We start from the raw sequence: 72,089 nt of genomic DNA on the forward strand, positions 1-72,089 counted from the left end.
CTCAGCGTTGTGCACAGAGCTCCCCAGGAGACTTTTCCTTACATCTCGTTGGTCCAGATGTCTTTCTTATCGTGGACCATCCCTTGCAGTAGAGAAATTCCTTTTGGTAGTTGGTTTATCCACTACCAGGTAAACCGCTGAACTCATCTTTGGCAGAAAGCACAACTCACCCTGGGGAGAAGGCATTGTTTGGTTGGAAGCAAAACACTGGCGTGCAGGAATGAGTGGGTATCTGGGGGTTGGTGAAATGATCACAGCAGAGTTCAGGCATGATAAATATTTCAAGTTGCATGGGATGTTCGTGCAGAAGGAAGAACTGAGCAGCTTCAAATGTCAGTTGAACCCGTTGCTAAGAAACACCCTGTAGGCAAGAGACCCAATCTAGAAGGTAGCCCACTGGCTGCCTGGAAGAGTCTAAACCAATGTCTAGAGAGAAGAACAGAAGCATGCAGGGAAGGCAGTCAGCAGCAGCCACCACAGAGATTACAGATTTTGGAAGAGAGCATCCTGAAGTTTTAGTCTTGGCTCTGCCTTTTTGAGCTATGTGATCTTGGGGAAGTTGATACACCTTGAAGCCCTTGCTTTCTGGAGTAATAAACATGCATACTATACCTACTCATGAGATTACCAAGAGGATCAATGGATAAGAGACGGTAGAAGACCTGCGTCTGTAGAAGAGGCTGAGGGCATGTTGCTTTGTTTCTTCCCGCTCTTACAGAGATTCCTTTATGTTGAGTTGCTTTATACAATGCAGTGCAATCAATATCTTGCCATTTGCAACAAATGTTTTTTGAGGCACTAAAATCTTCTAATGAGGGCATGAGCCATCCCTCAAACCATTAGATTAGGAACATTGCAGATGGGTCTGAGCACAACAAGTTCATGGCACAGATGGCTCAGAACAGCAAGTCTATATTAGCAAGCAAAACCAGAAATAACAGTTTTAGCTCTGGGCCTTCATCCTGCTATTACTATACAAAATAAACGTGTACGTACATGTGCTTACATGTTTGCCTTTCTATGTGTTTTATATAAGCTACATGACTTTTCTTTAAAGTATGGTCTTTCCTTCTGACACAGACATTTGCTCTCCTGGCCTGAACTGAGCTCATATTCCGTCAGATTCCACGCAAAGTCTTGATTCCCTGTAGGAAGGCTTTTTACGCCTCCAGAGAAGCAGCTTCTCTCAGGCTCCTTAGGTTTCTGTTCTCATGGTCTTGCCTTTGTGTGGTTCATTGTTGTATCATACTAATAGGTTTTCTGTAGCAGGATGATAGGTTTCTCCGCCGAGGCAGAAACACAGATCAAGCCAAACTGAAAAAGTAAAAGTGTAACATGAGGGCTGGCTTGTTGGGGTATCTGTCCCACCCAGTACCCCGCAGCCGGCAAGTCTCAAAGAAAATCACACACAAGACTCCATAAGGTTATAAACTGACTGGCCCATTAGGTCAGCTACTTATTAGCTCTTATAACTTATGTTACCCCATTATCCTTATCTACATTAGCCACATGGCTCCATACCTTTCTCAGCTGGGCAAGTTACATGCTGCCTCTTTGGTGGTCTGTGCAGGAGTGGCAGAGGAACCTCCCCGCTTCCCAGAATTCTCCTGTTCTCATTGTATCACCTCTACTTCCTGTCTGGTTTTCCGCCTATACTGCCTGCCTGGCCAATCAGCGTCTTATTAAAATATGATTGACAGAATACAGATAATTCTCCTGCACCATAAAAGAACGGGTTTATTTGAGCAAAGCAACTCCTGGCTGAGTCCTCCAGTCTCAGAAATTGGGGTTGAAGAAGTCATGCACCCAAACTAAAGCAGGGAGGTTATATAGCCTGTAGGTAAGGAGTGATGGTGATATGTGGCCACCACAAGCTGGATTTGTGTCAAAGTATGGTCAAAAACTGATAGCTTTAGGCAGGGTCTTAGGCTGCTGGCAACTTCAAGGAAAGAGCTGCCACAGCCACCAAGAATATGGAACTAGGACCAGGCATATACCTTTAACCCAACACTTGGGAGGCAGCGGCAAGTGGATCTCTGTGAGTTCAAGGCCAGCCTGTTCTACAGAATGAGTTCCAGGACAGCCAGGATTTCAAAATCCTGTCCCTCTCCCCTCCCCCCAAAAAATCAAAGAGAGAGAGAGAGAGAGAGAGAGAGAGAGAGAGAGAGAGGAGAGAGAGAGGAATGAAGCTTTCCGAACCAAGCAGGAGTGAACTAGAGGCTCTAGCTGAAGATATACCACTCCAATTATCATTCCCACTCCATTATCTCCCTTGTTGGTCACGGGGTTCTTGTCTTTTGGTATTGGCTGGTGTGCTGAAATAGTTAGGTTATAAGACTGGTAGATGGTGCTGAGTGCCTGTTAGGAGCTCTCTGGGATTGCTGGCCCTTGCTCTTGGGTGGTTTTTCACAGGGACTTACATGTGGTTGTTGGGCTTCCAAGAAAAAGCTAAGATTACTGAATATGGAGTAAGTCAGACATAGGGAAATCTTCCAAAATCAAATTCTTGGAGAAGGAGATTATACTACTATAGAAAGGCAAGCTGTATATAATGGCCACACCCTGGATTTATGCCACACAACAATTTTGAGTACTTGGGACAGAATTCGAGAAATAGGAAAGAAAATTGAATTACTTACTAAATTTACACATGGCCCAAAGGAAGCTTTTATGGATTTCTTAGAATGACTGACATCAGCAGTAAACAGAATGATACCAAATTCAGAAGCCAGACAAATAGTAATTGAATCTCTTGCTTTTGAAAATGCTAATTTTCTATGCAAGAGCATAAGTAGGCTGTTAAAGGTGAGGTCAGCCTCTTAGGAGGAATGGATTCGAGATACAATTAATATTGAATCTCATGACCATGATGATGCAAGGATAGGAGAGGTGATTTCAATAGGTTTGAGGAAAAATCGAAATGTCAAATGTTATAATTGTAGCAAACAAGGTCACCTTAAAAGGGATTGTAGACTTGGCATTCCTAGAAACAATGTTTTTCTAAGAATAATTCATTCAGAATGCCCCTCCCTTCTGGATTATGCAGAAGGTGTGGCAAATGGAGACATTGAACTAATGAATATAACTCAATGAGGAATATTCAAGGTAATCCTTTGCAGTCAGGAAACTTTGTGAGGGGCATCTTTCAGGCCCCTATGCCAAATCCAGTTCAGTCATTTCCTGTCATTATCCTGGAATATTCTTTCCAAAGCAATTAAAAGACCTAATGCCTATTGTAAGAAACCATACTGCTCTGGGTAATAGAATAGCTATAGAAGAGAGAACAAAAAGTTCAGGAGAAACCATAAAGCAAATATTTTGACAAACTTCAATAAATGAACAAAGACCAAAATTAAAAATGTGTATAAATGGCATTGACATTGAGGATCTGGTGGGCACAGGTGTGGGATGCAATAACAATTTAATTAGGATCTTGGCACCCAAATTGGGCTCTTCAGGATGTAAATGTTCAATTTCTAGGGATCAGAACTTTATCTCAGGTAAAGCAGATCATGAGCTGGGTTGAATGTATAGGGTCAGACGGGCAGAGAGGAATATTAAAACCATATGTGCTTAATGTAGCAGTGAATTTGTGGGGACATGATTTGTTACATCAATGGAATACTCAGATTAACATTCCCCCAATCTTAGAAACGAACCATAAACTGACATATGTTTCTCGGAAAAATATTACAAAATATTATAAAGAACAGTCACCGACCATTCAGGTTATATAAGAACAGGGCACAACAGGTATTTCAAAGGCACAAACAACCCTACCTTTAAAATGGTTGGCAGATGATAGAGAAATTGCAGTCTTTAGAACAGCTGGTATAGGAGCAATTAGATGCACAACACATTGAAGAATCAACCAACCCTCCGAATTCTCCTGTATTTGTTGTTAAAAAGAAATCGGGAGATGGAGAATGGTGATAGATCTAAGAGTTGTTAATAAGGTGATTCAGTCAATGGGTCCTCTACAATCTGGATTTCCTCTGCCTTCTCTATTACCAAAAGGATGGCCTCTTATAGTTAATGATTTAAAGGATTGTTTCTTCACTATACATTTACAAGAAGAGGAAAGGGAAAATTTGCCTTCACAGCACCTACTTAGAATAATTCTCAGTCTGCTAAGAGATATCAATAGAAGACACTCTCGCAGGGACTGTTAAATAGCCTCACACGTGCCTATATTTTTTAAGTCAGTCATTGGCAATGATACATAGGCAATTTCCTGAAACTATAGTTTATCATTACATGGATGACATTTTGCTGCTATCCAATTCAAATGGAGATACTTTAAAAAGACTGAAGAAGAAAATTTTACCTTGGTGGGGATTACAAATTGCTCCTGAAAAAAATGCAAAGAAGAGATTCTATTAATTATTTAAGTTATAAACTAGGTTTACAAAAAATTAGACCCCGAAATGTGCAAATTAAGAGAAATTGATTGCAGACTCTTAATGACTTCCAAAGATTGCTAGGAGACATTTCCCATCTATGGTGCACTATTGGAGTAGATCCTGATGACCTGAATAATTTAAACAAAACCTTAAATGGTGACAAGGACTTAAATAGTCCCAGGGAATTATCAGCTGAAACTGAGGGAAAATTTACTTTGATTGAAGAGAAATTACAGAAGGTACAAATGGATTATGTGGATCCGGATCTTAACTGCATTCTGGTCATATTACCTTACAAACATTCCCTTACAGGAATTTTAATTCAGAGGGAAGATATTATCTTAGAATGGATCTTTTTAATACTAAACTGACTAAAAAATTAAAACCTTTGTGGAAAAGTTGTCTCAGTTAATTCTAAAAGGAAAATTGAGACTTCATCAATTAGCATGAAGAGACCTAGCAGAAATTATAGTGCCTTTAATAATAATGAAATTGACAAATTATGGGAAGAGTGTGAACCTTGGCAATGAGCTCGTAGTAATGTTTTTGGAGAGAATAACAACAACTATCCCCAAAACAAGGAATTCAACTTATAAAGACAACTAAATGGATCCTGTCTCACATTGTACTGGACACACCAATAACTAGAGACCCTACATTCTATCTGGATGCAAATAAATCAGGAAAGGCAGATTACAAATCAGAAAATTTAAGTAAAGTGGATCAAAGCCCTTATGATTCTGTGCAGAAGTCAAAATTATATGCTATTCTCATGTCACTAAAGGATTTTAAAGAAACTCTCAATGTAGTTACTCATTTGTAGTATGCAGAAAGAGTTGTTTTGCATATTGAAACTGCTGAACTTATACTAGATGATACAGAATTGACTTACTTTTTATTCAGTTAAAATAGAAAACATCCCATATACATAATACACATCAGAAATGCAGAAATCAATCAATTATTGACTGGAAATGTTCTGAAGGTCTCAGAATTTAAAAAAAAATCATGTCAATAGCAAAGGTTTAAAAGAGGACTTTTTTAAAAATCACATAGCAACAAGCCAAGGAGATGATAAGGATATGTCCTACTTGTTCTTTGTACACCAAACACCACTACCTGCAGAAAGTAACCCAAAGGGTAGTCAAAGGAATTGAATCTGGCAGATAGATGTGTTTCATTTTATAGAATTTGGAAAACTAAAATATGTACACAACACCATTGATATGTATTCAGATTTTCAACGGGCAACTGCTTTGTGTTTGGAAAAGGCAATCACACATCTCATGTAGCTATGTGCATCCTGTTCTTTAAAATATAATATTACTGCAAATAACTTGCTGTAGTAAAGGATAAGATCTGAGGATATGGTGGACCTTTTGGATTTTCACAGTCCTTAAGAAGTGAGGTTATCCTGGGGACCTGACTGTTGGATGTGAGGGCTGTCTTATAGAGGACTTTGTCTTTAACCTGTAGAGTCTCTGCCAAGTTTGCGCTGTCAATGTCAGAAATGAATTATACACCCAACTAACATTCTCCAGTTGGAGTTAAAATTAAATGTGGTATAATTAGTTATCCAAATACTAGTTGTTTAAATTGCTTGAAAATAAATTTCTCAGATGACTGTGGTGGTTGGAGCTGCCTAACTGGAGATGCTTAGGTTCCCAAAACTATGACCTCATGTGTGAATTAAAGAAGAGCTCGTCTGTTAAGGAGCTTGTAGGGTGGGTTCATTGTCTTTCGTTCAGGGAGAAGAGCTTGCCCTTTGCTGCCTCTTCACCTTCTGCCCTATGAGGACACAGCAGTAAGACACCGGGCATAATCATTTTGATCTCGGACTGTTGAGAAATGCATTTCTGATTTTTGTCGTTTACTCGTTTTGTGATATGCAGCTATAGTTATACAAAATGGGGCGAGACAGACAGGCTCTTCTTTTCCTTCTTCTTACACACCTCATGCATTGCCTGTCATTACTCATCTGCAATGAAGATCATCTCCACTCTCATGACTTCAGCCGCCACCTTGAAGCTGGAGATCCTCTGACTCACATAGCCGTGGACCTGTTACAACACGTCTGGGAGGTGACCAGACAGGCTCTGTGCTTCCTTCAGGCTCCCACTCCCCCATACCCAGAGCTGTACATTTTGTAGTAAAGTTGATTGGTTCTTCTTTGTGTTGTTGTCCTGGGAGTCTCCTGTTTCCACCATAAATAGATTTTTCTTTGGGCCACCAGTTCACAAAAAATGACACGGAGACTTATATTAATTTTTAAAGCTTGGTCTTAGTTTAGGATTGTTCCTAACTAGCTCTTATAGTTTCAAACAACCCATTTCTATTAATTTGCATTCTGTCTTTGGTTTTATTACCTCATCTCCGTACTTCCCATCCTACTTGCTCTGCCTCTCCTGGTGTCTCCACCTTCTTCTGCTCACCATCCTCTCTGCCCAGAAATCCTACCCAGCTATGTCATTCAGCTTTCTATTAAACAAACCAGTGACATATTTCTACAGTGTACAGAAAGATTATTCTACAACATTCCACCCAACTTGTATCAACATCATGGTATGAAAAAGGATCCAAAAATTATGGGAAAGCAGCTTGGCTATATGAGCAAGGTACACAAAGACAATTAACCATTTACAACATTGGCAGTTAATAGTTTCTAGATCATTCAGCTATATGAAACACAGTTCTTTACCATAATTTCATTTTTATAACTAAAAATGAACATCTTTGGTCTGATCAGACCATCTCTTACAGTGTATACTGACATGACATTAAAAATTAAAACACATTAATAACTGTCTTTGTAGACTGAAAAACAAACATAGATCAGAAAGACTGTTGGCATAAAGTAGAAAAAAGAAATATAGTATGGACACCATTGAAATGAATTTTACCTGTATTATATTTACACTTGAGTTAGCTGTGGTTAGGAAGACTTACATTTTAGGAAAGATTGTGGTTTCTTTTCTGTAATTAGTTTGTATCTGGGGCTAATCTAGTAATCAGCCCATTGTTTAGTGTCTAAGTTCATGGGTGTATCTTGATTTGGTTCTCACAGTCTGATGCTGAGGGCAGTGAGGTTCTACACTCAGTGACTGGGGATGTGGGGAACCCTAAGGAATTAAGTTAGCCCCAGGGAGAGTTGGAGCAGCACACTGGGTATGTCAAAGGGATCCAGGCAGGGTGGTAGAATACTGGAAGGAAAGGGAGGGGTGGGAGAATATTCCGGAGGGCCAGGAAGAAGCAGAGGCTGGGAGCAGGGGTGTCCAGGAAGTGTTGCAATGAATAAGCCCTGAACTAAGACATGGGCCTGTGCCAAGGAAAAACTGAGCAAAAGAGTGGGTGGGATTATCAGACTTTCAGAGCATCTGCTTGGTTAAAAGGGGGCTCTGCGTGTGCAGCCCAGTCCTGCTCCCTGTTGTTCCCAAAGAGTGCTGTGTCAGCCCCTGCCTCTTCCTAGAGGAAGAGGTTCCCAAACCACTGCCTTGTTCTTGATGCATCCTCTTCCTCAGCTTTTAAAGAAGCTGAGCCCCGCAGAATACGATAGAAGCTGTCTTTATCTGTTTTTCCATTTTCTCTACCTCCTACCTCTCCCTCTTTCCACCCACCCTATTCTACCCCATTCCCCACCTAACTCTCCAAATGTCATTTTTATTTCAAATGATCAGTATTCCTTATAGACTAAGAGCACATAATATCTCATTTCATTGTCACCCAATTCAGTGATGTCAATGGCCTCATAGCAGGCAATATTCTTTTGGAATAAAAAATATGACCTTGCTTTATTTAGAAGACCATTTTTGTTTCTTTGTTTGTTAGACTTGTCTATTTACTTTGTGTTTTGTCTGCATGGATGTCTGTGCACCACAGGCATGCAGGCTACCCACTGAGGTCAGAAGAAGGCATCAGATCCCATAGAACTGGAGTTACTGATGGCTGTGAACCAGTATATGGGTGCTGGAAACTGAACCTGGTCCTCTGTTAGAGCAGCAAGTTCTTTAAATGAAGAGCCATGTCTACAGCTCCTTCTCAGAAGATTCTTAATTAAGTCTAAATATCTAATTTCTTTGTGCCAGTAGGCTCACTCTAGAGTGCTAACTTGTCATGTTGGAGGCGGTGGAAATATACAACATATGACAATGAATAATCCAGATGTCAGCCCACCAGAAGAGTGACTCTGATGGAGGTCAATCCTGTCCAGGCAAGGCCTGCAGGACCATCAGCTCTGGAATCTGGTGTTCACTTTTGCTAAAGCAGCTTGGTAGCTCCCCAATACCTGCGTTGTAATGTGTAATCTCACATGATGTGCATATGCAGTCTCAAAATTACAGCTCAGTCTTATAGGCACATATATCTGTGAGTGGTCAAGAAGATGACTTTTCATTTACCTATATAATTTATATATATATATATATGTATATATATATATAATCATAATTATATTCTAGGTCATGCTTCATGAGGACTGTAGACACTTAAAAGCTTGATTTTGCTCAAGTTAATCACACATAATTAGCTCACTTTTACCTCAGAGGAAGTTCAAACTAGACTAAAGCCTTCTTGAAAATAGATCATAAATTTAAAACTTTACAGCTATGCACAAGGTTGGTACACAAAACACCCTAAGAAAAACATGCCAATTCTTTACTTGCCAGGTCTGCTAATAGTAGACCTATGTATGTCTCAAAGTTTGTCACTGGGCACTGTGCCCCACCCAATCTAGTCATGGTCCTACTCCTGAAACCTTGAAACCCTTGTGTTGCCATGGTAAATGGCTTGACTCCTATATTTGCTTACCTTAGGAATGTGCTTTTGACCAATGAGAGGTAAATCTTGAATTTTTTTAAATTATCAATTCAAGCCTTCTGTGGGAGAGAAAGTTTGGAGGCTAGAGCGGAGAGGAAGCTAGGAAAAGAAGCTAGGAGGAATTAGAAGTAAGACAGGAGAATTAGAATAGAGGCAGAAGAATAGAGACATGTTTGAAACAACACGTGTGTGAGGGAGTTCATTTGCCCTCAGATACCCAAAGGAAATGTTTATTTTGCTTGTTGTAGTGTCCAATCTGAACCCTGAAGAGGATCTTGGGGCCGGACCCCAAAGGCCCTCATTATTCCAGAGCCTTACTTCCTCATATTTTACATAGTCAAACCTTGACTGTTATCTATTAATTCTTAGTTCTTTGCTAAATATTATTATTGAAGATAGTAAATCATTGTCGCTGTCAGTTTTCCTTTTTTGAGACAGGGTCTCATGAAACCCAGGCTGACTTCAAACTTACTGTGCCATAGATGATGACCTTGGACTTTTGACCTTCACTCCTTTACCACCTGAGTGCCTGAGTGTGGACCATATATCTGGTTTGTATAGTGCTGGGGACTGAACACAGAGCTTGGTGCATAGTAGACAGGCACTTCTATCCTTCGGGCTCTAGCCTTAGCCCTAAAACTTTTATTAGTGTATATTAATTTAATAAAGCAGTAGATTTCATTGACATGTTTTCACACATGCATATAATAAGCACATGATGTATTTTGATCATTTTCAATTCCCTGTGTCCTTTTGTTGGTGGAGGCTGCTCACTTGTTCCTGGTCACCCAGACCCGAAATAACCACACAGAAACTGTATTAATTAAAATACTGCTTGGTCAAGCACTTAAGCATATTGCTATCTAGCTCTTATATCTTAAATTAACACCTTTCTTTCTTTCTTTCTTTCTTTCTTTCTTCTTTTTTTTTTTTTTGAGACAGGGTTTCTCTGTAGCTTTTGGAGCCTGTCCTGAAACTAGCTCTTGTAGACCAGACTGGCCTCAAACTCACAGAGATCCACCTGCCTCTGCCTCTCAAGTGCTGGGATTAAAGGCGCGCACCACCACGCCCAGCTACATTTCTATTATTTTATATTTTACCAGGAGGCTCAGTTTTCAGGCATCTATCTCCTTTGACAGCTACAAGGCATCTCACTGACACCGCCTACCTTCTCTTCCTCTATCTGCTTGGAATTCCCACCTTGCCCTATTCTGTGCTGCAATAGACCCAAAGCAGCTTCTTTATTAACCAATGGTATTCGCAGTATACAGAGGGGAATCCCACATCACCCTCTCATACTTCTTTCTCTCCTCTAATCCTGTACCTCTTCCCTAATTGACACCCTCAGTACCTATTTTCCGTATTAATTAGTTTCCTCATTTCTACAATCAAAACAAAAGGAGGAAGACGGGATTTTCTGGCTCACAGGTTGGAGGTGTAGTCCATCATGGCAGGGAGGGCATGATAGTAGGATCTCCAGACAGCTGGTCACATTGTATCTCTAGTCAGGAAGCGAGATGGAGAGGAGCATTGGTGCTTAGTTTGTTTTTGCTTTTTCAGCATTCCAGGACTGACTACATAGTGGATGCTCCCCATAGTCAGAGTGGGGTCTTCCTACCTCTGTTAACCTGATCTCAAAACTCCTTCACAGACAGTCTGGGGCAACTTTAGACTAAAATCCTCCTGCCTCATTCTCCTGAGTGCTGGGATTCTAGGTGTGGGACCCTGGGCCCAACTCCATCACTGTTTAATCCATGTCTGCCACGATGGCTAAATCTGGTTGTCAGTTTGGCTGAACCGAGATATGCCTCTAAAAGCAGTAAAGTGCGCTTCTGCATGTGTGCGGGGTTGTCTAGGCTGCTGACACACGAGAGACAGCATCTAGAGATGAAGGACCTGCCCTGTGGAGCAGTACCATCCAATAGGCTGAGAGCTCAGGTGAAACAAAAGCATCATCATCATCATCGTCATTGTCATCATCGTCATCGTCATCATCATTGTCATCATCGTCATCGTCATCATCATCATCATCGTCATCGTCATCATCATCATCGTTGTCATCATCATCATCATCGTCATTGTTATCATCATCATCATCGTCATTGTCATCATCATCATCATTGTCGTCGTCATCATCGTCATCATCATCGTCATCGTCGTCATCGTCATCATCGTCGTCGTCATCATCATCATCATTATTATCATCATCATCATCAGCAGCAGCAGCAACAAACCAGTCAGGTGTGCCAGCGTCAGCCTTCCTGATGAATACTTGTGTAGCTGTTATTGTCTGTGGGTGCAGATGCTTCTTTGGCCTGTCAACACATCACATGCCACCGACTCACCTGGAAGCTTCCAGGCTTTCCTCCTTGATTACAACTTAATCATCGGTCCACTCGCTCTGAGGCTTTCTGCTCTTTGGACTGAAGAGCTACCAGGCTTTCTGGCTCTCTAAGTTGAGATCAAACATCAGTCATGCGAATCAGTGTGATAAATACTTATTTATGTGTGGGTGTGATAAATATTCGTGTATGTGCACACACACACATACACACACCCACACACATACATACTCATTTCTGTACTTTCTATTGGTTTTGTTCCTCTAGAGAAACCTGGATGATATAACCACTGTTTCATGCCATTAACTATTTCCTGCAGCTTCTATTCTGTTTTTGAGACAAAAGCTTATACTATAGTCAAGCTAGCTCAGAGCTATTGAGGTCAGGCTAGCCTCAAAGCCTCGAAGCTCTCCTATGTCAGCCTCCTGTCATATGTAGGGAATATGTCCAGTCACCAGTGTTCTTGAGTGCACTGGTATCTCATTTTTACTTATCACAGTGTAGTATTCCTTTTTGTGGACAGGCCATACATCATTTATTCATTCATCAGGCTGGAGACAGTTGAGTTGTTTACAGTTTGGGGAGATAATAAATAAAGTGGTTATAAATATTTATGCACAGGCTTTTGTACTAACCTACTTTTTCATAAGAAGTTGATTAGCTTTTTTTCTCAAAGCATGCCAATATTTTGCACTCCCTCCAGTAATGTAGAATAGCTTAATTTGCCCCACATTTCCATCAGTTTTTTTTAAAAACAAAGATATTAACTGCTGTTTTCACTTTGACACAGTGACTGTGTCTTAATCTACTACTGTTTCAGCCAGGAATTCAGCCTCCACAGTCACAGGCCTGCTTCTCTAACCTGGCCCGGCCTGAACTCTGTTCCCACAGATACCGCACTGTCCCTGCTGCTAAAGAGAGATTTAACTAAATCTCTACTGTTCTATTTATAAAAAAGATTCAAAGGTTGGGGTGAAGACCTGCAAGCTTAGAGTGGCTGAGAAGCAACTTGCTAACCCTCTCTCCTTGCTGGCATCCCTGAAAACCTCTGAGAAGCCTGTACTTCTCCTCGGCCAAACCAGGAAGAGCTGCTCCACTCCAAACCCCACCCTACTGCTTCCTGTGGCCATCTCTCCCTCTATGACTCTTTTCTGTCAACTAATTATAGCATGACTAATAAAAACCCAGAGACAGGTATTGGGGTTCAGAAAAGCAAAACAGCCAAGTCACTAGAGAGCTCTTACCTCTAAGAAATTCTCAGACTGAAAGAAATCTAGCTCCTGTCTCATCCTGCCTTTTATTCCTCTCTAGTGCTGAGATTAAAGGTGTGAGCCACCGTCAGCTGGATCTGTTTCTCCATTGATCTTGTATAGCCCATGGTGGCCTTGAACTCACAGAGAACCATCTGTCTCTGTCTCCCAAATCCTGGGATTAAAGGTGTATGATGACATGGCCTGGCCTCTGGTGGCTTAGCTTTACCTTCTGGTCTTTAGGCAAGCTTCATTTATAAAACATAAATAAAATATCACTATACGTATTTGTTGACTCAGCCTCCTGACCCAAGTTTAGTTTTATTTAACCAACGCAAATACAAACTTGGGCTTCACAGTGTGATCTAATATCTCCAACATTTAACTAGCTAGGAGTACTTGCCTTTTACGCCGACACTCAGGAGAAGAGGCAGGCAGATCTCTATGAATTCAAGGCTAACCTGGTATATACAAGTTCCAGGACAAGTAGAGCTACATAAAAACCCCAACTATTCTATGGACAACCTAGCCAGGGAAGCCCTGAAGGTTCCCCAAACAGTGCCAGCCTTGGCTGTCGTCCACCAGAAGGAGATGCCGTGACCCATTGATGGAGATGCTGCATACTTTGGGGGTAGCGCACAGGGCTTTTACAGAGCTGGAAGGGGCGGTGCAGGCTGCTGGGGAGGATTCTCATCAGCAGTAGCACTCAGCTGCCGACTCTGCATAGCCACTGTTGTACCAGCTGGACCACAGCTTGTAAGGCATTCCTACAAATCCCATGTATATAGAACCCTGACTAACATCCCTTCCCTTCCCTCCCTTTCCCTCTTCCTTCCCTTCCTCCCCCGTTTCCCTCTCCTCCCTGTGAACCCAGCTGCTGGAAGTGTGGAGACAGGAAGACCCCTAGTGTTTCCTGGCTGTGCTGGCAAGCTCAGTGAGGGAGGTGGGGTGTGGCTGAGGAAGACCCTAACACTGGGCCTCTAGCCTTCACATGCACATGTGCATCCACATACTCACATACCAGCACACATATGTGTACACACACAAACACATGCTCTCACACACAGAGAAGCAAAGGACAATGGACGAGCTGGGAAGGAGTGTCCATTTGTAGTCAAAGCACACAACAAGGCTCAGGATTCGATCTCTGGCCTGCAGTCCGAACCCCAGCAGCAAGTCGTAAACAAAACCCACTTTGGGAAGTAAAATTTTTTCTGGACATCTGGGAAGCTGCAAGTTCACAGGTCTGTGACACCTGGTGAGCCCTTATCACCGCTGGTGTTCAGGAGATCGCCTGGCACGTTCCCACCCTCAGATTAGTAATGCATGGGCCCTAGGTCTTTGAGATTATCCACAACAGGCTTTCCGGGTTCATTACCGACCAAGCACTGCTTCAGATGGACTGCGTGTGGTGATGTCATTCACCCTCTACTCCGACATTTGTTCTCCTCACTTTTTGCTATTTTCTAATGCTCAACGATCTTCCCTTGCCAGCCCGTGTGAATCATGAGTCATGACCAGTCTGGAAGGTGAAAGCAAACATTCTTAGTTTTATCCTGGTGTGTCTGCTCCCATACTGAGTTAGGGAAATCACTGTCTGACCCGCTCCTCTGTTTTGCCAAGTGTCTGACTTCCCTATTGAAATCAGAAAGTGAGTTATGGGTACCAGACCAGCATGGAAAAGATTAAACTGCTTCTCTGCCTAAACATCCTATTAATCAGCAGAGACAGGCCACCAGTCTGACAAGACTCTACCCATAAGTCCTTAGGGTTTGCTGTTACTTCAGCCTCAGGAATCGTAAATACCTCCAGATTGCAGGCACTCTCAGCTTGTTTTTAGCTCCTTGAAATCTGCCCTGGTTCCTGACAGATGCCATCCATGACCGACTCAGAATTCCCACAGGAGACAGCTGCCGAGCTTGCCTTCAGGTAGAGAGCCCTAGCCAGCGGTTGCGGAGTTGGGGGAAAGAAATACAAAAAATGTCCTTAAGTCATCATTATAATCTGTCTGGGAGTTGGTGGCTCATGTCTGTCACTCCAGCAGTGGGGATGCTGAGGCAGGATGGTGAGTTCCAGGCCAGCCTGGGATATGGTGTGAGTTCTAGGCCAGATTGGGATACATAGAGAATTCAAAATCAGCCTGGGATACGGTGTGAGTTCCAGGCCAGCCTGGGATACATAGAGAATTCAAAATCAGCCAGGGATATAGTGTGAGGTGTCTCAAAACAAAATCATCCGTGCCTCCCCGAAATGCTCATAATTTCTTTTTTTCCCCTTTTTTGTTACTTAAAAAAATACCAATCCAAATTCCTACTCCTTCCCCTCTTCCCAGTCCCCTCCCTCTTCCTCCACAGACCCTCCCCCCCCCCCCCCCCCCCCGTCCTTCAACCCTAAGGGAATGTAATGCACCCCGCCTCGTGGAAAGTCCAAGGCCCTCCCTACTACATCTAGGTTGAAATGTTCGTAATTTCAATGAATCATTTTAACTCATGAGGACAATGTTACAAATTTATTGTTTAAAGGACGGTGCCCTCTACATTTGAGAAGCCTGGGAAAAGCCTTCTGTGTGCTCCAATGGTGGTCTCTGGTGTGTGGTTCAAGTTCTCTTCAGTAATGAAGGATTTATACTCCAACCCCACTGGGGATGCTTCAGTCTCTTTAGACTGGTCTCAGTGAAGGGCATCCATCTTTATTAAGATCCCACACCCATTTCAAAGCAGTTCTCCAGAGCTCCACAGCGACAGCAGTCGGTGTCAGCTCGGACACTGAGGACAGTACAGCACCCCGATGCTCTTGTCTCATCCTGACTTCTTGCTGTGATAAGCATCTTGATGACCTAGATCACATGAGCTTTCAGCACCAAGCTATGTCCTCCATACAGAAAGAAAGCACCACTGTGTAAATGGAGACTGTATGTTTGTTTGTTTCCCAGTCATTCAGACCTGAAAAATCACACAGAACTATATTAAATACAACACTGTTTGGCCAACGGTTCAGGCATATTCCTAGATAGCTCTGATATCTGAAATTAACCCATTTTTATTAATATATGCATGGCCATGAGGCTGTGGCTTACTGGTAAGCCTCTGGCATCTTTCTCCTTTGGCAGCTACATGGCATCTGTCTATCTGTCTGTCTCCGCCTTCCTTCTCCCTGCATTCAGTTTAGTTTTTTTTTTAAAGATTTATTTATTTATTAAGTATACAGTGGTCTGCCTGCATATGTCCCTGCAGGCCAGAAGAGGGCAGCATATTTCATTACAGATGGTTGTGAGCCACCATGTGGTTGCTGGGAATTGAACTCAGGACCTTTGGAAGTGTAGCCAGTGCTCTTAACCTCTGAGCCATCTCTCCAGCCCTCAGTTTAGTTTTTGCACTTACCTATATTCTGTCCTGCCATAGGCCAAAGGAGCTTCTTTATTAGCCAATGGTAATGAAACATATTCATTGCACATAGAGGGGGTCCCATATCACCACTGAGTGGAGCCAAGTGAAACTTGGCCTCATGATATTCCTCAGGAAAAACATATCCCGTGTATTAGTAAGCTTCCCACTGCCTTGACAGAATACTCGGGTGAAACAGCTAAAGAAGGAAAGTTTGATTTTGGATCAAGATGTCCATCCATAGTGCCTGGGCTCTGCTGTTTTGGGTCCTGACGCAGAGCACAATGGGGAAAAGACGAGGTGGACCCCGTAGCAGTCAGGACACAGAAATTTACCTGTGTGCTGAGCATTGTTCTTAGTTTAAATCACCACAAGTGTCTGTGTCTTTATTACCATATAAAAATGGTTAATATTCACCGGAAATCTTGTATGTAAGTAACTGTCTTGGTTAGGATTTCTATTGCTGTGAAGAGACACCATGACCATGGTTTCTCTTATACAAGAAAACGTTCAGTTGGGGCAGGCTTACAGTTTCAGAGGTTTAGTCCATTATCATCATGCTGGGAAACATGGTGGCATGCAGGCAGACATGCTGCTGGGGAAGTAGCTGGGAGTTCTATATCTGGATCTGCAGGCAGGGGAGAGAGAGAGAGAGAGAGAGAGAGAGAGAGAGAGAGAGAGAGAGAGAGAGAGAGAGAGAGACATACTGGGCCTGGCTTGAGCATCTGAAACCTCAAAGCCCTCCCATAGCAACACACTTCCTCCATAAAGGCCACACCTCCTAATAGTACCACTGTTTATGAGCCTTCCAAGCCACTACAGTAACAGAACTCCAATTTCAACTGAAAGTTGAGCACATGATGGGAAAAAGTGGGCTTAGCTGATGACATTAGCACTTAGTCTCTCCCTCCTTTTCATAGCACTGGACACTTTGGTAGCCTGTCTTCTGCATAGGTAGGATGCTAGCTGACAATTATATTACTCATATGTTATATTTTTCAGCAGTTCTAGAGGGAGAATGGGGGTGGGGTGAGGTGGAGGTGTTACTTTCTCAGGAATTTAATTGGAAGTCCCAAATCTAATTTTATGGCCTCAGTGATAGATACCCTCTGTGTTCTGGTTACCAATCCATTGACAACCTCAGGACCATGATGTTTTCTTTGATTGTGTGTTGTCTAGGCCAGGCTCTATCCAACGCTATGAGAATGGAGTCAGTACACCTGAGTTCCATGACCTACATTCAGATGCTGAAGCCCAGAAGAATGATTGGAAGTGCTGCCAACACGTATGAAGCTGGGTTCACTAGCCTGGTGAAAAACTGTGGGAAGGGTTCCAACAGTGTCTTTTAAAGAGAACAACATCTGGGATCCAGGAGATACCTCCAGAATGCACATCAGCAAAGCCAGAAGTGATGATGTGCACTTACAACCTCAGTACTGAGGAGGCAGAGTCAGGCAGAATCCTGTACCTAATGACAAGCCAGCCTTGCCTAGTTGGCAGGTTCCAGGCCAATGCTGGTACATGAGAAATGGCACTTTAGGTTGTTTTCTGGCTTCCACACATGCATACACATGTATACATACACGCACATGATGTGAACACAACATCCTAGCAATGTTCCTGACCAATGCACAGGGAACAGCTGCTTCTTTCTTTGTGTTTGGTTGCTTTTGATACAGGGTCTGTCTGTGTAGTTCAGACAAGCAATGGACCCCTACTTCAGCCTCCCAGTTGCTGGGATTGCAAACAGACTTCAGAGCTGCCACAAACTGCTTCTAAAAGGGCATCTCAGGCAAGTCATGGGTTGGACAAGGACATTGTAGCAAAAGCAATTCTATGAAGTGCCAAGATGGTAGACAAAGTATAATCCTAGTCTAACTCAGAGATGTAATTCAAAACACCCAAGAAGTGAATTGTGGCTTGTCCTTCAGACAAGTATTCTTCAACATCAAATATTACATCTAAAGTTTTAATAACAACTGAGCTGCTGTAGCTTGTTTAGAACTTTAGACACACTTATGACACAATGCAGACCAGTGTAAAGGTACAAACTTTGACGAGTCACAGGTATTTATGTATTAATCACTTCTTTCTTTTTTCCTTTTATTTATTTTTTTGAGACTGTGAATTGAAGGCTCTCCTCCCCCCAACCACCATACCTGTGTTAAATATTCTACAATGTTGATTTCCTGACAAGAGCTTTGTGATATACTGAGTTGGGACATCACAGATCCAAAACCAAATTATCTTGAGTTATCTTTATCTCTGTAATAGCCAGTCATTGCTGACATCTTTGTTTGACCTAATGTCCTTATGGCTATTGGGTAAATCCTTTTGGAATGTACTAGCTTAGCAGATGGCTAGCTTTACCCAACCTAAAAGCTAAGACAGTCATCAGATAGGGCAAGAAAGAATGATTAAAAGCATTGGCTGCTTTTACAGAAGACCCAGGTTCCATTTCCAGCACCAATATGGTGGCTAATGACTGCTTGTAACTCCAGTCCGAATGGATTTGATGCTCTTTTCTGGCTTCCACGGGCACTGCATGCGCATGGTGCATAGCCATCTATGAAGGCAAAACACCCACATGCATACAATAAATAGAACATCATTTTCCAGCCAGGGAAGCAGGTAGGCTAGCTGCAGGTCTTCATTACTTTCTCAGCTCCTCCAGATTCTCTCTCCCAGTCTCAGCCCCAGCTCTGCAAAGACCCCTGCTAAGCACCCACATCTCCTGTGGATCCCACAGACCTTCCACCCTTGCTTTTCATCAGCGTAGTGCCTGCACCTGAATCTACTGATATTTTAATGACTGTGACCCTGAGGCCCTGCAGTCAGCACACTGCCCACCAAGTGTAGTTTTTAACTACGTCTCTCTTGTTCTATTTACTAATAAAGTCCTGGGAGTCAGATGTTGGGATGAGAACCTGCTAGCTCAGAGAGGTTGAAAAGCAATCAGCTGACCTTCCTTTTGGGCCAGCCAGAGACCCAGCAAGAGAGCATCTCTCCAGCCATCTCAAACCAAAAAAACACTGCTAAAATTCCAAGTCCCTCCCTACTCCTTCCTGTGTGTCTCTATATCTATCTTTCTGGCTCCTCTGAATACTTTATGACTAATTCCTGTCAGCTAATTTCTGGCTCCACCCCCTGATCCAAGGTTGATTTTATTTACAGTCTAATTTCACAGTACAGTCAAATAGCCTGCAACAAGTCTTGACCTCCCCTCCCCCTCACTTACTGCCTTATCTCAGATCCCGACCCCAGCAGGACCCCCTAGGAACCCACAGGCCACCCTAACCAGAGAAGAAAGTAGACTCAATACAGATCTCTATCTCTCCTTTCTCAAAATCCAATCCGCACTTTCAACCCCAGCTTGATAGCAGGCCACCTGCTGCAGCTTCTCCTTCTCTGCCCACATTCACAGGGGACAAAGATGATCCTGCTTTCCTCCCTCCCTGGAACGGCTCTACCCTCTACTAGCCCATCCCCATCCCTAAGGGTCAGTTTGCAGTACCTGTAATGCAACATAATTAAAGCACAAGCAATAGACCTTAAATAGCCTTTATGAACGTCATAGATGTCCTCAAAGAGGAAATTAATGAATTCCTTAAAGAAATCTACGAAAACACAAACAGTGGAAGGAAGGAAATAAAACTGCTCAAAACACGAATGTCAAAATAGAATCAATAATGAAAACCCAAACTGAGGGAAATCTGGAAAAGAAAAATTTAGGAACTTTAACAGGAACCTCAGAGGAAAGCCTCCCTAACAGAATACAAGAGATAGAAGATAGAATCGCAGACATAGAAGAAATCAATACTTTTGTCAGGGCCCAGCCTTGACAAAATTACTTTTCTTTCCAGAGTGGAGGCGTGGGAATTTGTAAAGAATACAAAGACACAAACAAAAATAATAAAACGCAGAAACACATGCGATAGTATCAGGAGGGAATTTCAGAGAGTACTGAAAATTCACCGTGTTTAATTTCCCACAGTTTAATATACCCCTGATTTCAAAAGGACTGTATTAACATACAAATTGAAAGTCATGGGGTACCTTCATTACTCACAGCCTAGACTCACACCCTAAACCAACCGCTCTTCAGGCAAACCACTCCCTGGGTGGAATCCCAAGTTATTTTCATAAAGGGAACTGGAACTTAGTTGGATCCTTAGACTTTGTTTTAGGTGGGAACCAACTACTTCCCTATTTCAGGAGCCTGAGGTCTAGCAACTAGCCACACCTGCTGACAATAGCCTTGAGAAAGCAGGACTCTGATTTACAATTAAGACCTTTGTTTGAGTTAGAAGCTCAATAATCTTGAATGAACTAAAAACAAGTCCCAAATTCTCTGACCTTTGACCTCTTTGGGCCTCCACAACCTTTGTTAAAGAAAATGTTAAATATAAAAAAGAAAAACTACTGGCAAAAAAAAATACTCAGGAAATCTGGGACACCACGAAAAGTCCAAATCTAAGGATAATAGGTATAGAGGAAGGAGAAGAAGCCCAGGTCAAAGGCACAGAAAATATTTTCAACAAAATCATAGAAGAAAATTTCCCTAACCTAAAGAAGGGCATGCCTATCAAGGCACAAGAAACATATAGAACATCAAATAGACTAGACCAGAAAAGAAAGTTTCCTTAGCACATAGTAATAAAAACACTACACATACAGAAGAAAGAAAGGATACTAAATGTTGCAAGGAAAAAAGGCCAAGTAACATATAAAAGCAGACATATTAGGATAATACCTGACTCCTCAATGAAGATGTCAGAACAAAAAATAAAAGTCAGAACATAAGGTAAAAACAAACAAACCACAAACCCAAAAAACAAAAGCATGTCCTCTGACATCATCTGAAACCGGCAACAGAGATCTCTCTGCTCTGCTGAAACCTATCTACTCCATAGGTTCCCACTTTCCAAATTGCCCCAATTTAGGACTTTGTAACTATAAGAACTTGCCAAACTCATCATGTGCTAGAACATGTTGTCTGAGTTCCTAGCCTATACGGATTCACATTTATATGAAAAAAACTTTCTGGCCCCCTTTGAGGCAAGAGCTCTTTGACATCCGTAAGGTACAGTCCTGCTGGTATCCCTGGCTGGTGAAATACTCACTACATATATACAGAATATATGTATACCATACATTCTGGAATGTTTACATTCCAGAAACAGACGTAACTCGTGTCTTTCCTCCACATCCTGATCTACTGACTAACAACAGATCACAAGCTACATCGCCGTGGCTGGGGGTGACTTCCTGAGCAGTCATGATTTCCCTTCCTAGCAAGCCACTGACAACCACAGGTTCTTTACTTCAATCTTAGTTACTAACATGAACTCTCCAATCAAATTTACATACAAACAGGTAAATGTGTCTATGTTTCACAGAATGGTTGCAAAAGTGTTAAAAAGACCACAGAGTTCAAACAGGCCTCCCTGGCACCAGGGGCAGAGCTGATACAGATGCAGAAAGAGTCGTTACAGTGGTAAAGAAGATATTAAGGAAGGAATCTAGTTGGAGAGTTGCAAGAGGCCCCTGGAGTCAAGTGTCAAGCAGCGAGAAGCTGGACCATTTGAGAGAGGTGTAGATTCGTTTGTAAGGATGAACAGACAGAGACAGGCAGGCGGAAGTTTGGTAAGTCAAGCGTGCTGCACTGACCATTTGGACAATGATGAACTGGAGCCCATGGGACACATGAGACCTCACCTATTGGTCCCTTGATACGTGTCCTGGATAGTTAAGCACAGGTTGGTGGGGCTGTCACTATCATCACCGTCACGCTGTTAGGCATTCTTTGATGGAGTCCTTGTGAGGCTGTCAAGCCGCTTGTGTGAATAAGTTCTCATGGCCTGGCCTCTCTGGTCTGGTTTTAAGATGACCATGTGCCCGCATATTTCCAATCTACTGCATAGGTTCACAGGTTGTGCCTTTTTACTGGCACGAACACATTGTTTCCAGTGCACGTGTCATGGTTCATGCTGGACAGCAATCTATATGCCCAAAGATGTTAAGTCATTGCGCTTCTACATTTGATTTCAGAATGGAGCTTCCTGCTGCATGTAAAATGACCTTACTCAGGGCAAGGCACAGCCTGAAAGTTACTGTTTGTACAATCTGGAGAAACTTAGAGCAGGGAGGAGCTTAATCTCCACAATAGCCCAGACTGGCCTTGAACTTGCAGTGATCCTCCTGCAGTAGATTCCCAGTGCCAAGATGACAGGCATACAATGCTACACCCTTGAAGCAGAATAGAAAGGAAAAACTGAGGGGACATAGGAAGGGGAGAAAACCGCTCACCCTAGGAGCTATGCTGCATTTCCTGCTGGCCAAGAGTCACCTTGGTTTAAGTCTAACATGCTGCATGTGAAAGACCTGGATAAATCCAGACACCACCCCCCAGCAGAAAAAATAGAGCCAAAAATCTAAGCAGGGGGAGAAGAATCAGAAATCTAGATTAACCAGTTCAGTGACTCTGTCTCAGGAACTAGCTGAAGATAAAGTTAGAGTATAATCTTGAGAAACAGGGAGTTACCCCCTTGTGATTATCACTGGTATTTTCAGAATTTTCAATGATCACTGGTATTTTTGGAATTTTCCAATGATGCTCTCCCTACCCCCTTTGGATTATTGGGTTGTGGTTTCTTTCCTTAATACCCCCTTTCCCAGTTACTCAAGGTCGAACTCCTCCACTGAGTGGGATAGGAGTCTTGGCCCCAGCGCTGGTACCTGTCAATAAATCTCATGTGATTGCAACAAGGACAGTCTCTTGTGAGTTCCTGGGTGGGGGGGGGGCAGGGTTGTGTTATCCCGAGACTTGAGTGAGAGTCTCCTCACACTGGGGTTCTTTCAGATGCATTTAGGAAGCCATCCTTAAAAAAAATATTTTCTAATTTCATGGAATTTTGGTTTTTAAAGAGTGTTCTTATGAGATTCATTGGTTATTGTTGTAAGGTCTCCCCCTTTGTTTGTAATTTTATTATTTTGGGCCTTCTATCTCTTTTGGTTAACTGGGTTAAAGGTTTGTTTATCTTGTTTACCTTTTCAAAGAAATAGCCCTTGTCTTATCACTTATATCCATTACTATTCTGCTAAATGGACATAGTAATAAAATGATTTTAAAGGATATATTGCTCCACCCATAGATCTGTGTACCACTCAACACTCATCAGAGCAGCATCTTCTTATAGTAGATGGCCATGAACACAGAGAACTACTACTTGCCAACAATAAAAGATTTTGGAGTGCTCAGTCCCAAATGGGACATTTATATTGCACTTGTCTTTTCAAGGTTCAGGATCAATGCAGATGAGGGAGAAGAAAGATTGTAAAAGCCAGAGATGATGGACATCAGTAAAAAAGTATTTTTCCAGACTTAATAGGATGGGTGAATATATGAACTCACAGCATTAATACAGCATGTAAAGATCTGTATAACCTCTTCCCCAAAGCAACACATTGTTTGACTTACATTTTGAAAATTCTAACTGCAGACATAAAGAAATAAACCTAGAAAAACTACAAAACATGTGGTATACATTTTATCTGCTCAAATACAAAACAAAAAAATCTTCAGCTAACTTATGTATAACATACATTCTATACTTATATTAATATAGATATGTATATTATCTTTAAAAGTTTATGTATTTCAGAGCAAGGAGACTAGATACCAATGAAAATGGATGGCCCAGATGATCTAACATCTCATAGTACCTCTTTTATAGTTTCCTCAGATTTCTGCATCTAGAAAAGCTTCATGGGTGCTGGTTGAGATGGTCCAGCCTCATGGAATGCAAAGATTTAACCATTATACTAAATTTTCTCAATGTTCCCCCAAAGCTACCAGCACCTCTAGACAACAGAAAGCGGTTTGGAGAAAACAATGCCCACATTTCCCAAAAGATGGGTTATGAATGTCATTTAAGGGAGGTTGGTTACAAGATATTATTGGTCATAGTAAAAAAAAAATGCTAAACAAAAGAATTAAATTCAAAGATCTCTTTCTAAAGGAAGAAAGGAGGTTATGATATAGGAAAGATATGATAAAGGGGTAGATTATTGAATCTACTCTAATTCAAAACACAACTATCAATCTCAAAAATTTTACATTATTATGAATTTTTGTTTATGCAAATTTAAAGTTATTTTTCTATATTATATGTATGTTTCTATTCTTGTTTTGGGTATTATGCTTATACAACTCATTAAAAATATATTAAAGTACAGATTAGTAGTCATCTATAATCATCAAACTTATAGTTATACTAGATATGTTTTTAAGGTTAAACAGATGCATTTAGATAGATGGTATTCAAATACTTCAAAAGAGCTATAGAATATAGCACTTAAAATGTTTAATAACCTAAGGCTTTTTATGGTAGTGAGCATGTCTGTTCCTGATAGCTCTAATTTATTTCAAAAACTATGATGGGCATTGAAGAAACTCTGTAGTGATATTTCATTTGTATTTTAATAAATAAAGCTTGTCTAAAGTTTAGAGAGTAAAACAGCGATCAGCCTTACACACCAGGAAGTGATGACACACACCTTTAATCCCAGTCGTCACATTAGTTTAATTCCAGCTCTAGAGAGGATTATAAATGGGAAGAGACAGCTCTCACATACAGTCTCATTTTGAGATTCCTGCAGGTAGTGTTGCTATCTCAGACGTAGGCAGAAGTAAGAGCCAGTTGTTGATTGTTTTGATGTTCTGACCCTCAGGGTGAACCCTAATGTCTGTCTCTGGATTTTTATTAATCATGTTACAAACCTCCATATGGAGTTTGCTTTTTTTAGGGCAAAAACTAGCCATTTGGGCAAAGAAACTGCCCTTGCCTCAATTGCGGACAGTATACTGCCCAAAATGGACAAATAGGATACAAAAGAAAGCAACTGCTAAACTTTACCAAGACGAAGTAGGATAGTCCTTCAAAATTCCCTGTTTCTTAAAAATTTCTGTCAGATATACTAGACCTATAGGCCAAAGTTGGACACCCAGTGTTGCAGAAGAACTCTGGGTTACTGTCCAGGCTGCCAGATGTCCTTGTCATTAGGTAACATTATACCCTTCTGGGATCCTTGATGGAGTTAAAGACAAAATAATTAGACTTAAAGTTTTTCTTCATTATAATAAAAGGTAAATTATGTGTAAAACCTTAGACTCACAAAGATAAGATAGGGAATAGAATATTTTCTCTAAATTTACCAAATATAAATGAACTATATATTATAAATATAATTCTTGCTTTTGTTATATATAATTTTACTATGTTATAGTTAAAACCCTTTGGTGTAGCAGGTCCTTCTGAATTTGTGTTGCTTTCATTGGTTGAATAAAGAAATTGGCTTGGCCTTTTGATAGGGCAGAACTTAGATAGGCGTGGAAAAGAGAACTGGATGCTGGGAAAAAGGGCAGTGTGGCAGATGCCATGATTCTCTTGCCCATGATGGATACTGGTTAGACTCATGCTGGTAAGCCACAGTCAAGTGGTGACACACAGTAATGGAAATGGGTTAAATCAAGATGTGAGAGTTGGCCAAGAAGAGGCTAGTTATAATGGGCCAGGCAGTAATTTAATTAATACAATTTCTGTGTGGTTATTTCGGGGGGGGACATTTTATACTCATAACAGGAACAATTCATGAGGAGGAAGTCTCAATCCTGAATATCTATGCCCCTAATATAAAGCCTCCTACTTATGTAAAAGAAACACTTCTAGAACTCAAGGCAGTCATCAATCCACAGACACTAATAGTAGGAGACTTTAACACTCCTCTCTCACCAATGGACAGGTCAATCAGACAGAAACCTAGCAGAGAAATAAGAAAATTATTGGAGGTATTGAATCAAATGGACTTAACAGACATCTATAGAACATTCCACCCAAATAGGAAAGAATATACCTTCTTCTCTGCAGTTCATGGAACCTTCTCGAAAATTGACCACATACTGGGTAACAAAACAAACTTCCACAGATACAAAAAAAATTAGTAACCACCTGTGTCTTGTCAGACCACCATGGATTAAAGTTAGAATTCAATAACAGTGCTACCCCCAGGAAGCCAACAAATTCATGGAAGTTGAACAGTCAACTACTGAATCACCCCTGGGTCAAGGAAGAAATAAAGAAAGAAATTCAAGTCTTCCTTGAATTTAATGAAAATAAAGACACAACATACTCAAACCTATGGGACACTATGAAAGCAGCGCTAAGAGGAAGGTTCATAGCACTAAGTGCCCAATTAAAGAAAACGGAGAAAGCACACATTGGAGACTTAACAGCACACTTGAAAGCTCTAGAAAAAAAAGAAGCTGATACACCCAGGAGGTCTAGAAGACTGGAAATAATCAAACTGAGGGCTGAAATCAACAAAATAGAAACACAGAAAACAATCCAAAGAATCAATGAATCAAAAAGCTGGTTCTTGGAGAAAATCAACAAGATTGACAAACCCCTATCCAAACTAATCAAATGGCAGAGAGAGAACACACAAATTAATAAGATCAGAAATGAAAAGGGGGACATAACCACAGACACAGAGGAAATTCAGAGAATCATTAGATCTTACTACGAAAATTTATATGCCACAAAGTTGGAAAATGTAAAAGAAATGGACATTTTTTTAGATAAATACCATATACCAAATTTGAACCAAGACCAAGTGAACAATCTAAATAGACCTGTCAGTCGTGAAGAATTAGAAGCTGTTATCAAAAATCTCCCTACCAAAAAAAGTCCAGGACCAGATGGTTTCAATGCAGAATTCTACCAGAACCTCCAGGAAGAGCTAATACCTATACTCCTTAATGTATTTCACAATATAGAAACAGAAGAATCATTGCCAAAATTTTTTTATGAAGCTACAGTTACCCCGATACCAAAACCACACAAAGACAAAACCAAGAAAGAGAATTACAGATCAATCTCACTCATGAACATTGACGCAAAAATACTCAATAAAATACTGGCAAACCAAATCCAAGAATACATTAGAAAAATTATCCATTACGATCAAGTGGGCTTCATCCCAGAGATGCAGGGTTGGTTCAACATACGCAAATCTATCAATGTAATCCATCATATAAATAAACTGAAAGAAAAAACCATATGATCATTTCATTGGATGCTGAAAAAGCATTTGACAAAATTCAACACCCCTTTATGATAAGGGTGTTGGAGAGATTGGGTTTACGAGGATCATACCTAAATATAATAAAAGCAATATATAGCAACCTGACAGCTAACATCAAATTGAACGGAGAGAAACTCAAAGTCATTCCACTAAAATCAGGAACACGACAAGGATGTCCACTCTCTCCATACCTCTTCAATATAGTGCTTGAAGTTCTAGCAATAGCAATAAGACAACATAAGGGTATCAAGGGGAGTCGAATTGGAAAGGATGAAGTTAAACTTTCATTATTTGCAGACGATATGATAGTGTACATAAGCGACTCCAAAAACTCTACCAAAGAATTTCTACAGTTGATAAACACCTTTAGTAATGTGGCAGGATACAAGATCAACTCCAAAAAATTGGTTGCCCTCCTATACACAAAGGACAAAGAAGCAGAGAGGGAAATCAGAGAAACATCACCTTTCATGATAGCCACAGATAGCATAAAATATCTTGGGGTAACTCTAACCAAGGAAGTGAAAGACCTATTTGACAAGAACTTTAAGTCCTTGAAGAAAGAAATTGAGGAGGATATCAGAAAATGGAAAGATCTCCCGTGCTCTTGGATTGGGAGAATCAACATAGTAAAAATGGCAATTCTACCAAAAGTAATCTGTAGATTCAATGCAATTCCCATCAAAATCCCACCAAACTTCTTCACAGACCTTGAGAGAACAATAATCAAGTTTATATGGCAAAACAAAAAGCCCAGGATAGCCAAAACAATCTTATACAATAAAGGAACTTCTGGAGGCATTACCATCCCTGACTTCAAACTCTATTACAGAACAACAGTGTTGAAAACAGCTTGGTATTGGCATAACAACAGAGAAGTCGACCTATGGAATTGAATAGAAGACTCGGGTATTAACCCACAAACTTATGAACACCTGATTTTTGACAAGGGAGCTAAAGGTATACAATGGAAGAAGGATAGCATCTTTAACAAATGGTGCTGGCATAACTGGATGTCAACCTGGAGAAGAATGAAAATAGATCCATATCTATCACCATGCACAAAACTTAGGTCCAAATGGATTAAAGACATCAACATTAATCCGACCACTTTGAACCTGATAGAAGAGAAAGTGGGAAGTAGTCTACAAGATATAGGCACAGGAGACCACTTCCTAAGCAGAACCCCAAGAGTGCAGACAATAAGAGAAACAATGAATAAATGGGACCTACTGAAACTGAGAAGCTTCTGTAAAGCAAAGGACACTGTCAGTAAGACAAAAAGGCTGCCTTCTGACTGGGAGAAGATCTTCACAAACTCCTCATCAGACAAAGGTCTGATCTCCAAAATATACAAAGAACTCAAGAAACTAGACACTAAAACTCTAATTAACCCAATTAAAAAATGTGGTACTGATCAGAACAGAGAATTCACAACAGATGAACTTCGAATGGCCAAAAGGCACTTAAGGTCATGCTCAACCTCCTTAGCGATCAGGGAAATGCAAATGAAAACCACTTTGAGATATCATCTTACACCTGTCAGAATAGCCAAACTCAAAAACACCAATGATAGCCTATTCTGGAGAGGATGTGGAATGAGGGGAACACTCATCCATTGTTGGTGGGAATGCAAACTTGTGCAGCCACTGTGGAAATCAGTGTGGCAGTTTCTCAGGAAACTGGGAGTCAACCTCCCTCAGGACCCAGCAATCCACTCTTGGGAATATACCCTAGAGATTCCCTAACATACTACAAAAGCATTTGTTCAACTATGTTCATAGCAGCACTATTTGTAATAGCCAGAACCTGGAAACAACCTAGGTGCCCCTCAATAGAAGAATGGTTAGAAAAGGTGTGGAACATATACACATTAGAGTTTTACTCAGCGGTAAAAAACAATGACATCTTGAATTTTGCATGCAAATGGATGGAAATAGAAAACGCTTTACTGAGTGAGGTAAGCCAGACCCAAAAAGAGGAACACGGTATGTATTCACTCATAAGTGGATTCTAACCATAATTAAAGGTCTTTGAGCCTATTATTCGTGATCCTAGAGAAGCTAAATAAGATGAACCTGATGAAGATTATTTAGCTATCCGCCAGGAGACAGGCAATAGACAAGAGCCCCAGGTAACCTCGGGTGCATGGGGGGGTGGGAGGGTTGTTGGAAGGGGAGTGGGTTAGAGAGAAGGGAGTAGGGGAGGAATGGGGAAAGCTGGGTGGACCGGGATGGGGGGGAGGGAGGAAGGATGAATATGGAATCAGGGAAGAATATATTTCAACTAAGGGAGTCATTTTAGGGTTTACAGGAGACTTGATTATATATGGGATCCCAGGTCCAAGGAGAGATCCCCAGATTGTTGTCTGGACAGAGGAGAGGGTGCCTGAACCGGCCTTGGCCCATAACCATACTGATGAATATTTTGCTTATCACCATAGATCCTTCATCTGGCGATGGATGGAGATAGAGACAGAGACCCACATTGGAACACTGGACTTAACTCCCTAGGTCCAAACGAGAAGCAGAAGGAAAGAGAACGTGAGCAAAGAAGGCAAGACCAGAGGGAAACTTCATCCGACGATGGATGGCGATACAGATGGAGACCCACATTGGAGCACCGGACTGAGCCCCCCAAAGTCCAAATGAAGAGCAGAAGGAGGAAGAAAATGAAAAAGTAAATCAGGACTGCGAGGGATGCGATCACCCACTGATACAAAGGGACTGATCTAATGACAGTTCACCAAGGCCAGTTGGACTGGGACTGAACGAGGACGTGATCCAACCAGATTCTCTGAATGTGGCCGGATTCTCTGAATGTGGCTGGCCCGGAGTCTTTCTGAAAAGCCATTGACAATGACACTGGGACTTGTTTCCTCTGCATATACTGGATTTTGGATACTCACCTTCCTGGACCTGGAGAGAGGGGGAAGGAACTTGAACTTCCCACAGGGCAGGAAATCCTGACTGCTCTTAGGGATGGAGAGGGAGGAGGAGAGGGAGTGGGGGGAGTGGGAGGGTGTTGGGAGGAGGGGCGGAAATGGAAACTTTTATAATTTAATAAAATTACTTGAAGGCGTAAGTCACAGACAATCCCACACCAGTTTGGAATTATGATTAATAGAATGGTTATTTATTCAAAGGGGAAAAAACTTACAGATTACCGTCCCAGACAACAGCCCCTCCACGCGAACAGGAAAGGAGTCCAGGGGCCGGAAACGGAGCCGGAAGACAAAGACAGAGTGGAGGACAGCCGCTGCTTTTTTTAAAGGGAGAGAGACCACGCCCCAATGGGCTGGTAACTCAGCGGCGATTGGCTGAAGGAGTTGAAGGAACTCCCACAGCAATTACTTTCTAAAAAAAAAAAAAAAGAATTGTCATGGTCACAGTGTCCCTTCACAGCAACAAAAACCCTAAGTAAGAAAAGCACCCTTTACAATATCCATAAATATTATATAAATATCTTGGGGCTAACTCTTACCAAGTAAGTGAAAGACCTGTATAACATGAACTTCAAGAAAAAAAATAGAAGGTACCAAAAGATGGAAAGATCTCCCTTCCTCATGCATTGGTAGGATTAATATAGTAAACATGGCCATATTACCAAAAACAATTCAAATTCAACATAATCTCCATTAAAATCTCAAAAATTATTTTACAGACCTTGAAAGAATAATGCTCAACTTCGTATGAAAAAAACACCTCAGGATAGCTAAAACAATCCTATTCAATAAAAGAATTTCCAGATGTAGCACCATCCCTGATTTCAAGCTCTACTACAGAGCTATAGTAATAAAAACCAAATGGTACTGTCATAAAAACATACAAGTGGATCAATGAAATCAGATCAAAGAACCAGATATAAATCCACATACCTCTGAACACCTGATTTTTTGACAAACAAGTCAAAATTATAAAACGGTGCTGGCATAACTGGATGTCTGCATGTAGAACAATACAAATATGTTCATATTTATCACCCTGCCCAAAACTCAAGACCAAGTATATCAAAGACCTCATCATCAAATCACATACCCTGAACCTGATAGAAGAGAGAGTGGGAAGTATCCTTGAATGCATTGGCACAGGAGACAACTTCCTGAACAGAACATGAACAGTACAGACACAGAGACTGATAATTAAGAATGGGACTTCATAAAACTGAAAAGCTTCTGTAAGATAAAGGACACTGTCAACAGGACCAAACAGCAGCCTGCAGAATGGAAAAAGATTTTCAGCAAATTCATGTCTAACAAGAGGGCTAAAATCCAAAATATATGACGAACTTAAGAGTCTAGACATTAACAAGCCAAATAATCCATTTAAAAATGGGATCCATATCTAAACTGAGGATTATCAACAGAGAAATCTCAAATGGCTGAGAAACACTTAAAGAAATATTCAACATCTTTAGCCCTCAGGAAAATGCAAATAAAAACTACTTTGAGATTCCATCTTACACTTGTCAGAATGACTAAAATCAATAACAGAAGTGACAGCTCATGCTGGAGAGTATTCGGAACAAGGGGAACACCCCTCCGTTGCTGGTGGGAGAGCAAACTTGTACAGCTACAAATCATTATGGCTGGTTCTCAGAGAACTGTAAACTGATCTATGTAACATGAGGAGGCCTGCTTGTTGGGGATTTTATGTCCTGCCCAGTTCCCCCAGCTGTTTAGTCCCAGAGAAAAATCACACAGAAATCTCTATAAGTTATAAAGCTGATTGGCCCGTTAGGTCAGGCTTCTTGCTGGCTAACTCTCACATCTTGATTAACCCCTTTTTCTAATCTATGTTAGCCATGTGGCTCAGTACCTTTTTCAGTGGGGCAGCTCACATCCTGCTGCTTTGGTGATCTGGGCAGGAGAGGGAGGAATCAACTTTCTCCTCCCCAGAATTCTCCTGCTCTCTTTGTATCATTTCCACTTCCTGTCTGGTTTTCCCACCTACATCTCCTGCCTGGCCAATCAGCGTTTATTTAAAACATGATTGACAGAATACAGACAATTCTCCTGTACCAGATCTACTTCAAGAGCCAGCTGTACCACCCTTGAGCACATGCACTCAAAGGATGCTCCATCCCACCACAACTTTGTCCATAGCTTGCTCAACTATGTTTGGAGCATCTTTACTCATAACAGCCAGAACCTGGAAACAACATAAATATCCCTCAACTGAAGAATGGATATAGAAAATGTGGTACATTTACACGATGGCGTATTACTCAGCTGCTAAAAACAATGACACCAGAAAACTTGCAGGTAAATGGATGATACTAGAAAAAAAATATTCCTTAGTGAGGGAACCCAGACCCAGAAAGACAAACAGTATGTACTCACTTATAAGTGAATATTAGCTGTTATGTACAGGATAACCATGCTACAGTCCACAGCCCTAGAGAGGCTAGGTAATAAGGAAGGCCCAAGGTGGGGGGGACGACTCTTGGTGCTTTCTGTGAAGGGGGAATAGAATAAATTTTGTGGGTGAAGTTGGGGTTAGTGGGATGATCAGGTGTGGGGGGAGTAAAGGGAGAGAGTAATGAAAGAGACAACTGGAGAAGGGGGACATTTCCAGGAGAGGTAGAAATCTAGGGAAACTCACAAGTATCTATAAGGATGATCCTGGCTAAGACTCCTAGCAGTCAGAGATCCATATCTTGAAGTGGTCATCTCCTGTGACCAGGCAGGATTCCCAGAGGAGGGATTGGGACACCTACCCAGCCACATAACCTTCAACCTGCAGTCTGCCTGCTGCTGGGATGTGCTGGGATAAGGGAGGCCTAGAGATTGAGGGTCCAGCCCAAGACCCCTACCACAAGAGAGAGCCCACTTCTCACACTGCCTATAGTGCCAGGGCCCAGAGACTGTGGAGTCCAGAGACCTACGGTAGAGCCAAACATGACTGGAGAAAGAATGTCTGCATAATGATGCCTAATGACACTCTGCTACACTCATAGATTGGTTCCTACCCCAGTTGTCATCAGAAAGGCTCACCCAGCAACTTATGGAGATAGATGCAGAGACCCATAGCCAAACATTAGGCCAAGCTCAGAGCATCCTGTAGAAGAGGGGGAGAAAGAATCGTAGGAACCAGAGGGGTCAAGGACATTGAAAAAAAAAACCCTATAGATTCAACTAACCTGGGCTCACAGGGGCTCATAGAGACGGAACCGACAACCAGGGAGCCTGTATGGGACTGACTGGGGTCCACTGCATATATGTTACAGTTGTGTAGCTTGGTCTTCATGTGTAACTCCTAATAGTGGGAGCAGGGACTGTCTCTGACTCTTTTGCCAGCTAGTGGAACCCTTTCTTCACACTGGGTTGCCTTGTTCAACCCTAATATATGGCAGATGCTTAGTGTGACTGTAACTCATGTGCCCTGTTTTGTTGATATCCATGGGAGGCCTTCCCTTTTCTAATAGAAACAGAGGAGAAGTGGATGTGGCGGGGGAGAGGGGATTTAGGGAAGAGCGCAGGAGGAGAGGAGGTAGGGGAAACTGCAGCTGGGATATAAACAGATTAATTAAAAATATACTAACATAAAGATTAGAATGAAAAGGGAAAAGAGAAGGGGTAAAAAAGAGTATCATAATGCTTCCTTTCTGGGCCCTCAATACGTAGGGACTGCTGGATCTATGCACAGTAGTGGGTGTGACCTGAATTTGATGCTGCTACTGATTGTGTATTGGACAACTGTCCTATGTAGACTATAGTTGTCTTCACTTTGGAACCAGGAGCCTCTGCTGGCCTCCCTTTGCTTTGCAGCTTGTGAGTGGGCAGGTTTTTGGGTCTCCTGAGGTCACGCCCTCCTATTCTTGCTGGCAGGTGTGCTGGGAATGTGGGAAGTAATTACAGCATGAAGTCTGTGCAGGGGAAGCGCTGTCTTTGTTCGTGAAAGATGTCGACAGTATTAATCACCTTGCTAGAGGGAGGCACTTCAGAGTCCTCAAGCTCTCCAATGAGTGACAGACGGGTGATGTCAGTTGTCGGTCCACCTGCTGACCGCGGGCTCGGCGCTGTCAAACTTCCGGGTTCCTCGCAGTTGATGAGGTAGACTCCTGGTTGACAGTGGCAGGAACATCCTGAGTAGAGCCTCTGAGGCCTGCACTTCTAAGCCTCTCAGGGTCTACCCTTCTAGCTCTCTACATCTGCCTTCCACTACTCTCTCTCATGGTGGGGCGGCAGCAACAGAAGTTCAGGTTTTCTCTCTTGTTATTCCCCATTCTCAGATCCAGAGTAGCTCACTGTTAATCAGGAGGATTCTTTTCGACAGGGCGTCTGGCCACTGCCCTGAGTCAGATGTAGAAACGCCAATCCAGATTCCTCTGCACTTTTGACCTTCCCACCAAGCACCCACAAACTCGGCAACTGGACCTGAGGCTTGTGAATGCTGTGGGCTCTCTGGAAGGCAGGCTGCTCTCTCTTTTCACGGCGGCCACTTGGCTTCTTTTTGTGCGGGACTACTGTTCCCCCTTGACGCGCACACACAGCCAAGCAGTTGGAGTTGCCGTTGGCTCGGCTTTTCTGTGAATCTCTTGTCTTTTCTGGGCACTCTCCAGTGGTTCAGTTAGCATCTTTGTGGGTTCCCAGAGCTCTGTTTCTTTGTCTTTGGAACAGTTCTTTGCTTCCTCCACCGCCCCCCCCCCCCCCCGTTTTCACAATTTTACATTTATGAGTGTTTTGCCTGCACGTGTATTGACACGTACCGCATGCTTGACTGGTATCCAGCGAGGTCGAAGAAGGTGTAAAATCCCCTGGGACTGGACTTGCAGTCAGGTCTGAGCTGATACATAGGTGTTAGGAATTGAAATCAGGTCCTCTGGAAGAGCAGGTGGTACTCTTAGCCCCTGAGTCCTTTCTCCATCCCTGCCTTTTTTTTCTTCTTTCTTAAATGTGTTTGTAGTGCTGGGGATCAAACCCAGGGCATTGTGCATGCAGAGCAAGCATCCTGCTGCTTTCACAGCCACAGGTCTATTCTTCCTTACACAAACTGCCCGACTTAACCACTTCTTTAAGGTTAGCACTTGGGAGGCAGAGGCAGGTGGGTCTCTTTGAATTGAAGCCAGCCTGGTCTACATAGAAAGTTCCAGGCAAGCCCACTGTCTTAGATACTGTTCTATTGCTGTGAAGAGGACCTCAGAGCTCTTAGAAAAGAAAAGATTTAACTGGGGCTTGCTTACAGTCTCAGAGGTTTAGCCCATTTCATCATGGTGGGAAGCATGACAGCACACAGGCAGACATGGTGCTGGGCATGTAGTTGGGAGTTCTACATCTGGATTCACAGGCAGCAGGATGAGAGAGACTCTGGGCTTAGAAGGGGATTTTTGAAACCTTAAAACCCATCTGATTAACATATTTCCTCAAATGAGGCTATACCTCCTAATTCTTTCAAATAGTGCTTTTTCCCCTGGTGACCAAGCATTCAAATATGTGCCTTGGGGGACCATTCTTATTCAAGCTACCACAGCTACCAAGAGAGACCTAGTCTTAGAAAAACATCCAAACAAAACAACAACAAATCCAAACAAACAAAGAACCTCAAATAGAGGAACTTTAGCTCCTTGGCTTCTCATTTGCACAGCTGTGCTCTTCTGACTTAACCACATCTTTAGAGCTGTGATAAAGAGACAATAGAGATACACACAGAGAAAGTTTCCAGGGATACTCAGAAAACACTAGCAACCCAAGTTACAGAAAGGCCCAGTGCCAAATAAATAACCATCCTAGGTGAGCTCTAGTCCAGGAGGATGGGAATTCCAAGGCAAACTGAATGTCCCAGAATTTTCTTTTAAAGGGGACCACAAACACAAATTGAGTTTGCTTCCCTATGGGAGAACCCAAGTGAACTGAATATTTCAGGTTTTTCCTTTTTCTTTCTTTACCTTCTCTTTTAGGAAATACAAGCTCGGAAATCTCTGTATAAATTAAAAAGCAAACAAATAAAAAAATAGTTTACCGTAAATATTTAAGAGTAGATTTAGATTTAATATATTTGTGTTTTATGTTGTTTGAGCTTCTTGTTTGTCTGTATTCATGAAAAATACTGATTTCCTGTAATTACTTATGTGTCATGTTGTCTGTTGGTCTAGTTGTTAGTCTGTATCAATGAGCTGATAGTTTTGTTGCAGATTATGTACTTGCATTTAAGACTATAACATGGAGGATTTTGCCTTTTCGTAATCATCTGGATTTTTTTCTTCTAAGACAATCAGTTATTCAAATTTGATACTTCAATCCAGTCCTAACTAAACTGCAGACTTTTGAGAGTTAATTATCAAACTATCTTGGAACTAAGGAAAATAAATTCCCCCAAAGAGATATCTTAATGTACAACTGGTTTACTTAGGAATAAACATAGGATCTTAATGTATTTTGCTCTGTCATACATCTGACTTTAATGCTCCTTTAAAAACTGGTAGATTTGTTTTGCTCTCTTATTTTGTTTTATGAACAAGGTTCAAATTTAAATGTTATATCATCTTAGGTTATGGATATATACTTTTGCATGTTCTGTTTAGATGTGTGATATAGATATGAATAATTTCATTGGTATGGATTTTAAGGTCAATTTTGTTATATGTATATATATTTCTGATCGTGACTGATGTATTGTGATTGTATAGTTCATTTTAAAAATGTAATGTATAATTAGAAAATATAGGTTGTTAATGGATAATCATCGATAATAGTAAAGCTTGTAGTAATGTTAGTCTGATTTTCTAGAAGTGCATAGATATATTTCAGATAGACATTCATATCTTTCAAAGACTACAGAGCATGGCATATAATGTTTTAATAACTTAGGACTTTTCATGACAATGAGACACGTCTGCTCCTGGCAGCACCAATCTACTTCAAGAGGAAGACGGGCATCGAAGAGGCTCCTTATGGAGTTGGTTAGCCATTTGGGCAAGAAACTGCTCTTGCCTGGACTGTTATATAAACTGGACACAGAGAACCTGCAGAGAGAGGACTGCTGAACTTGCCTAAAGGTGAGATGATATTTCGGGGTTCCTGATTCATGAAAGAGTCTGCGAGACATTCTGCAGGACACAGCAGATAGTGACTGAATTGCCTTTGAAATTTCCTGCTTCATGAAAATGTCTCTGGATATTATGGGCCTGAAGGCTGAAGATGGATGCCCCAACGATACAGAGGAACTTCGGGTGACTGTCCAGGCAGCGAGATGTCTCTGTCATTTCTAGAGTTTTGGAAGTTGCTTACTTCTTGTTTACTTAGGTAATATTATATCCTTCTGGAGTCTTTGATGGAGTTAAAGAATGGATAGTCGTAGTTATAGTTTTCCATTATTATGATAAAGATATAGTTATAAATATTGTGACTGTAATTCTTGCTTGATAACTGTTTTGTTATGTGTAATTTTACTATGTTAAAATGAAAGCCTTTCTTTTTTGTTTAAACAGAAAAAGGGGAAATGATGGAGGAGGGTTATCTGTCTATTGTGTTATTTTCATTGGTCAATAAAGAGACTGCCTTGGCCCTCTGATAGGACAGAAAATTAGGTAGGTGGAGTAAACAGAACAGAATGCTGGGAAGAGGGCAATGAGGCAGAAGCCATGGAGCCAGCCACCAGGTCAGACATGCTGAATCTTTTCCGGTAAGCCACCACCTCGTGGTGCTACAGATTATTAGAAATGGGTTAATATCAAGATATGAGAGTTAGTAACTAACTCTCTAGAGATAATGGGCCAGGCAGTGCTTAAATGAATACAATTTGTGTGTTGTTATTTCTGGGACTAAGCTAGCCGTGCGCGGGAGCTGGGTGAGGCGAAAAGCAGGCCTGCCTGCAGCCCCTCACTACAGATGTGTACTCTGTGGTAGGCACATACGATGAAGTTTTCTCCAAAGAGATTCTATTCAAATTGTCTTACAAATCAGTGAGCACTCACAGAGCTGGAGAGATGGCTTTGTGGTCAAGATTACTGGTTCTTCTTCTGGATGACCTGGGTTTGATTTCTAGTACTCACATGGTGGCTCACAACCTGTCTGCAACTCCAATTCCAGGGCATCTAATGTCCTATACTGGCCTCCTTAGGCACTGCATACATATGGTATATGGATGTGTTTGCAGGCAAGATACCCATACATAGAAAATAATAAGCCCTCAAATAAAAGTATCTAAACCTATTTTCATTTACAACATTTACACATGTCTTTAAAAAATAAAGCTATATTTGCTAGTTAGATAAAATAATGTCTCTAGGAGGGTTGATCTATGTTTTGCCTGCATTTATGTTTACAACTGTTAGATGCTTAAGATACAATATCTATGGTTTGTTTATTTTGTGTGTGTGTGTGTGTGTGTGTGTGTGTGTGTGTGTGTTTTGCTTCCTGGATTTTCACTGAGATACAAATAATTATCCTATTCTTCTAAAAAGTGCTTTTTATTCCAAATGAAGATCAAAGATGATAGGTCTTGTTGGGGGAGGCCACTTGGTAGTTCCCAACTGCTCAGCCCCTAAATAATCACGCAGAAACTATATTATTTAAAACACTGCTTGGCCCATTAGCTCTAGCTTCTTATTGACTAACTCTTACATCTTATTTTAACCCATCTCCATTAATCTGTGCATCACCATGAGGTTGTGGCCCACCAGCAAAGTTTCAGCGTGTCTGTCTCCTGTGCCAGCTCCATGGCTTCTCCCTGACTCCACCTCCTTTCTCCCAGCATTCAGCTTAGTTTCCCCTACCTAGCTCTGTTCCCCTACAGCTCTGCTATAGGCCCAGATCAGTTCCTTTATTAACCAATGATCTTCACAGCATACGGAGGGGACTCCCACATCAAGGTCTATCTGGGCATGGTGGTGCACACTTTTAATTCCAGCACTCTGAAGGCAGAGACAGGAGGATCTCTGAGTTTGAGACCAGTCTGGTCTACAGGGTTACATAGAAAAGACTTGTCTTGTATCTATACTTGTTAATTGTCATTAAAATCCTGACATTGAAGTTTGGTAGGCACTTATTTCCTGTTATTTTATTACCGATATTAAGAAGAAACCAGAGAAGAAGAAAGATAGCAGGGCACTCAAACATCCCTAAAGCAACTTTTCATCTGGCTTTGAGGGTTTTCAACAATAGAGGTAAAACAGAGACCATCAAAAGGCACAGGGGAAATAGTTACAGGCTGAAAATAAGCCTCACTGAGGGTCTTAGCTCCAGGGAATAATACATTTTCCCAGGCAAATGAACCTACCCACCCACCACAAATAACTCCATGCAGAAGAAAAAGGATTCCAAATGGGCCAGTGCTTGCCATATCTCTGGACCCAGACACGCATAATGCACTGCCCCCAGAGAAGTCCAGATGCAAGATAGATCATCTCACACACACAGTGCACACACAGCACAGTACTCAGACACCTCATAAAGAAGACCGTTCTGCTTTTAGTGATAATCCTAGGATTAGGCACAGCATTTTGCTGTTTGATAGATTGTTTATGCAGCTTGGCATCTCCAGTAATGGCACCTGTTCTTCTGGGTTCTCATCAAAAGAAGATCCTGCATGCTTCAGACTTCGCCGCTCTTATTCTCCCATGCCATCAGAAAGGGTGAGATTTGCCGTACCTGCTAGACAGTTTCTCCATCCCTGATCAGTCTAAAGAAGCTTCAGAAAATAGATCCTTGATCATTACGAGTGCAAATCAAAGAAGGGGAAACTGAGGAATAATTAAAGAAAATAGGGGAATTGGGAGGATGTCCTGGGATGCAGCTTGTGTTTCCTGTTGCCTGAGAGCCAAGCATCTTCAACTGGTAAAGCAGAAGTTGCCTCCAGACAAAGCACAGTCCTGAAGGATGTTCAAAACATCTGTTTAAGTAGGACCAGAACATTTGAGGCCTTGGATTTAACTGTGTTGGGATGCCTCTTTCATCCCTAAACATAAACAATACAACTCATAGAAATATGCTTATAGGTTTACTTACCTAAGGAAATTATTTAAGAAAAGAAATGGAACAAGCAGTGGTTTAATCAATAATATAGTTTCTGTGTGAATATTTCAGGAGTATGGGCAGCCAGGGAATGAACAAGTGGCCTCACTACAACAGAATATAACTATGAGTTGAGTGCAGCTAACAATGAGATATAATAATTCTACTCTTCCATATATACCCCCCAAATTAAAAACCCATGTCTACATACAAATGCATATATTACTATTCATTATAGTATTATTTATAATTGCCCAAGTATAGAGACAATTAATCAATTTGATCATCATAGGTCAACAAGATGTTGCATACCCATAAAACAATTATTTAACTACAAAAAGAGGAAGGGCTAATGTATACTATGACAAGAATGAAGAGTGGAGATGTATGCTAAGAAAAAGAGACCAAACACTAATCACTACCTACTGCTTGGTCTAATTTAAACGAAGTATCCAGAGTTAGAGAATGCATCAGAATAGGAGTTAGATTAGTAGTTGGCAGAATCTGGGGGAATTGAGTCATAGAAATAGGAATTCCTGCTAATGGGTAAGGAAAGTGTTCTGTAATTAAAGCCAGGCATGGCCGTGCACGCTTATCCTCTCAGTGCTGTCATGGTAAAGGTAGGAGAATCAGAAGTTCAGAGTTGTTCTCAGTTACCTTATGAGGTTAAGGCCAACCTGGCTTTGTGAGACTCTGTTTTCAAAATGACAAAAATAAAAAGATAAAAGAAAATGTTCTGGAATTAGATTATCTTTGATAATAATGATGGTTGTACTTTGTGCCTATGTTAAAAAACCATTGGACTTTAGTCTTAAAATGGGTGATGATTGCTGTGGTGTATAGACTTTTTGAAAGCAACTCTAAGAGATATGTTATTTTCATAGATTAGAAAATTCAACATTGTAAAAATATCAACTTTCCTCAAATTGATTTTTAAATTAGGGAGAATCTTCATCAAAAATCTGCCAGGCTTTATTATACAAATAGACAAGCTAATTCTAAAATCTTTACAACAGTAAAGGTATGTTCAAAACCATTTTAAAAGAGGACAAAGTCAGAGGACCTAAGAACTGTCTCTAAAACACCAGAAACTCAACACCGTACCAATAGGGTATAGGTGAATAAACAGATTTTTAGGTGAACTTTTCTGTCCTGCCAGTCAGTTCCCAAATAACCACATAGAGAATTAGTATTAATTATTAATGCTCAGCCAATAGCTTAGACTTATTTTTAACTAGCTCTTATAATTTATAAAGTAACCAATTTCTATTAATCTATGTGCTTCCCTGATGTTTATTTACCTCATCTATGAAAGTCCCATGATGCTTATTGCATGTCTGACTTGGGACTTCTCGGACTCCACCCTTCTTCCCAGCATACTCTCTGCCCCAAAAATCCTGCACTCAACTCATGGTTATATTCTGTTGTAGTAAGGCTGCTTGTTCATTTCCTGGCTGCCCAGACTCCCAAAATAACCACACAGAAACTGTATTATTTAAATCATTGCTTGTCCCATTAGCTCTAACTTCTTATTGGCTAACTCTTACATCTTAATTTAACCGATTTCTAGTAATCTGTGTATTGCCACATGGCTGTGGCTTATAAGGTAAAGTTCCATCTGGCTTTGGTGGGGCTACATGGCTTCTCTCTGACTCTTCCTCTTTTCTCCCAGAATTCAGTTCAATATTCTCCACCTAGCTCTATTCTACCCTAGAAGGCCAAGCCAGTTTTCTTTATTCATTAATGGTAAACACAGTGTACAGAAGGGAATCCCGCATCAATATCCCAGCACTTAGAAGTTGCTGGCAGGAAGTTAATGAGTTTAATATTGTCCAGCAATATATAGTGAAGTCTAGGTTAGCCTGGACCTTATACTGAAAGCATATCTCAAAAACAAACCCTACCATCAATTTCTTCATATCCTTTTCAACATGGACTGTGAAGGCTAGTCTTATGTTAATGTGATAAAAGCTAGAATCATCTGAGAGTGGGAATTTCAATTGAGAAAATATCTCTATAAGATTTGAGTGTAGACAGGCCAGTCTGTAGGACATTTTCTTAATTGGTGATCGATGGGGAGATCCCAGCCCATTGGGTAGGGCTGCCCTGGCTGGTGGTTCTGTTTCTATAAGAAAGCAGGCTAAGCAAGCCATGAGGAACAAGCCAGTAAGCAGCACTCCTCTGTGGCTGCTGCATCAGCTCCTGCCTCTTCCAGGTTCCTGTCATGATTTTCTTCAGTGGTTATGATATGGAACTGTAAGAGAAAGGAGCCTTTTCTTCCCCAAGTTGCTTTGGTCCTGGTGTTCCAGCACAGCAAAAGTGACCCTAAGACATACGCTACTCTTTGCCATTCAGATGACATTCATTCCAGTGATCCATAGGTGGTATATCTGTGGTTTTACTTACCTTCCTCTAATAGCAAATGCCATGGATCAGCCTTTAATGTTTCTTGGTCTTTGATCATCTTCTTTAGAGAAATGTATATATACTTCATTTACCCATATTTTAGCTGAGTTGATTTTTTTAAATTACAAAATTATAGGAATTCCTTTTATATTGCTCCCCCCTTTTGCTTGTTATTTCTGTTTGTTTGTTTTGTTTTGAGACAGGGTCTTGTGAGGTTTTATTGGCTCAAGAGAGAGTGACCTCAAAAAAGCAAGACTGGCCTTGAACTCCCGATCTTCCTGCTTCCCCAGTACTGGGATTACAGATATGTACCTTTATGTTCTGAATAATTACTTATATATTCTTTTTTTTAAAAAAAATACTATTTTTAAATTGCATTTTTATCTGTTTAAGTGTGTGTGTATGTGTTGGTGTGTGTGCACACACGTGCAGGCTTGCATATAGCGTAGTGCACTAATGGAGGATCAGAGGGCCATTGCAGGAGTGGATTCTCTCTTTCAGCCATGTGGGTGCTGGGGACTGAGCTCAGACCACTGGGCTTTTTGCAGGTACCTTTCCCTGCTGAACCATCCCACCACCTCTCTTTATATATTCTGGATACTAGTCTTTTATAGAATTTGTAATTTGCACGCATTCTACCCTGCTTGTAGGTTGACTTTTCACTTTTTTGATAGTTTCCTTTGGAGCAGAGAAAACAATTACTTTGGGTGGTGTGTGACTTGTTTTCTTTTGTTGTTGGCTTTGTTTTATTTTCTTTGAAACTTGTCTTTAATTAGTGACATATATATATATATATATATATATATATATATATATATATATATATATATTTGGAATTGTTGACTTTTTCTGTCTGAGAGTTCCTACTTAGCTGATAGTTGATGGGATCCAGTGTTGTTTCCTTTGGTGGTATAGCTACTTGTAGATGTACATGCATCCTATGGCAAACTTTCCCCCAAGCTTCTGTAAGCAACCCTGATGAAGAACTCACTTGGAGACTTTCTCTCTTCCTTCCCCTCCTTCCATCTCCCTCCATCCAGCTCACTCTCTCTTTCTCTTACACACACACACACACACACACTGCACTGAGAGTAGAGGCTATTGGGAAGAGGAAGGAGATCAATTAACAACAATTAGAGGGAAATGAGAGAATAATAAAGAATATGAACAAAATATATATGTACATGTATGAAACTATCATAGGGAAACCCATTGTGATGTATATTTCATATATACTTATAAAACAAATAAAAATATTAAGAATCTATCCTATTTTGGGGCTAGTTAGAAAGTTCAGCAGGTAAAGATGCTTGCTGCCAAGGTTGGTGACCTGATTTTGATCCTCCAAACTCCACAAGATATAAGAGTTGATTTCTGCAAATATTTCTCTGACTTCAGTGTGTGCCATGGCACACATGTGTTCCCTGCCCCTTAAACACAAATAAATTATAATTAAAACTTGCCTTGCACTGCTGTTTCACTTTTGATTTTTTAGTACATTTAAAATAGTTATTTTATGGGGGGAGTGGGAGGGTGTTGGGAAGAGGGGAGGAAATGGAAACTTTTATAATTTAATAAAATTACTTTAAAAAATAGTTATTTTAGACACTTTAAAGTTTGTGACAACACCACTACCTATAACTGTGGACCTGTTTCTACTTACAGCTTTGGCCCTTATTGATGCTGGGGCTTGCATCTCCTCACAGGTCCCGTAACTCTGTGTGCCAGGCATCATGCACAAGAAGACAGTAGGGGTTGACATAGACATCCATAAATGTTCCTTTTTGTTTAGACTCAGTGTGATCGCTATAACTGATCTGGGAATTTACTGAAGCTATTTAGCTACTGACAGGGTCTGAATAGGTAAGGTCTACCAAAGACTTGTATGTTTCAATGTTTGGTCCCCATGTAGTTGTATTATTTAGGTGGGTTCTGGAAATTATAGGAAATGAGACCCAACAGGAGGAAGTACGCCACTGGGGAAGGTCTTCGGGGTGTCTTGTCCCTGATTCTTCTCGGCTCATTTGAGTTGCTTCCTGGCTGTCACCCTGTGACCTGTTCTATTCTGACATCCCCGCCCTCTGTCATCGTATCGACATCTCTGAAACTGTGCACCAAAACAAATATTCCCTTCAAGCTTGCTTTCTTTCTTTCTTTCTTTCTTTCTTTCTTTCTTTCTTTCTGTCAAGAATTTGGTCTTGGCAATGCAAAATGAACTAATCTCATTTAATTGGTCAGTTTTTGTTTATCTCTGGCTTCTGATATTTTGAAGGATATATTCTGATTATTCCCTGGTAGAGATGGGAATATAGGTGCTTTGGGATACAGAATTTATTTCTGTTTTGCCCTTGGCCTCCAAACCATCATTCACTCAGAGTACAGTGCAAGAGAATTCAGAAAGACTTGGAGTTAGAAAGAGTTAGAAAGACTGAGTTTGGCTGTTCAAGAGTCATAACATCTCGGACTACTACACAATTTCTGTTGCGTTCTTGTCCCAGCAGCTCCCCCTGCTGGTTGCTTCCAGCGCTCATACAGGCTTAGACTGCGTCTTGGTCCCCTCTACTCATGGAGGGACGGCCATCCAACTCTACAGCTTGGTTATGTTATACTTCACTGCACTCAGAGCTTTACAGTAGCATTAAGAAAAAAAGATGGGTTTTATTTATATGTTGCTGTTTTCTTGTTTTAGTGGGAGTGGCATTCTTCCCCCACCTTCATTCTAATCTTCATCTGAGGCAGAATCCAGGCTAGATAGGTGCTATGCTGCTATATGAGTGTGTGTGCATCTGCACGCACGCACACACATGCTCACGCACACATGCACATTCACACACGCACACACACATGCTCATGCACACACATATATTCCAGTAATTATGTTTCTAGTTAAGTCTGTCCCCAAATCTCTTACTCCCCAACTTTAGAGTACACATTATAAGCACATGAAAGCAATTTTGGTTGTTCAGAAAGACCTCTTAGGCTGCACTGACCCTGGAAATAATTAATTTCATAGTCTAAAACAGATAGTAACTGATACAATCCCTTTATTAGCTGCAGAAAACATTTATGACGTACGGGCAGAAGAGCCTTTTAAATTCTTATTTGGGAGAAGTTTAGGTCTCGAGTCTGTTGCATGATACAAATTTGGACAATTATAATCAGAGTACAGAAATTGTGAAGCAGTGCGCAACTCAGTTATGAGTTAGAGGATGGATGAACACGGTGTGAAGGAAGATAGAAGACACGGCTCAACTCAGCCCAGCACAAACTGCCGTGTAACCACACCTGCCCAAGGGCCTCAGCGCCTTCCCGAGAGGAAGGCTGAGTCAGAAATACTGAACCAGGCTTTGTTGCCACACTTTAATTGTGTATTTTTGCTATTTGTATTTTGGATATGTACATCTCTTCAAGCTGCTTTCAAATACTTCATTTACACCTACATCGCATGTCTATCACCCCAGAACTCAGGAGGCTGGGAAAGGAGGATTGCATGTTTGAGAATAGCCTTAGCTTCATAGTGAGACTATCTTAAAAGATTTGTTTTTATTCAGTCATTTAATCACTGACTGAGCATGCGCATCATCCTTGATACCTGTGGCTTGTTTCAGAAAGCGGGGTGTCTGATGCCAAATAAAACCATAGTGCATTCTTTTCCTAATCATACATATACTCCTGATTCCACAGTAGTGTCCTTTTAAATAAGCCTTATAAAAATCCCAATTTTTGTTTTCATGTGCTGTCTTCATAGCCTGATTGGGAGCAAACTAGATATGGAGATTTATACAATGTATACTCTCGCACTGGTCTCCTACAGACCAGACTGAAATCCAAAATGAGTCAGCTGGTTGAAGTGCCAAGTCACCAAACTGAAAAGAAGCTGTCCCCTGACCCTCTGAGAGGTCTGGAGAGAGGACACATGAAAGGTGCACAAACATCTGCTTTCATCTTCATACAAAAAGCTCTCGGGGGTGGCGTGGGGGCTAGATGCTAACCAGGGTGATGGTCAGTTTCTGTGCTCCCACTTTACAAAGAAAGGAAGTCGGAAGTGCCAGATTCTCTTTTGTTATGATTCTGCTTTGCCCAGCTTATGCCTGCCTATGAGACCAACCTTCTCCTCTCAGCTCATTAGAACACTAACTTTATGGAATGAAGTATTGCCCCATTCCAGAATGCCAAATAACAACAATTAAGATCTGTATGGTAAATTGCTGCAATTTTGTCTTTTGACAGTAGCTATCCTATAATTTTCATCTGTGTAATCAAAACCTAGAATGATTCATTGCTCCTGGACAGCTAGGAAATGTTTGTTGATCTTATTCAATGGCTGTTGTTATGACGTGGGAGAGTCATATTTGTCAGCAAACCTGACATCCACCATACATCCTGTCCTGGGTACATGAGTACCTATGGTGTTTATCTACTTAGAGAGTAGGTGGTATCTCGTGCAAGCCATTTCATGTAGCTCCAGCGCTGCACTGGGTATCCCTCTTGGGATGCCGTTGGATCCCAGTTTATTTATGATAATACAATTTACAATGCACTTGCTGTATACAAAGAAACATCCAGCCAGATCAGTATTCCTGGGCATGTAGCAACCTTCCTGCCCTTTGCAAATAATACCAGCTCATTGCTTGTCCATACTGGTCCAGTGCCTTTTATTATTGATGCTTTTGGTTTCCTGTATTAACTACACTGTCTTCTATAACCATGCTAACTTAGCTAACTATAAAAAACTTTGCTCTTTCCAAGATTCCTATTCATCATTTTATTCCACACCTCACAACATAATAGTTTAGATGTAGTGGCTATATCCAGGAAATGCCAGACCTTTGTCTACCTCTGCTTGCATAAAATCTATGAGTCCTTTGAATATATGTTTTCATGGGAAATTTGGCTTTGGGTATAGCATTCACAGTGGCGGGTTTTATTCATGGCATACCACCCTTGTCTAGAGATAAAAGGTAGCTTGACCGCTGGTCAGCCACATGGGTAGTGTGAGCCATTAAACACACTGGCACCAGCGGCTGTGACAAGCTTCTCTGGTGGTAAACATTCTGCATGCTGTCATATATGTACGTATCCAGGAGGAGATAATGAACCACCATGAGAAGACAGTTGGATGTGCTGAAGTCCACCTTTAGCAGAGGACACTTGGGACGACGAGGCGGAGGCTCTCAAATTTGAGATAATCCTGATCTACACATATAGAGCCTGTATCTGAAAAAAGTAAGAGAGACAACTGAAATAATACTTCAGTATAAACACTAGAGTACTTTGTATAAATCATTGTCCTCCTCCAAAGAAAGTTATATGTCTGCGCTCTCATTTCCTCCTTTCTCATATTTGCCAATTATGAATAGCGCTGGTGGCCTTGTTCTCTGCACACACTCTGTATGCATAGATCATAAATGCTATTTGTATGTTTATTTAGTTCCATTGCAAGTCAGGCATAATTTTGGGGCCCAAGTAGTCAGTGATGACTGGTGTGGGAAGTCCTTCTGTATATGTGTTGTGTTTATTGGTTAATGAATAAATAAGCTGGCTTGGCCTGTGATAGGGCAGAGTAGAGCTAGGAGGGAAAAGCTAAACTGAATGCTGGGAAAAAGAAGACAGAGTAAGGAGATGTCTGTCATGTACCTGCCAGAGGGGAAAGACATGAGCTGCCAGCTGGAACCTTGTCACTAGGTCACAAGCCTTGTGGTAAAATATAAAATAATGGAAAAGGGTTAATTTTAGATGTAAGAGCTAGCTAGCAATATGCTTAAGCTATTGGCTGAACAGAATTGCAAATAATATAGCTTCTGTGTGGTTATTTCAGGGCTGAGCAGCTAGGAACAAACAAGCAGCCTTCTACAACAGATGACCAAAAGACATAATCGCTAACTTGCTGACAATTAACAGTGCAAAGGGAATTCAGACAAGCACACACTATGTTATGGAAAATCTGAGAACCATGGCCAACTAATAGGGGCCCAGCTCTTCTCAGCATTTGAACCTGCCCAGTCAGGTTCTTCCTTTCTCTGGTGACTTCTAATTTTTTGTGTTTTCATTCCCTTACTTGCTCCCTATTATTATTTTATGAGGGTCTCAGTGTCACTTAGCCTAGCCAATGAACTCACGGCAATGCACTTAACCTAGCTTCCCAAGTGCTGGGGTCACAGACATGAACCGCCATTCCTGGCATCTATTTCTCGCTTACAGTTTTCTCTGCCTGCTTCTAGGACCTTCTGTTTTCCTGGCACCTGGGTTCAGCAGTTTCTTCTCTCTCCCGAGGCCCTCGGCGGTAGATCTTCTCTTTTCCAGCTGTAGTTCCGTGCTGATGTTCACACATTTGTAACTTCTGCAGAGGCGATTTTCCCGAACTGGAAGCGTGAATCACCAATTCCCTTCTGGGTGCATTTAATAATCCTCGAGGGAACAGCCAGCCGCTCCCTTCAAAGAGCTCTGCCCTCTGGGCTTCTTACCTTGATGAATAAACAATATCCCCATCCACTTAGACTCCCAGGCCGGACACACCTGCTGTTAGGTTAAGCATCTCCCACTTCATTCTTTCTCACCCGGTCCCCAAGGTGCTTTGTCCTCACGATGCCTGAACCACTTTCTAGTTTCTTGATGGCTCAGCGTCTGACTTGCCCTCCTGTTTGTGGGAGGTGCTCTGCTGCCCCACACAGTGCTTGGCCCTCTACTTTGGTAGCCAGGCGTTCACTTTCTCCATCACCGACAACTGGGGTCGGTGGTTCAGGCCTACAGTGGGAGGCTGAGGCAGGAGGATGCCAAGGTCAAGGATTGCCTGTGCTGCCTATTGTACTCAAGTCCTCACTGGACAACTTGGGGTACTGTTTTCAAACTGGGGTGGGGGTAGCATACAAACAGGGCCAAGGACATCAATCAGATAGAACTCATCTAGCATGTGTAAAGTCTTGGGTTCAATCTCAAGCGAAAAACACATCATACACACCACACACACACACACACACACACACACACACACACACACACACAATCACCCCCTGTTCAAAAATTTCTAATGGCTTTCTGTCATTTGACAAGAAGTGTCAAACTTAGTATCTGTTGTGGCCCATCAGGTCCTGCACAGTCATCTCCTTGTCAACTGTCCCGCTCTTTACCTGTCCCTCGTCCCTTATTCACCTCGCTCTAGTTCCTGGTTCCTACAATTGGTTGAGCACACTCCTGACTCCGTCTCTGCTCCGTCTCTGCTCCGTCTCACTGGCTTTCCCCTGGTGTCTCGCTTGTCAGACCCTTACTCGAATGTTTGCATCCCAGTACGTTCAATAGTCACAGGCCAGGTCCCTCTCAGCCCGTCCCCTGCCTTTATCATTGTCCAAACCCTTCTGCTGTCGGATCTTCCATGGCTGAACTGGGTGAGCGCCTGCGGCGCTTCCGGCTCATCTGGCTGATAGAACTACACAAGAGCTTTCTCACCCCTCTTGAAGGGAGCTACCCCAAAGCCCATGAGAAGCAAGGTTTAGAGGAAGCAACCTGGAAGCACAAGAGGGTGTGGCTATGTGTTTCCACCATAGATTGCCTCTGCATTAATTTGGGGAACACACACATATATATGTGTGTGTGTGTCTCACCAGCTTATGTTGCAGTAGGAGCAACAGAAGAGTTGTCTTGTATCTGAGAGACTGACATCCTGGTAGTTGGTCAGTCCACAGGTGGTGTTCAGCAATCCCAGTCAGATGCTGGGTTCCTGGAGATCCACTGACCCTCAGTCAACAACAGAAGGCTGAAAACACTGGTCCTGATGGCAGGGAGGGCACCAGTTAGAGCAGCAACTGCGTCGATCCACTCAGCTGCAAGAGGTAAAGGCCGAAGAGGTGAATAAACTTCCTTTCACTCTTGCTCCATTTTTCCTGGACTGCTATCAGAATGGGCTGCCCACAACGGGGATGGGTCTTCTTGCATCAGTTAAGGCAATCAGGATGTTTTCTCATCTGAGACTCATTCTAATTGTGACAAGTTGTCATTCAAACCAGCCATTACAGCCTCTCTGAGAGAAGGGGCATGGCCTTTGCCAATTTGAACTTCTTCCACCTCTGACCATCCTAGTGCTGAGCGGGTGCAGTAAAACAGGGACTCTCAGTTTTCTGGCACCTGTGAGCCGACACTTGCCTAGCCCAGCCTTGAGTCTGAGGGACACTTGTTATCCAGGACCTGATCATCTGCACCATCCCTGGGCTACGGGAGGGAGAGATCAGCAGCACGTTCTTTCTCTGCAGCTCATCATGGGGTAATCAAGGGACACATATTCCTTGTTGTTGCCCGTGACAAATGAGGCTTTGGGCTCAGTCCTAAGCTGTGATTTTAAGGAGAAGGTCTTCCAGGTAGTGAAATGGCTGTTCAGCGATGTCATGATTTCAGTGGAGGTGACGGGGAGGTCTTTTGTCCTCCACTTGCTCCTCACAGAGGGAGAAGACTTTTGATTTACTACAGTTGCCAGATTGGCAACATGCTGTCATTTGCAGCCAATTTAGCTGCTTTGTCCAGAGAGACCTACGCAACCCACTCATTCACTGCCCTAATTAGTGACATCCATGGCACTGGAACGCCTTACCACAAGGTTCCCTTTGTGCTTGGTGTCTTTCTGGCATAGCTTATTCGCTACCTGTGATCTTGGTCAATTGTTCTCAGCCCTGGCCATTTGATGGATTCGCGTCACACAGAAGACAATTCCAGTCCTCCTGTCTTTTGTTTGCTTTAGAGACAAGGTCTTGCTCTGCAACCTAGGCTGGCCTTGACCTTGTGATTCTCCTTGCCTCCACCTCCCCACCACCACCACACTCAGTATACATATGTACTGCTTAAGGCCTTTTGTGCCCATGACTTGTGCCTTTCTTCCTTGGCCTAGGGCACAGAGAAACCCGCAGAACTCTTTATCTGCCAGTGCATGGTGAAGACAGACGGAGGAACCTGGGGGCTGTTGTTCTTTTTCCCAACCCACACCCTACCCATTGCCCTGTAACAGAGGCATGAACCTATGAGCTCTTGCCTTGTAGGCTGGTAGCAGAGTTGTGGCCTTCCCACAGTCCTGTTTTGGTGCAGGAGAATTGTCTGATTCTGTCAATCATGTATTTTAATAAAACACCGATTGGCCAGGCAGGAAGAATAGGCGGGTCAACCAGACAGGAAGTAGAGGCAGGGCAATGAGAACAGGAGAAGGCTAGGAAGGAGGAAGCGCATTCCTCCACTCCTGCCCAGACCACCGAAGAGGCAACATGTGAGCTGTCACACTGAGAAAGGTACTGAGCCGTGTGGCTAACATAGATAATGATAATGGATTAATATAAGTTACAAGGACTAATAAGAAGCCTGACGTAATGGACCAATCAGTTTATAATCTTATGGAGTCCTGTGTATGATTTTCTCTGGGATTTGCCGGCTGTGGGGTACTGGGCGGGATGGAAACCCCAACAAGCCAGCCCCTCGTGTTACACTGTTTTAAACTTAGCAGATTCTAGAACTCATTGAATGGCTCAACAAGCCCTAAAGATATAAAATAAAATAGAATAATCAAATATAAAAATAAAAGTCATAATGCTCACTTGCAGAATTCCTTCAGTTCCATGCATGTGAAGGTCAGTGTACAAGAATGTACTGGTGAGCAATATGAAATCTGCTTACCATTGCACTTTGGAGTCAAGTGGAGAGGCACACTCAACTTTGAGGTGATGATTACACTGGACGGCATGCGTGAGAAAGGTGCTCACTGCCAAATCATTGGATGGGAGGGTCAGAGCGTATGTATGTTTTCAAACTTCCCAACTGATTATGACATAGCTCTGCCCATACCATACGCTCTCCTGCTGGTGAGGACAGCCACGTTTCCTCTGCTGGCCCTTTCTGGGATTGAAGTGGTGTCTAACACTGAGAGGGCCTCAGGCAGATGCTTACAGCTGCCACATGGGAGTGTGAAGGCGAAAGTAGAATCTAGGTGGCTTTCTTCCTTTAGGTGCAGCATACATCTGGCACCTGGTGACTGCCACTTGGTGTGGTGATAATGACTCACGGAAAGTAAACTCTGAGAGTCCAAGTGACGAAAAGACACAGGTGTGGTGAGCAGCCAGCCACACACCCCGGTTGGTCTTCTCTGTGAGAGAACAGAGCTGCTTCTCCTTCACTGCACGGGAACAAACCAAGCCAAGCCGGGAAACCTCAGGAAAGGAGTGGCTGCCACCTCCCTAAGCAGCAGAGCCTATCTCCTCTTAACCCCCGTGACCCTCAAACCCCAGTAAACTCCTTCTTTTATCTATCCCAAATCCTTTCTATTACCCTCTAAGCCAATTTTCTCTTGTACTGTATTCAATGGGAATTGAAAACAGCTGGTCCCCATCTGCTGTAGATTAATTCTTCATGTACTTGAAGCCTATAATTAGGTCATTCCTCAGCCTTCTCCTCTCCAGGCAAACTAGCTTCTTTCCTTTAACCCTTCCTTGAAGGTTTTGTTTTCCAATTGTTTATTTGTTCTTTGCGGTGTGTTGCCCCCAACTCGGCACTCTCCACACCCTTCCAGGCAAGGCAGGAGATCACTGGGGAGGCTCAGGGCTGCTGAAGTCACCATTGCCACTTTCCAGGAGTCTTTTTCTGAGTTTGTTTTCAGAGGGCCATTTATTTTTTTCAAATTTATTATTACTTAATTTATCTTATTTTTAATTAAAATATAATGTATTCCTCCCTCCCTCTCCTCTCATGTCCCCCATCTAAAATTCATGGCACTGGTTATATTATTGTCATATTCAATAATATAAATAATTATACATGAATAAATAACACATAAATACACCCCACTGAGTCCCTCTGCTATTGCTTGTGTGTATGTTTTCAGACTGACCACTTGGTATTGGGTAGTCATTAGGGTGCTTACCCTTGCGGAAGACCATTCTCCCTCTCTTTACCATTGTTCATTGCTAGTAGCTCTTCATCTAGATGTGGGACCCTGTAAAATGACCCCCATTCACATTGGTATGCCTGTTGATTTTATCATTGTTTGGGTCTTGTTTAGACAGCCATGTTGTGAAGATTTCATGGGGCAGCTTCCCTATCATATAGAGAAGACACTCTCAGTACACTTCCTTGTCCACTGGCTCTTACAGACTTTTGACCCCTCTTCTTTGATGTTTCAGAGGTCCATTTACAGAGGACACAGCAACCTTCAACTCAGCAGGCTGCTACCATCTTGAAATGGGAACAAAGAGGTCAGAATGTCCCATTTTGCTCTCCTCCCATGGGAAGAGTTGGAACGTAGCGTGGCCTTTGCTTCTTGGTGTCTGTGAGCTGCTCAGTGCTGACCCTGAGGCACAATCCTCCTCTCAGTTATGAATACAACACTAAAATAATACTTGAAAAGTGGAAAGATTTTTCTTTTGAATGCTTTATAAACATATATGAATTAAACATTATAATGGGTTTCATCATGACATTTTCACATGTGTATATAAATACTTTGATCATATTTACCCACCACTACCTTTCTTCTCTTGTCCACCTGCCATTCTCCATGATCCCCTTCTTCTGAGCCAGTGGGACTACAGAAATGTGTCACCATGCCCGACTCATTCTTTTAAGTCCTAGAAATGTACTGATATTTTTCTGTTATCAACACTACTCAATGCTTTGTGGGAGACTTAGTTGGCTAGCAGGCTAGATGGGATGGCAGTGACCCAGATTGCTTGCCCCTTAATGTAGAAATAAGCTATTGGCTAAGGAGCAAGTGGGAAGACATCACCTAGAAATGCCTGCTGCCTCACCAGGCAAGTGTCTCCTGAGGGATGGAGCCTAAACTGAATGATAAACAGCCATCATTTGAAATTCTATTACAGCATTGCATTTGATAGTGGAAGTAAAGTGAAGGGGTAACCCCTCTTTGTGATGTCATAGCTACATGGTTGTAGTGTTGTCTTGGTAACACAGCAGGGGAATTACCATCAAGAGAAACACGAACAGATGGGCAGGGTATCATTTCATTGATAATGTAGGAGACATTAAAGTGTTTCTTGAAATGAGCAGCATAAAAGGTGTGTGGCATTCTGGGCAGCACAGGGCAGGAGATGAGAACGTGAAGACCTGGTTCTCTGAATAGATTTTACATCTACAAAATATATTTTGATTATAGCAATAGCAGAAAGCTCACAGATGTCTGAGAGAGCCAAATTCTATAGACCTCATTTGCAAGCAGTTCTCTAGCAAATCACACATTGCACCAAATGCTCCTGGTACATGGGAAAATAGTATGATGTAAACACTTGAAAGCCAAAGACTGCAAACTTAACCGAACTGTCCCTTGACCGCAAGGTAGCAGGTCAGATTCAGCATCACAACTGGTATTTGTGAGACACAGAAGATAAATGCAATTGTGAGGGTTCATGCATATTTGTAATTGTATTTCAAAGTTACATATGTATAATATATGTAATTATATAATATTTATAGACTAATGTATGTATGAGTTTATGTATATATTTATTTTGAGACAAGGCCTCACTTTGCAGCTCTGGCAGGCCTAAAACTTATTATGTAGAACAGGCTAGCCTCAAATGTAGAGATCTTCTATGGGATAGTGTTTTTGTGCACTAGAAAGATTTGTCACTCATATTGATTTAATAAAATGCTGATTGGCCAGGGGCCAGGCAGGAAGTATAGGCAGGGCTACCAGACCAAGAGAATTCTGGGAAGAGGAAAAATAGAGACACAGTCATAAGCCAGATGCAGAGAAAGCAAGATGAGAATGCCTCACTGAAAAAAAGTACCAAACCATAAGGTTAAACATAGACAAAAATTACGGGTTAATTTAAGTTATAAGAGCTAGTTGATAATAAGCCTGAGCTAATAGGCCAAGCAGTTTATAATTAATATAGGCCTCTGTGTGTTTCTTTGGGACTGAATGGCTGTGGGACTGGGCAGGACAGAAACCTCTATCTAGAGAGATCCATACCTCTGCCTCCCAAGTGCTGGAATTAAAGGCACGTGCAACAACAATCCCTAGCTAGGCGATGTTTTAAGATAGCTCCAGGTTTTAATTTTATATTTTGACAGTAGCCATCAGTTCAGTTCAGCACAACTCAGTAGCCAGTGTTGGCTCAAACTTTGGGAGTCTGCCCCCAAGCAGTTTATTGTAGGCATATTTAAGTGCAGAACAATTTGATGAACATTTTCCTGGTGATAATTAACTCAACCTCACAAGCCTACTAAATATTAAGATGCAAGTACATTAAAACTCTTTGTAAAGTACGTGTGACATTTTTCATAACGATGGGCTCTATAGATTGACTATATGTCAATATAAGGATAGGTTCTATACATTGACAAGCTCATGACAAGGGTGTTGGGGAGGATCTGGTCTCAAAATCCCCCTACTATTAACCGCGTTTTCTGTTCTGCTCTGGAGCTTCTTGGTGGGTAACAGGTAATTCACCTGTTTGAAGGAACAACATTGTGGGTTTAACATTCCTGGTTCCTCTAGTGCTAACCTGTGAGCACAGGAACCTTTGTGTCTTGTTATTCCTGAGGATTCCCTTAGTTACAAATAGTAGGAGTAGATCTGAGTTACTCCAAACAAAAAGGAGGCTTTTGGTCTTTATGGTGAGGGAGGGAAATAAAAGGACCAGGACAGAAGTTAAAGCCATTTGGTGTTGAGGCATGTTCCCTGCATGACTAATTCATTCAAAGTTTTTACCATGGAGGGGTGCTGAACATTGTCAAGACCTTTTCTGGATTAAATGAGATGACCCTGTCATTTCTTACCTTAAGACTTTCCACACAATGAATTACTTGGCTTACAGACCATCATCAAGGGAAGCCAAAGCAGGAGCTCTGAGCTGAAATCACAGAGAAACTCTTCTTCCTGGCTCACTTCCTCTGGCACGCTCAGCTTCCTTCTTATAGACCTCAGGCCTACCTGCTGAGGGTTGGCACCACCCGCAGTGGACTAAACTGGGCACTCCCACTTCTGCCAGCGATTAGAAAATGCCCCAGGCCCATCTGATAAAAGCGATTACCCGAATATGTCTAGGTTTGTGTCAAATTGGTAGTCGAAGCTAACTGTGATGTGGATTTAAGATCAGTTACGTCTCACTGACACATCATTGGTGGACAAATAGGTAAAAGCTGAAAGATTCCAAACGTGCTACAAAGTTAGAAATCCCTTAGGGTAAGCATGGAAATTACAATCCACTGAGATAACAGAAGGAGACAAGTATGATGATTAATATTTATGGTCACCTTGACAGGCTCTAGAATCCTCCAGAGAGTAGCCACGGCTCATGGCTGTTATAAAGCACCTAGAGTAGCTTAGTTGAAAAGAGCTGTGGGCAGCAGCGGGCGGTGGGCTGCGGGTACTGTATGGATAGAAAGGAAAAAGCTACCTGATATTAGCATTTCTCTGTCTCTGCTCCCTGACTATGGATGAAGCTGTTCTGCTTCCTCAAGCGTGTGCCCTGCTCCTTCCCCATCATGACAGACTGTATTTCCACATGGGGCATCAAAACGAACACGTCATTCTGTAAGCTGCTTTCGTCAGAGGAACGAGACAAGTAACTAATACATCAGGGAGCGGGAACACGGTGGTGAATAAGCTAAATAAACGAAAAAGGAAAGAAAGAATAAAAATAGAGGTGGAAAAGCCAAAGATTTCCTGATATTAAAAAAGGTCAAAGTCAGACTTAGATAAATATAAGAAGTTTCACCAGGCCCTAGACTTTAGCACACCTGACTCCATGACGGAAGTACCATTCGGGCTGTAAAACTCAGCACGTAGGCTGCACCACCTGCCGAAAAGAAAACAAAGGCCTCATCTATCCAAGTCCATAGTTCTGGCAAAGTGTCTGAGTATACTAACCTTACTTTTCAGCTTCTGTGGTTTGTTTCTGGCTAAGTGTTCTTGTTAATAGAAGTATGTCAACCCAGAACATGGTTTGTGTGCTAAAATCTTACCCCAAGAAAGGCTAGGGCCGGCACTGAGGCCCTGGACACCCAGTGTAGTCACAGGCCCACTAATAAAGATTTTCTACTGACTTAAAGCCATGTGCGAGCAGTCTTCTCTGGTGAATACCCCAAAACAGAGGGAATAAGAAATAAAACATAAGAGTATCTTAAATTAAGTCAGCAAAACATACCCCAAAAAAGTACTAGATGTAGGGATATCATAAGAATAAAATAACTCTGTAGGCAAAAGATCAAAAAAGAAACTAAGGAAAAGAAAAAATAAAAATAAAATACAGCCTCCAAATGGGAAAAAAAACAAGATTAAATAAATGAAGGAAGGGGGATAACAAATAAAAGGATGACAAAAATACAGTAAAATTTCTGCTTCTTCTGTGCAAAAATGAGGCGCTCCCAGGGACTTCAGACTGGAGAGCCCAACTGCTAACAGAGTGGAGTGAGGTGAGAGCCAGTTCTGGTGTCTGCCTGAGCCGTCTCTACAGCAGCCATTTTCCTGTTCTGTGTGCATCTGGGGCCTCAGCTGACTTTGCTTAGCTTTGCCTTCTGTGGGATGGGCTGTCTCTCAGCCTTCTAAGACTCTCCAGACCGTAGTTTCTGTGGTGTCTGCTCCAGCTGGACGTTGTCTCCAATGTGCACGGGCAGTGTGAGAAGCCAGCACAGCAGTGAGATCCCACAGATGTGCGGGCTGCCCTTGCGCTCTCGGGGCCTCTTGTTTATTAGTCACTTCTGGAGAGAGAGGCCCCTGCGGTGTCACGGTATCGTGTGCGCGCCTCTAACGTTTCAAGGCCCCACAGCAATGGGTGGCAAGTCAGCAGTAAGTCGCTCCAGAATTTAATCCACCCTATGACTTCAGACTCAGTGCTGTCAAACGTCAGGCTAATTTGCAATTGCTTAGATCTATTAAGCCAGAGGCCACTGAGGATGAGGCTATCCTTCCGTATGTACTGCCCAGCTGGAGCCAACCTGCTGCTTCCCAGTTCTTTGACCCATCAGTGTCTGGGCCCTCCTGGTCATCTAATGGCCACTCTGGGCTTTTCAGAGTCTTGGGGGTTCTCTTATCTCAGGCCACTGGGGGTAGTTCAATGGGTTAGCAATAGATTCTGTTCCAAGAAGGTACCCAGGTCAGTTATGCCATGTGTCAAAATGGGATTTCTTTCCTCTGTGGATCCATCTTACAGGGAATCTCTTTCTGGCTGCAGCCTGCAACTGAACTTCAGGCTGCTGAGGGCGGTGAGTGTGTCCTGAGAGCAGGACTGCCCAGTCCTTGTCTGGCTGAGCTCTTGGGGTCAGGTTTTGAGCCTCTCACCCTATTGCTGGGGAGGGCATGGGCTGAAGTCTGTGTTTGGTTTGCTTCTCTGTTTCTAGTCTTTGTTTCTGTTTGTTACTTTCCTGGCATTGCTAACACACCACATTTTTATATTGAAAATAAAGTGTTTTTCTTGTGCAATATATTCTGATCACAGTTTCCCCTCCCTTGTCTCCCCCAAGAACCTCCTCCAGATCCCTACCGCCCCACCTTTCTTCTTTCTCTCTTAAAACAAACAGGCAAATAAAATAGACAAACAAGAATAAAACAAAATCAACAAACTGAGCAAAAAAGAGAAAGGAAAAAGAACACAAGAAATGTGCATGTGTGTGCATGCCCACAACCCATCAGTACACAGAAAGGAAATCATGATGTCTGTAAAAACACAAAATTGAAAACTATGATATAGAAGCTAAAGACTGGTAAGGTAAAAATTGCCCAAACAAAGTAATATGAAACAAAAAATAAATAAAAATATATTTAAAAAAAACCTCAAAAATATCTTTTGAGTTCCTTTCTTGTTGGCCATCTACTGCTGGGCACAGGGCCTTCTCTTAAGTGTGGTTGGTCTATCCAGTGACGCTCCCTTGAAGAAGTTTTTCTTTGTGAGTGGTTGTTAATTGGAGATAACTTCTTGGTTGGGGATGGGAGCTCATGTATGCTGGGTTGGGCCTATGCAGGTCCTTATACATGCTGACACAGCCACTGTGAGTTCACATGTGTGTCAGGCCTGTTGTGTATGAAGACACTGTTTCTCTGGTATCATTCACCCTCCCTGGCTCTAAAATCCTTCCACCTCCTCTTCCGCATAGTTCCCTAGGTCCTGAGGGGGGTGGTTGATGAAGAAGACATCCCTCTGTCTTTTTCTTGTAAAGGATGGTGAAGAAGCAATCTTTTAAATTAATAAGTATAAGAGATCATCCTTTTGGTAATAATAAGGCAGAGGAATTCCAGATTGTAGAGGGCCCATTGGTTGAATTACCTTATTGACAGCTCTTAGATCTGTCATCATTCCCCACTTTTTAGATTTCTTTTTAACAACAAATACAGAAGAATTTTAAGGGCTGGTTGACTCTTCAATACAGTGAATGTCTAGTTGCTTGTGGACCAGATGTTCTAAAGCCTGAAGTCTCTCTGCTGTTAAAGGCCATTGTTTAACCCATATTAGTTCCTTAGTCAACCATTTTAAAGGTAGGACCATTGGTACCTCTGCAGGTTTGCTAGTTGTTTTGTGTTTTTGTATGATCTGACTGGCTGGTGACTGTTGTTTATAGTAACTTATAATATCCTTCTCAGAAACATGAGTTGGTTTATGGTCTGTTTCTGAGACTGCAGGAATGTTAATCTGGGTATTCTATTGTTGTAGTAGATCATGACCCCATAGACTTACTACAATATTAGTTACATATGGTCTTAATCTTCCTCTCTGTCCTTCTGGTCCTATGTATTCAACCCATCTCATGCTTTGTTTCACTTGAGAGAGGGTTCCAGTTCCTAGGAATTGAACATCTGCCTTCTGAAGAGGCCAATTTGGATGCCAAGATTCTGAAGTGATAATATTCACATCCACACCTGTGTCTAGTAATCCTTGAATTACAATGCTATTTATTTGTACTCTTAGCTTTGGTCTTCGATCATTTATAGAAGTCTGTCAAAATATACATTTCTTGGGAAGCCTCAAATCCTTTGACTTGTCCTTGCTGTTCTAAGACTTTAGCCTCCTCTCTCTAATATCACTTTCACTGTAATTGTGGTCTATCTTCAAGCACAACTGAAACTAATTGAAGCCAATCATGTGGAGTGACCTTATTGCTTGATTTCCATGTCTTTACCATTGCCCTAACAAATCAGGAATGCATGCCATAAAATACTGCCACTTGCTTAATTTTTTAAAGTATTTTATACTTATAGGTTTTCATTTATAGTCTTTGTATCTATTTGGTTATTGAGTGTTTGCTGACTTCTCAGAGGCAATAACAGGATAAGTAGCTAAAACTCTTTGTAAGTCATCTCTGACTCTGAGAGGTACCGGCAATGCTAACTCCTTTGCCTGTGCTTCCTCTCCTTGCTTGTCAGTTTTGACAAGTTCTTTAATTGATTCAAATCTTTTTATCACTGTCTTTGGTAAAGTCACTAAATATTCATAGTTACTTTGCTCTCAAGACTTTGTTAAGCCATTTCTAATATAAGTCTTAGACCCTTTAGGATAGGATAACTATTAAAACATTTAGCATATGTTTCTTGCTTGATGTTGTTCATGTTGATTGTAATTCTGATTTTTATACTTGGTATTTGTTCTTATTGTATATAGTTTTGTATTGAACTTGGAACTCTCATATTTAGGTAAAAGGGGGGAAATGCTGTGGGAACTCCTTCAATCAGTGGCCTTTGGGATGCTATCCCACTTTAGTGTTGTCTCATGTACTATTGATACAAATGTCAGAGTCCCTTGGCTGCTGGATTCTGTTCTAGTTCCCTGTGCGTGAAGAATACTGTGGATCTCTACCTTTTTCTGTGAATTTGCTCCCAAATAGTGTAACCTGTGTTATACACCATTTTGGGCTAGTGTATAACTATTTTATATCTCAACAAACAGGCATGTACTGTCATGGCCATTAAGTAATATTTTTATTATTATTATTACTTTTTAATGTGCATCGGTATTTTCTCTGCATATATGTTTATGTACCACATTCATGATTAGTATCTGAAGAGGCCAGAACAGGGCATCACATTCTCTAGAACTGGAGTTCCAGACAGTTGTGACCTGCCACGTGGGTTCCAGGAATCATGCCTGAGTCCTCTGGAAAAACAGCCAGTACTTGTAAGTGCTGGACTATCTCTACAACCCCTCCATTGTAACATGTGTTCTGTGGGATGAGGACTAGGCCCTCATGCCTGCACAGCAAGCCCATAGAGACATCTCCCAGCCCTCACTGTTCCTGCAGTACCTTTCTCTGCTATAGTTTTGCCAGATAGGTCATGGGAGACAACCTTGAAGGTGCTCATTTGTGGTTTTGGGTTTGGTTATGTTCTGGGTTTGGATGGCCTTCCCTTCTTATATGGACAGTATTCAGTGAATTCAGCAGGGTTTGAATCTTCAGAATGCAACTCACCTCACTTCATTACACCTAGCCTGCATGTTCCTGAATTACATCATCCCCTCTTAGGGCTTCTTTACTGAACTCTGCACTCTGTCTGTTTATTGTCTGTTGTCCCTGAAACTCACCTCTAAATGCTTTCTTCCTTAAATTGCTCTCATCAGGACAGTCTTTTCTGAATGAGTCGGAAGCCTTTGTCTGGGTTCTGGTCTTTGTTCCAGAGCAGCAAGGGCATGATTTCACTACTGTTCTTGTTCTGATCAGTCTTCTTTCTGGACAGAACAAATTTTGAGATGGAGCTATCTCCTCACCTTGAGTGCTCAAGGCTTGTATGTGTACATAATTGTCTTAGGGTTTCTATTGTGTAAGGAGACACCATGACCATGACCACAGCAGCTCTTATAAAGGAAAGTATTTAATTGGGATTGGCTTAGAGTTCAGAGGTTTAGTTCGTTATCAGCATGTAGGGAAACATGGCAGTGTGCAGGCAGACATGGTGGTGGAGAAGGAGCAGCAAGTTCTACATTTTGATCTGCAGGTGACAGAATCAACTGTGTACCACACTGGGCATAGCTGGAGCAAAGGAGACCTCAAGGCCCACCCCAGAGTGACACGTTGGGTGTGGTGTGGCTTTTATATAGATGAGACCTCAAAGTCTACCCCCACAGTGATACAATTCCTTTATCAAGGCCATACCTGTTCCAACAAGGCCACACCTTCCAATAGTGCCACTCCCTATGGAGCCATTTTATTTCAAACCACTACAATGCTATGTGTGCAAGAAACACTGACCAAATAATTGAAGACTTGCAAGAGTAGAAATGCCATTCAGGATGGTGTGATTATATTCTTCTAAAAAAAAAAGAATACAAAGTATGGGGGTCTGGGAGGAGTTGGGGAAGGAGTCATGAATGAATATGGTGAGATACTTTACATGAAATTTTCTAAAAATTAACCAAAATATTATATTATTTAAAAATAGATTCCATAATATCAAAGAATTTAGATTTTGTAGTGATTTGGGGGGAAAAGGTTTGAAAATACTGAGACCAAAATTTAATTTGAAATATCACACTTTTTTGTGTTGACACTAAAGTCATATGAGGATGGGATGATATCAAATCTTAATGAGATGTTAAAACAAGTCCAGGTGTTTTCAAGCCTACTGAGAACACAGCCTATCCAACACAGTGGCACACTTCATACCTATTAGGCTGCACTGTATAGAAGCGGACTGTGAAGCGTGTTTAGGGCGAATCTGTAGCAGTGAAAATAAAAGGATGGAATGGCATTGGTGGCCTGGCTGGGAGGGTGACATGCAAAGAGGGGCTGGCACAGTCACATGATTCTCTCAGTTGTCATAACTTGTAAGCTATACCAAGGCAGGACACTTGCTGCTTGGTACACAGAGGGGCATAACATACGTTCATTGAACTCACTCAGATACTTTTGAGAATATGCTGTTGATATGAACAAGTTATATCTAAGCAAAGATGTAGAAACATCAAAGAGAGAATGTGTAACTTTATTATATCAACTAAGGTGTATTACAATGAAAATAATTGAAAGGCCATCAGTAACATGGATGCTCCTTCGTTTATGGTGGGTTACATTCTGATAAGGCCATCATCAGTTATGATCATCATAAGCCAAGAGGGCATTTGATACATTCCATCTGCTGATCACTGTAGAGTGTTGGTGGCTTTCCCCTGGGGCTGTGTGACTTACTGGTAGTGGTGGCTGCCTGGCATTATGACAGAAGGTCCTTTTCAGTTCTCAGCCTTTTAGTCAAGATCAAGTAAAGAAGTGCCAACCACATATCAGTAACTGAGGGAAATGATCAACATTTAAAAGTAAGTGTGTGTATGTGCACACAGGCTGATGAACAGGTCAAAAGTCAAACTCAAATGCCATTCTTCAGGTGTCCTTCATTGTGTATTTTGAGACAGGGCCTCTCACTGGGTGTTTTAGGATTTCTATTCCTGTGAAGAGACACCATGACCACAGCAACTCCTATGAAGGAAAGCATTTATTTGGAGCTGGCTTATAGTTCAGAGGTTTAGCCCATTATCATCATGGCAGGAAGTGTGGTGGCATGCATGCAGACATGGTGCTGGAGAAGGAGCTGAGAGTTCTACATCTGGATCTGCAGGCAGCAGGAAGTGAACTGGCTTGAGCTTCTGAGATCTCAAAGCCCACCCCCTAATAACACATTTCCTTCAACAAAGCCACCCCTCCTAACAGTACCACTCCTTTTGGACCAAGTGTTCAAACACATGTTGCAGGGTATTTGACCACACTGTGAAACTCTGGAACTGTTAATAAAATTAATTTTGGATCAGTGGGTAGAGCCAGCAATCAGTTGACAAGAATTAGCCATAGAGAGTATAGAGAACTCAGGGAGATGGATAGAGAGAAACACAGGAAATACCAGGGAGGGGCTTAAAATTTTCACACTTTTTTTTTTGTCTAGTGTTGTGTGAAGAGAGTCTGACTCTCTCTTGCTGCATCTCTGACCGAAAAAGAAGGTCAGTTGGTTGCTTCTTGACTTTTCTGATCTCGAAGATTTTTCACCCCAATAGCTGTCTCCTGAGTCTTTATTGATAAACAGAACAATAGAGACTTGGTTAAAAGTTACATATCACACCATGGCAGAGCTGGGGCCACGTGGCTGTGGGACTGGAAGTCCCTCTAGGTCACAGTCTTAGTGGCTGGCTGAGTGTTGGTTGTGTAGTCATAGGGCTGCAGATAGTAGTTAAAGTCGTAGATTCGGGGCAATTTCTAAGCTAACAGAAAAATAACACATGTGTCTATGGGGCACTGGTGTAGGAGGTCCTTCTGTCTTTGTGTTGCTTTCATTGGTTAATAAACTGCTTTGGGCTTGTTGATAGGGCAGAACTTAGGTAGGCAGCGGAGACAGAATTGTATTCTGGGAGAAAGAAGGGTGGAGTGAGAAGATGCCATAGACCTGCCGCAGGAGATAGATGTGCTGAGACTTTGTTGGTAGGCCATGACCTGATGGTGGTTAATAGAAATGGGTGAAACTAATGTGTAAGAGTTAGCCAATAAGATGTTAGAGCTAATGGGCCAAGCAGTGATTTAATTAATACAGTTTCTATGTGATTATTTCAGGACTAAGCTAGCTGGGCAGCCGGGACAAACAAGCAGCCTCTCCTTGCAACAAGCCATTCTTATTTAAAGTGCCATATTCCACTCCCTGGCTCCTATAGGCTTATAGCCATACCACAATGCAGAAATGCCTTCAGTCCAACTTCAAAAGTCCCCACAGTCTATAACAGTCTCAAACTTATTTAAAAGTCATAGTCTCTTCTGAGATTCATGCAATCTTAACTGTAATCCCCCATAAAATCAAATGAAAAAACACATCACATACTTCCAACATATAATGACACAGGATACACATTACTATTTTAAAAGGGAGGAAAAGGGGGCAGAGCAAGGAAATGCTGGACCAAAGCAACATGGAAAACCAGCTAAAAAAAACTCCAAAATCTGCCTTTTCACGTCTGATGTCAAAGGCATCTTTGAGTCTCCAGTTCCTTTCAGGTTTGTTGACTGCAACACACACCTTTCTCTCAGGCTGGTTCCACTCCATGTTAGCAGCTTTTCTCACCAAGCACCTCGCAACTCTGGCATCTCCAACATTTTGGGGTCTCCAAGGCAACACGGGCTTCACCTTCACAGCTTTATACAACAGTCTCTCCAGGCCTCCATGCAGGGACACCACTGGCACATGGCCTGGCCTCAGCAGCTTTACTTAGCTGTGGAGTGATATTCTGTAACCACTTTCTCCTGTCCTTGACAGAACCGCTTGGCTCAAGCTGCCGAGTTCTTCTGCTAGCTGGGGTTGGAACACGGCCTTCCCATTCCATTCCATCTTCACCGATGTTCTGTGGATGGCGGTTTCTTCGCTGCTTCAGCTTGGCTGTCCTGAAACTTGATCTGTAGAGTGGGTTAGCCTCAGAATCAGAGATCCACCTGCCTCTGCCTCTACCACGCTGGGATTAAAGGCCTACATCACCACACCTGGCTTTAAGATTGTCTTTGATTCCTTTTCACAAATTAGGAGATTAGCTAGTTTGGGGTCTTTTTGGGAGGTCATCACTCCCTTTCTTCCATTAAACATCAGCATTTTCTTTAACCCGTTTACTTTCCTGAACACAGGATTGAGCTCCATCCCATGTCCTGGTGCCTCTTTCCTCTCTGAACTCTACTCTTGGTACTTTCCCTTGTTCAGCTTGCTGCTTTTCATTATAAATCTGCAGAAGAGTGAACCCTAGCTGAGCAGTAGTGGTGTACACTTTTAATCCCAGCACTTGGGAGGGAGGGGCAGGCAGATCTCTGTGAGTTCGAGGCCAGCCTGGTCTCCAGAGCTAGTTTCAGAACAGGCTCCAAGGCTACAGGGAAACCCTGTCACAAAAAATCAAAACAGAAAAGAAAACAAAGCAACAAACAAACAAACATTAAAAAACCAAGAGTGAGCACTGGTAACCACATGACATGGTCCATACCCAGTAGTTTTGAGGTTTCCTCTACTGACAGAATTACTACCACTACCACTAATAATAATAATAATCTGTGATTTAGCCCCAGGCGGACTCTTTAGACAAGGGCAAAAAGCAACCACATGCTTTACCAAAATATCACAAAACAGTCCCTAGGCAGCCTACTATAATTCTTCTTTCCTGAATCCTCTCGAGCCAGGTCCCCACAATTCAAACCACCCTCAGCTCCACTGTCTCTCAGGTTCCTACAAGTATGGCCCATTAAACCCCACTTAACACCTCCCACTGCTTTCCTAACCCAAAGTCCGCCTTCCTCCAAACAAAAGCAAGGACAGGTCGGTCATTGCAATACCCAGTCCCTGGTACCAATTTCTGTCTTAGTTGAGGCTTCTGTTGTTATGAAGAGACACATGACCATGGAAACTCTTATAATGGAAAGCATTTAACTGGGGCTGATGGATCGTTCAGAGGTTTAGTCCATTGTCACCATGGCAGGAAGTTTGGTGGCACTCAGGCAGACATGGTGCTGGAGAAGGAGCTGAGAGTTCTACATCTTGATCCGCAGGCCGCAGGAAGTGAACTGCCTTGATCTTCTGAGACCTACAAGCCTATCCTTTGATGACACACTTTCTCCAAAAAAGCCACGCCTACTTCAACAAGGCCATGCCTCCCATAGTGCCGCTCTCTGTGGACCAACTATTTAAACACATGATCTCTGGGGGCCATACCTATTCACACCACTGCTCTGGGACCTGATGTGTGGCAGTCAGGGATCTCTAGGTTCCCACCAGCGCAGGTATTCCCAGTGTGTGCCACTACATCTGGCTTTATACCTGAGTGCTGAGGATCAAACCCAGGTCCTTGGGCTTGCACAGAAAACTCTCTCTCCACCCAGCCATCTCCTCAGCCTCTGAACATGTTCTTTTTCTTTTTTCAATATGACTTTTTATTTTTATTTTATGTGCATTGCTGTTTTGCCTGCATGTGTGTCTGTGTGAGGACGCCAGACGACTCGGTGTTGAACTACAGACCATGGTGAGCTGCCAGATGGGTGCTGCGAATTAAACCTGGGTCTTCTTCAAGAGCAGCCAGTGCTCTTAGCCACGGAGCCAGCTCTCCAGTGCCTGCTCTGAATACTCTCTAAAGAAGTGTACTGTTGCTCCTTCGTGGCCATGTATACTTCAAGCATCTTTCCAATTGTTATGAAATTCTGATTTTGAAAGTTATTTCAGAGAAACCAGAATCTTTCATATGGTTTAGTTTGACCCATCAGTTATAATATGTTTTTTTTTCCCTTTGACTCTTCCAATGGCATCACCTGCTGTGGGGTCTTAGATGATGACCAGAACGGCATCTGAGTTTTGGTGCACACGGTTTTAAGTTGTTAAGAAACGGTGATATTTTAGCAGTATCGCACAGGACCTGCAGGGACAGCTGCCAGAGCTGCATAGAAAACTGGTTTCGTTGCTAGGCTCCCACATCTGAGCTTCTCTGGAGCAGGGTAGTCTGTGAGCCAGTGTATTTGTAGCAGTTCAAACACCCCCAAGTCCCTTCATGCAGCACGAAACTGGCCCGAGATAACCGTTCCTCCCAGCTTCCTTAATTTTATGCTTTGAATGTGGGGCATTTGAAGTGAGTTGGCACATGCCACTCAATATTGCTATTTGTTTAATTTATAAGATGGCACGTGGTCACAGCGGAGTCTTAACAAGGATGGCTGGCTCTGCCAATGCTCACACGGCACAGAGGGTGATGTTTGCCCTCTGGAGGATCTCCGTGGTCCCAGATCAGGCCCTCAGGCCCGAGGTTTTGAACATGTAAAACACTAAGTATCCATAGTGTAAACCCAGTTCTTTATGGCAGATGCCCCCAGCCACGGTGTTGAGACTGATGGAGAAATCGCAGTGAGTTAGTTTGAGATGGAAATGCTAAAAATTCCACTGGCCGAGATGCTTATCATTAAAGCATGGGATTTCTCTTGGCAGCTTCCCTAAAGTGACTGAATATGGGGTCAGAGCAAAGGGAAGTACTGGTCCTGATGCAGACAACCTGTGTGTGTCTGGGGTCATGACCCCAGTTCTTGTCTGGGATCATAGATATTTACATCCACGCCTGAGATACTGAGCCTGTGAGCTGGTCTTTCTCCTTCCGTCAGATTGTGGAAGGCATTGCTCCTTTCGGGGTCTTTCACGTTACTCTGCCTGAGGTTGGCAGGGTTTTCAAATTCAACCATTTTTTTTTCCCTGACTAGCTTCAACAGTGTGGATCAGGCTTCTGGCTTCCTTGTTGCAGACCTGCTCCCTTCACAGCCGTCCCTTAATTGGCATTTCAGGAACTTTGAAAACATTTAGACAATTGGCCTCCTGGTCCAGGTACAGGCTCACGGGTTCAATTTGTCAAGGCCAAGATGTGCCAGGGGTCTTGGGTGTGTGTGTGTGGGTTGTTCCTCCAGGCCGGCTCTATGTGTGGTCCAGAGAAAACCAGGGATGTTGTGGTTTGAATGCGAAACGACTCCCACAAGCTTGTGTGTTTGAGCATGTGTCCCGGCTGATGGTGCTGTTGGGAAAGTTTGTAGAATCGTGAGGAGGAAGGGAGTCGCAGGAGGTAGGTCGGGAGGTTGTCTAGCCCAGCTTCACTTCCTGTTTGTCCTCTGGTATCCGATGACCTTCTGATGCAACACGGCAAGCCCAACTGTTCATGCCCTTCTGAACGTGCTGGAAAGCGTGCCCCTGGAACTTGCCCCAATAAACCCTGTCTGTAAAATGTTTCTCGTTAGGTGTATGGCCACAGCAATGAGAAGACCAGCTTAGAAGACGAGCATCCCCCAATACTTTCGATTCCTAGAAGCTCCCCACTTGGGAATTTTCGGATCCAGACTTGGCCTGCATCTATTTCCTTGGCCAACGTTGTTTTGTAAATCTGGGGGCCTGTTCCTTCCTTGGAGGGAGTTCCCCACGAGGCCCCCTGAGCAGAAGCAGAGGACCAGGACCCGCCGGTGTGCTCCGCCAGCTCCTGCTGCTCCAGCTCAGCCGAGTCCCTGCTCTGTTCCAGATGCAAACCTTCTGCCTTTCAGGCCACCCTGGTTGTCCCCTTGCTTGGGCCTGGCGCTGGCTCCGTGCCTGGCTCATCAGCTCTGCCAGCTGCTGTATGATTGATGACACCCCAGAGCACATTAGCAGTTCGGGCATGTCCAGGATACTCCCGATTAAACCATAGAATAAAATGTGCCCGAGGATAGAGTGTATCTCTTAGAGGGAAACCTTAAATACTTTAAAATCAAATACTCACATTAAAAGGACCCGTTTCAGAATGATGTGTCACAACGCTTAGTATAAATGTTTGGAAAAATAAACAAAATAAGCAAATAGGAAAAGTGAAAATTACAGAAGTAAATAGCTTTTCATCACAGATATAAAAAATGTAGCTTATTGTGCACACATGTTGCCCCCAAACAATGACATTTTTTTCTTTTTTGCTATCAGAACTTGCTATCAGAAACTTGTGAAATTTAGCAAATGCTACAATTGGTAAAATGATTTTCTTACACAATAGATTAAGTGATAATGATGCATATGAAGTTCACAAAGGAATTGGTGAAATAATAGACTTTTAATAAAATGTCTTATTGATTGTATATAGTTGTTATACTATTATGAAGGAAGAGTTTAATCACTGTCATGGATGGAGATAGAAATAAGGACAAAGTCTGTGAAAAACATCAACTTGTTTGGGCAAACATTGCCATCGTATCAGCTGGACAGTTTTTACACGTGTTGGCTTGAACATCTTTTTAGTAGCACTGAACTCAGAAATTTAACAGCATTTATTCAAATTTCATTCTATCTGAATTCCTGAAGAGAAAATGATGAAATAGAAAACCTAGGTAGAAAAAAAGAGGTTGGGCCAGAGGGAGACGGCTCAGTGGGCACAGAGCTTGCTGTGTAAGATAGAGACTTGAGTTCAGATCCCTAGCACCAGGTAGAAGCAAGACGTGGCCATACGTGCCTGTAACTCCAGCACTTGCCTCATGTGTGGAAGGTGTGCAGAGCTCAGGTAGTTCCTGGCCACCCAGTCGAGCCAAAAATGACAACCCCATCCAGTCTAGCCAAAAATGACAACCCCATCCAGGTTCAGTGAAGAGACGCTCTCTCAGAAAACAAGAGGGAGAGAGAAGGGCATACTTAACATAAACCTCTGTCCTCCAGAGGCATGTGCTTGGGAGGTACATGTTCCCACCACACACACACACACACACACACACACACACACACACACACACACACACACACACCATTCTTAATGTGCCTGATAGTATTCATGTGCTTTCTATTGCTGAGATGAACACTGACCAAGAGAAACCTAAGGGCGAAAGGGTTTATTTCAGCCTACAGTTCACAGCCCATCATGAACGGAAGTCAGGGCAGGAACTCAAGGCAGGAGCCTGCAGGAAGAAGTTGAAGCAGACACCATGAAGGAGTGCTGCTTATTGGCTTGCTCTTCTTGGCTTGCCTAACTTGCTTTATTTACACAGCCCAGGACCACCTGTCCATGGGTGGCCCTGCCCTCGGTGCGCTGGGCTCGTCTGTGTAAACATGAATTGATGACTTGTCTCTAGGCAATGTGATGGAGGCATTTTCTCAATTGAGGTTCTCTCTTCCAGGATGACCCCAGTCTGTGTCAAGTTGACAAAAAACCAACCGGCACAATGGAAGCGTGCATGCCAGTTACTCTTCTGAAAATGCCCCGTTTGATAATGCAAACACACTCAGCATTTGTTTGATAATGCAAACACACGCAGCCTTTGTTTAGCACGTGCAAGTGCACAAAGTACCTTCCAGTCTCCGACCTCGTGTACCATAGTTTCTTGTGAAATAATCCATTCTTCATCATTTCAGACTGTTCTTCGGTGTGGTGGCCACCCCCTGGAGAAATGCTGTCTATATGTAATACAAATGCCTTTAACAATCTAGGTAGCCCAGCCACCCCCCTCCCCCCGCTCTTGTAACGAGCTCATTGGGGCTGCAATAGCCTGCTAACAATTACAGAGAAGGTTTCTGAAAGACCACTTACTCTGTGGCTGAGAATGTGTGTGTGTGTGTGTGTGTGTGTGTGTGCACGCATGCATGCGTGAGTGCATGAGAGAGAGAGAGAGAGAGAGAGAGAGAGAGAGAGAGAGAGAGCGCGAGCGAGCATGTGTACAAGGTTCTGCTCAGTGGTCTGCTCTTTCTCTGCTTTTCCCTAGGAACCATGCTTCCGCATCCTCTGACTTCTTCATCCTCTGGGCAAGAAGAATCCCTGGCAAGGGACAAGAAAGCAGAGTAAAGGACAGAAAGGGCCTTTCACCTTCCCACCTGTCTAATGTGGCATCTCGCCATGCAGAAGCAGCTAATTCTACAGCACAGCGTTAACCACCCTGCCTCACAATGGCTCCAGCTGCTCCTAGTGACTTTGGATTCTGGGCTCTGTAAGACTACCACTTCCTTTGCTTCTGCAGCAGCTAATATC

General features: G+C 42.3%; 1 long non-coding RNA gene across 1 annotated transcript; it reads left to right on the forward strand.

Annotated features, from left to right (window-relative positions):
• The first annotated feature begins 9,377 nt into the window (after positions 1-9,377).
• On the forward strand, positions 9,378-12,167 carry LOC146891390 (uncharacterized). Its single transcript, XR_014997254.2, has 2 exons — positions 9,378-9,766; positions 10,776-12,167. It is a non-coding gene; the product is annotated as an uncharacterized LOC146891390 (long non-coding RNA).
• The last annotated feature ends 59,922 nt before the right edge of the window (positions 12,168-72,089 follow it).

This window comes from Myodes glareolus, chromosome 16, assembly GCF_982192425.1.
Source record: "Myodes glareolus chromosome 16, mMyoGla1.1, whole genome shotgun sequence".
NCBI lineage: Eukaryota > Metazoa > Chordata > Mammalia > Rodentia > Cricetidae > Myodes > Myodes glareolus.